Source organism: Equus quagga, chromosome 12 (genome assembly GCF_021613505.1).
Source record: "Equus quagga isolate Etosha38 chromosome 12, UCLA_HA_Equagga_1.0, whole genome shotgun sequence".
NCBI lineage: Eukaryota > Metazoa > Chordata > Mammalia > Perissodactyla > Equidae > Equus > Equus quagga.
This window is the reverse complement of record NC_060278.1, coordinates 50,331,777-50,403,865: the sequence shown is the minus strand read 5'-3', so window position 1 is coordinate 50,403,865 and position 72,089 is coordinate 50,331,777.

Sequence of the window (72,089 nt, the reverse complement as noted above, 5' to 3'; positions counted from 1 at the left end):
AAACAAATTTATTTGAAACATAATAATCATATAAATATAAAGATGCATTAAGTTGGTTGATTTAATCATGGGACTATAAATATGCTGTTGGTTAGATGAATTTCTTGAAAATATTACAGTTGTAAATATTAAAGCACATCTTAAATGTGCACATTTTGACAATTATAAAAAAGATATGTTATGTTTTATTTGCTTTCAGTAAGTGAAAAATATGTAGTTTTTTTAACAGCTTCCCTGATACCACATGGCAAATAATAAACTGTACTTACTTGACATGTAGAATTTGATAAGTTTTACATATGTATAAACCCATGAAATCATCACCCAAATCGAAACAGTGCATATACAGGTGTAGATATTTTGACATTTATTTTTAACATATTGTTTTACGAAATTTTTGCTATTGCATCTTTTATTTCTCTTGGAGGAAGGTGTAACAGCCCCCAATATATAAGGATCAGATGAGGAATCATGATAAAGTAATGTATTGTAACAGCAAACCACTATCGCCTGTCCCTAGTAGAAACAATATCAACATAAAGGCTGTCAGTGCATTTTTGCGCAAATGTATTTTATAAAATGCATATAGAATATTAATTTTAAAACCAATGCTTAATAATATCCATGGAATGAAGCAAATGGATGTAGCCTTCATGGTTGGTCTTCTTTAACTAATAGTTGGTATCACCAAGAATGTCCCTTGTATTTTCCTTTCCATAGAAAGAGAAGGGAGTGAAAGCAAGTTATTACATGAGAATGACCTTTAACATCTTTGGAACATAAAATTATAAAATTATATCTGCATAATATATACAGCCTTGTATCTGACTTAAGAACACTCATTCAATCATATAAGTGTAATTTCAAAGGCATTAGGGAAAACTCTATTTCCCAGATACTCCCACTTCGTTGCGTTTGCTGATGCCATTTGTTTCACTTCGAACGTCTTCCAGACTTATCTCTCTTTTTTAAAAATTTTAACTATCCTTCAAAATATAACAAATACATTCTCTTTCACAAATCCTTTTTTATTTACTAAAACACATAGTGTTTCCTCCTAATACTTTCTTAATATTTTGATGGGAACAGCAAAGCAATTTTGATGTTAATCCTTAGTCTACTCTCTTGATGTCTTTCTGTGAGGACTCCTCTAAGTTCAGAACGCATAGATTCAGCTCCTCCTCCCATTGTGATTACACTCAGTGAGGATTAGTGCAGATAACTTTACCTGTAATCTCTCTATTGTGTAATTAGTAATATCATCATAAAATGCTGGATGATACAGGAACACAATATATGGGCACTTAACCTGGATATCAAGATTAGCTTTCTGGAGGAAGATACAATTGAACTAAAAAATGAATGAAGAAATGTTAGGCAGATCAAACACAGGGAAAAGGAGGTTTTTATAAGTGGAACACATAGAGGTTTATGTAAGCAGAGCAGAATCTTTACATATTCAGGACAGATAAATGAGGATGGCATGTTGGTGAAGTGAAAGTTCCATGTGACTTAAGCATCATATTTGGTAGTTGTATCAAGATATGTGACAAGAGAGATATTTTGAGGTCTCATGTAGGGCCTTACAAATAAGCTTAGAATTTAAATATACTACATATATCTACTAGTGATTATATGTTTCATAAGTTTCTTACAGAATTCTTGTATGAGGAAGAACATTTCTCCTATACTTTTATTGGTATGGAAATTGAAATGGACAAATCAGTAGCAGTTTGAAAAAGCTACTATTTATTGAACTACGTTTATAGGCCAGGCCCATTACACACATTATCTAATTTAATCCCCAACCTGCATTATAGAATTTATTATCATTTTTCAGAAGAGAAAAGGTAGGTTTGAAGATGTTGAATAACGTGTCTTCTGTTTCACAATAAATAGCAGAACTAGGATTCCAACAAGGCTCTCTGACTCAAAAGCTTATGATCTCTCCATGTGTGTGTTGCGTCTTCCATAAGTGATTTTTTGAAATATTAAATAAACTATTTATTCATGTCTCAATTGCCTATCCATTTTTCCATTACACTTTTCTTTTTCACTGCTTTTGGTACCATGTATTGATGCACAATTGTATTTTCCTAACTTGTGATTATATATTAAGAAAATTCTTTATTGAACCATTTCCTGACAAAGATTTCAGTCACTCAAATTGCATAACATAGTCAATTCTTTAAGTAAGTCATGTCTGCATTTCATAATACTGTGTCATAGATTTAAATTTTCTAAGAGAATAGAACTTTTGTTCTCACAAAAAAATAAAGTGTAAATAGGTGAGTGGATCGTGTGTTAATTAACTCAATGGTGGGAATCCTTTCACAATGTATACATATATCAAATCATCATTTTGTAAGCTTTAAATACATTGTAGTTTTATGTTATTTGTCAATTATACCTGAATAAATCTGAAAACATTGAAGCCCTCTGAATCCATTGTTCTATGAGTAGTTTACACATTAATATAAGATATATAACAATGTCAACAAATATCTCTATCTATCATCTATCTCAGTGTGTATGTCTTTAAGCATACTTCATGTCTTGAAATTTATATAAATTGTATCATACCTTTAAATATATGATGCATATTGGGTTACAAATATTCCCTTCAACTTATTTTCTCAAAAAATGCTATATTGATACAAGTGGCACTGCTTCATTACTTTTATCTGCTATATAGTATCCCATAATGTGCATATATTACAGATTATTATTGTTGTTTACTATTAAGTAATCCGGATTGCACTGGTTTTCTCTAATGATCTTTCTCTATTCCAGGATCCCTTACCCACAGTGCATTTAATTCATTTATTGACTTAGTACATTTATTCATATGCTGTTCAGTCTTACATCTGATTAACCTTCTCTAATCTGTGGTAGTATTTTAGTGTGCTTTCGCTTTCTTTTGATGACCTTGATGCTTTTAAGAAATACTTGTCAGATGTTTTACAGAATGTCTCTCAGCTTGGATTCGTCTGATTTTTTTTTCTCATGATTAGATATGGATTATAATTTGTGGGGAAAAACCATCACAAAGGTCAAGTCATTCTCATTACATCACATCAAAAGCACATGCTATCAATATGACATCTCTGTTGATGTGAAACTTGATCAGCTGGCTAAGGTAGTGTTTATCCTGTTTACTCACTGTTAAATTAGTTGTATTTTTTACTTTTCTCCTCATTTCCATACTCTGGAATTTGGACACAAGACACTAACCTCAGCCCAAATTTAAGAGATGGAAAATTAGCAACCTTGGGTCCACAAAAGCCACAGTTCAGAGCTTGAAAAGACTAGACACAGATTCGCGAAAGACATTCCTTTATTCTTCATTATTTGACAAATGTATAATGACACATATCCATCAATATGGTATCACCCAGAGTGCTGTCACTGCCCTAAAACTCAGCTGTGCTCCACTTATTTATCTGTCCCCCCACATCCACTCATCTTTTCACTATCTCCGTAGCTTTACCTTTTCCAACATGTCATGTAGTTGGAATAATATAGTATGTAGTGTTGCGAGATTGACTTATTTCACTTGTAATATAAAACTTAAGATTCTTCCATGTCTTTTCATGGCTTGATAGGTCATTTCTTTTTAGCATGGAATAAGAAGTCTCCTGTATTTCTTATCTTTTTCCTCAGTAGATAAGGTGTGTTCCTCTCTCCCCCAGTATTTCTGATTTCTCTAGCTTTGCCTTTCTATAATGTCAGTATGGTATGCCTAGGGGTGTGTAAGCCCTGACACCTGGCTTTTCTTTTTGTAATGCAAATGTATGACTTAAGCTTTGATTGTGGAGGTATCCACTTCAAAGGCATCCACTTTGATGATGGCTATCTCAAATAAACACAGAGCCAGCTACAACATTAGATAAAGAGCCAGTCCCTCACCTTCCCAGGATCCTTTGTTTTACAGATCATGGTTGATTTCAAGAACTGACCATTTAGACTACTTGTTTGCTTTCTTCCTCTTCCTGACTTTAAATTTCCATTCTTACATTTTAAATTCACCAATAAAGTCTGAGCTCACAAAACCCTTGATCCCCTCCCTTGACCCCACCAAAACAGAACCTCAGGCCCACCCTCTGTCTCTCTTTCTCTCTACGTGCCACCTCACCCTGTGGCCCCAGGTGTGCTATGTGCTTTCCAGGACTTGTGAGTAATAAATCTTTTTTTTTCTTTTTTTTTTCAGTTTCCTGATGGCTATTGCTGAAGGAAGCTTGCAATCACAATAAGAACAAAAAGGGCTGGTCCAGCCACAACATCCCTTATTGATAAGCTAAGGCAAGCACAAAACAAAACAGTGTGTCTTTCTTTCTTCCTTTCCTTCCTTCCTTCCTCCCTTTCTCCTTCCTTCTTTCTTTCCTTTCTTCCTTCTTTTTCCTTTCCTTCCTCTCTCTCTCTGTGTCTCTGTCCCCCAACTTTCTCCTTTTCCATTTTTATTTTATATTTATTTTACTTGGTGTTCTCTGACTTTCTGGGATCTGTGGTTTGTTATCACTATTTTCGCCACCTTTTCAGCCATTATTACTTCAAATTGCTTTGAGTTATTTTTCTCTTTCCTCTCCTTTGGTATGTCACTAAAAAGTAACATTTTTGTATCATTCTACATTTCTTGGATGTTCTGTTCTGTTTTGATTTTTCGTTGTTTTTTCTATTGCCCTATCTTCAAGTCACTGATTCTTTACTTGGCTGAATTGAGTCTTCTAATGAGCCTTTTGAAGACATTCTTCCCGTCTCTGCTGCATATCCAGTAAAACAAAAGATGATCAGGAACTAAGACCAGATGTCTGCCCCCAACTGCTCTCTGCCCCCGGAGACCAGCCCCTATATAACTGGCCTGTAGTCTTTCTTCTGTAAGATGGGATTTGAGAACACTAGTCCACAATCTTCTGTCTTTGCTGGCAAAAACAAATAAACCCTTTCTAATTCCACTGACTCGCCTCCCGACTTTTTGGCTAGTCTGGAGGCAAGCCCATTGTTCGGTAACAATTTCACTTACTTTTCCATTTCTAACGTTCTGATTTTGCGTATTTGATTTCTAACTTTTCTTTGGATTGTTCCTTATATAGTTTCTATATCTTCTGTCATTATACCTTTGGTCTTGTGTCTTGTATACCTTTTCCATTAGAAATTATAATATATTAATCACACTTTTAATTTCCTTGTCTCATAATTCTAACATCTGTGTCTTATCTGAGTCTGCTTCTGATAATTGCTTTGTCTCTAAACATCATTTTTTCTTACCTTTTGGTATATCTTGTAATATTTTTGGTTGAAAGCCAGACATAATGCATAAAGCCATTGATACTGAAATAAATAGCCCTTTAACTTGAAGATTTATATCAGTCTTGCCAGGATCTGGATTGTTCTAGGTGACTATTGTGTCTTCGGGCACCAGCAGCCTCAAATTCCTGTTGGTGACATTTTTTCTTGGCTTCAGCCCTTCCTTTCGTGGTGCTCTTCAGGGAAAGTTTGCTCTTGTGCACTTCCAGCTGTAATCCAGTTATCTAACTAAAGGCTATTAGAACTTAAATAGAGTATGGGGGAAGAGGAACATTTTCTACTCTTCCTATTGAGTCTCAGTCTTTGGAGTACATAGTGAGCCCCAAATGTTTTTGTCCAACATCCAGGAGTGGAGCTTTTTGCCTCCTTGTTTAGTAATCCTTTCCCTGTTTGCAGAATTCCCTGTATATGTCTCTGTAGTCTTCTCATCTATAGATTATGGATTTTCTTACTATATTCCTTTATCCTTTTTTCTTCCTGAGGTAAAATAGACAGCCTGTACTGGGTCCATGGAGGGTGGAATTCCATTTCCTCCCTGAGATAAGATTTCATTGTTGTTCTGTGATGATATCTTTCCCAAGATTAATGACTTTGTGATTTAGGGAGAAAGGACTGAAGGAAATACATAATGAGTATTTTCCCTTTTCCTGTCTTAGTCATGAGATAACTTTCTCTAGATACACCCAGATCCTCTCTGTGAAAGGCTGGTGGATGTTTCTGAGGAAAAGTTTGTGAAAGCATGTGTGTGATGGGAGGAGAGTTTCCTACCACCATGGCAGGCCCTCTATCTTGGATTTACCCCATCTAGTGATTTGAGAGCCTAGTGTATTTACATGCAAACTTCAGTCAGTCACTGTTCAGTGCTTTTCACTAAAGCTTCCCTGAAACTTCCAGTCTGCACCATAAGCAGATTCTAGAGGTCAGGTAATGGCCCCAGATGAATAAATAGATATATTTTTAATTATGAGTCAAGCCAGAATGTTCTGAAGTGGCAAGAGTTAGTAGTCAGGATGCGAAAAATGTCTGGTACTCTCCATTATTTTTCTTTATTGAGATTTACTTATGTCCCGATAAAGTTAAATCAGTCTGATTGTTGATTTGTGAAGGTGGAGGCCAGTAACAATTTCTAAAATAAGTAATAAGATAAAATAAGACAACGTAAATTTAAACACAAGATATTTATTGAAAGAGGACGGATGCACATCTTGTTTCTCACTGGAGCAATTGGTCCTGAGGCAACACTTGTTATCCAGCATCTTTATCAGTTTTCTAGCTTCTACTTCTTCATGACCAGCATCTCTGCTATTCTAGGTTGTTTGTTCTATGGAGTAACTCAGAGCTTTGAGCCACCCAGTTGCATACTCTTGCTATTCCATGGCTTTTGTGATAGAACATTTATGATGAGATACCAAGACTAAGGTCATGAATTCCAAACTGATTCCTCTTTATGCCAATACGTTTCAGAAACAATTCCTACTTCTCATAATTAGAGTCAATGAGCTTCTTCCCATAAAGAATCTCCTTTTTCCCCATTGGTACACTGTCATGGTGAGCTCCAAATTATTAAGAATATGCAGGAATAATTTTAGATTTACTGAAACCCTTACTGTGCTTCTGGCATAAGTACCACCCATCACCTCAAATTAGGACTTCAATTCCAACAGAGTTTACATATAAGAGAAAAGAAAGTATATATTTCTGGAATTGGTGACTGGGGGTGATAATGAGTGAAGCTCTCTACTTCTTTCCCCTGGTTCCCCTGCTCTTGTATTCTACTTTTTTGGAATTGTGGTAGATTGTTCCCAACTGTGACAGCAACAGTTCTCATCACACACGCCATTCTACAAATATACTTTGACACTCTTCCCTTCAAGAAGTGGAGTCTATTTCCCCTTGCCTGGAATCTGACCTGTCACTGTGACTTGTTTTGACAAAGAAAGTGCAGAGAAAACTCTTTCCAACTTATAGTCTCAGTCCTTAAAAGCTACTGGAATGTGTGTCTTCTTTTTCTTGGAAGCAACCTCCCTTGCAAAGAACCTACTGGAGAAGCCATGTGAAGACAGACCCTGGAGGATCTCATGGATGTTTTGTGCTACTTAGATGAGAAAAAAGAGCCCCATCTATGAGCCAGTATCCAGACATGTGAGTGAGGCCATTGTGACTTTTATAACCCCAGTCAGGCTCCCAAATAAAAGCAGCTATGTAATGACACCATCTGATGACAGATAGAATCACTCAGCTGAAGATTGCTTATCCACAGAATCATGACGAAAGATAAAATATTGTTATTTTAAAGCATTAAGTTTTTAGGTAGCTGTTACGCAGCATTAGATGACTGACACAGGAGACATTTATAAAGATAAAAGAAAACTACAAAGTCACATTAACTTGTATTTATTAATCTTAATATTAGTTGTGTTATGTGTTTAGCTATTTTGAAAATATTCTAGATATGCTGTAAAATGTCACAAATAAATTATTATGATAAGATCATTAGCAACCAATATGCTTAGCATAATAGAAAAGAAATAAAAGTATAAAATCAAATATATGAAATAAAACATCTTTAATCTTAAACTTAAATTGATAACATTAATCTAACATCATTATTTTACTGATAAATGTATCCTGGGTTCTCTCTAATAAAAAGCCAAGAAACAGTTACAACCATGTAGCAGTAAGCCTATCTAGAACACATTATTTGTGTTCTAAAAACCATTTCTCAGTCAAAGGAATTAGGCCCACTTGCAGAAATGTCCACAAGCAAAGACGCTCTCAAAAATAAATTAGGTCTTCTTAAAATAACATAGAAACTAAATTGTAAGCACTCCAAATACCCCAAAAAAAGGAAAATGAGGATGAAAAATGTAGTGACTACATTGGATTAAACAATACCAACATGAACATATATTTTTTTAAACAAATTCACATGTTAAAAGAATACCTATGTTTATAAAATTACAAAGGCCTCTCACAGTAGGCAACATGGATGTTGTAAGGAAATCAATTTACTCCTCTAAAACAAATCAAGAAAAATAATTAAGCACTTATTCTAACTTCTCTGTCTAAAATATAGCTTGGAGTAACTAAATAAATGAAAGAAAATATTTGATAGAATATTTCAGTGAATAATTGCAGAAGATTGATAGGCTTAGAAAATCCCTATTTCGTAACATCTAACGAAATTCTGAATCCTAGCTACTTGCTATCAATAGAAGTTAGAATCATTAAGTGAAATACTAATGATGAATTTTAAATTGGGAAATTGCTGTAATACCAATGTACTGACTGATTAGTTAATAAAAGTGGGCAACTACTTTATGAGCCTCATCATGTGGTGCCATAGAAAATTCACTGTACTAGGTATGAAGAATTTTTGCATATAAAATTCGACCTGAATGCAATCATGCCTCTATGTTTAATCACTAGTTTTTGAGAAAGATGTAGAGAAGATGGAAGAACAACAAATGGATAATCTAGAATGTGCAGCATTCTGTAGGAAATTGCTCTGGCATAGGAAAAAAATGGTTAATCACAGATGACTATTACAGAATAAAAATAAGTTAAGAAAAATGACAGCTACAAAGTAGAATACAGCACCTGTTTTGATCCTGATTAATGCAATCCAATTGTAAAAGACCTCCTTGATACAGTCATATATATTTTAATAAATTGTGAGTAGTATACGGCAATAAGTTAATTTTGTTAGTTTCAGTAATGGAATTGTTGTTATTTTAAAAAACAACTATCATTTGGAGATATATAATGCAGGTATATACTGACAAGTTGGCATAATATTTCGGATTTTCTTTAGGTTACTTCAAATGAAACCAAAAGGAAATGAACCAAAATAGTAGAGGGAACAGAAAAACACAATTGGCTGAGTAGCGATAATCTTTAAATTATTTGTGTAGATAATTTACAAATTCATCATTTCTCTAAATCTTCCCCTCAATATCCCTGCTCTGCCACCTTTCAAGCAGAATTTCACCCACGTCCATTGTATTGCCCTATGTCTTACTCTGTGACTACGTATAATCCACCTCTCTCTGCCATTGAAAGATAGTTCTCCGGCATATTTTCTCTCTTCCTCTGCATCATTAAATTTTACTTCTTTCGTGAATCATTCTTATCAGCATAAAATCATGCTGTAAGCTTTTCCCACCTTAAAAAGTCCCTCTTTTGACCTGAATCTTTCCATTTCTTTTCTCTTTGTAGCAAAACTTGCTGAAATAATTGTCATTGTTGACATATCTGTTCTTATTTTACCCTGAAACCACTACAATCAGATTTTTGAACTATCTGTTCACAGACATTACCCCTCCAAAGATCACCACCAACAATATCCATGCTCATCAATCTGTTGGTAGTTCAATGTTTGAACCGTTTTTCAGTCTTTTATTTTTAAAACATTCTCTTCAGTTGGTTTTCTCAAATTTACACCTTACTACCATGCTCCTCCCCTAGATATTTGCAATGCCGATTGCTTCAATTTCATCAGATCTTTTCACAAATTCACAACCATCCACAACTGACGTTCACTTCTTTCCTGAATTTACTTTTTATTTTTAGAGTAAATCATTATACATGTTGTTATATGTAGTATTTATTATATTATTTGTTTTATCCATCCTTTAGTAGATGTAAGCTCCACAATTAGACATTGTTTTTATTTAATCTGATTTACATTTCAATATAACACCACCTAAAATATCAGATTGATTGGTTATCAGTATCAATAAGTGAATGACCAATTGAATAAGTAGTATTTTTAAGATACTTTCATATGACACATCGTGTTATCATTTATTGGGTATCTTTTAAGGGATAGCCCATAGTTACCAGTTAGTCTCTTCATATCAGGAAACAGGTCTTTCTTTCCAAGTGTCTAAAGGGGAGGTAATTCGGGAATGTATGAATGTAGGGGTGATTATCTATTTTTATTGCTGCATTGAAGGAGGTACAACCTCTATATAAACACATGAAATCTGAAGAATTAAATGATATTTTGAGTACTAATCATTCAATTAATATTAAAAAGGTATGCATAGGGGACTTTTCTCTGCATGCCTCAAAATTTTATGTTGAACATGGGTCATTTTATACATTATAATGTGGCAACTCTAGTAATTAGATTTTAACCCCCTCTAGAATTTTTGGATGGTATTTGTTGTTATTTTTGTTTGTTTGCTTTTCTTTTTAGTCACTTTTCTGAACTCAGTATGTCATCAGTATTATTTGTTGTGTGTGACCACTGAAGTGTCTGTTTCATTAGCTTACTGATTAGACAGCGATTGGACAGAGATTTCCTTACATGTCTAACCAAAAACACAAATAAACACACAAGTGTCTTTGCATATTGACGCTGTGTGTTTGTTTTGACACACTTTCTACATCCAGCTGGCAGTTTATGGTTCTGCCTTATCTTTTACTTCCTGCTTATGCAGAAGCTGAAGAACAGCTAAAGGTGAGAACTTGGAACCTTCTCCAGTCTTTCTTGAGCATTCTCCAGCCCTGCACAATTCATTTGATCTTGTAGAGTCTCATGATTATGTCAGAGCTTCTCAAGGTCATTATTTCGCAAAGCTTCTCATTCTCCAGACTTTCTTCACAGTTTTTTTGGTTCATCTATTCTTTGCCCTGACTTTTACCAATTGCCCTAGGCAGTGGAGAATAATATATTTTCTTCTAAATAATTTTTTGGGAAACAATCCCACATGGTAGTGGCCGCAGTACTGGGAAAATTCCAAGCTATGTGAGATGAACTAAATCCTTTGAGCCCATCCTCTGAGATGCCACCAGCCAGTTCAAGTCAAAGAACTGAAAGTTTTTGAGGATAAAGTCCATTCTGCTCCTCCAGTATCATTACCCGTGCCACGAATGTGGGCTGTTTTTCAAAGACACTGCGGAGCTACAATATGGGATGAGGTCACGGCAAGTTAAAAGGCCATAAAGCTCTTTTACCAAGATTCAGTTGCTTTCTCCTGCTTCAAGGGTTCACCTGGTTGTTGCAGGCTTTTGGTTAGTTTCCAGAACTCTGGAGAAGTTGAATCTGACAGGTCTCCCACCCCTCAACTTTATTCATTGCTTTTGCAGAAAGATGAACTTTTCGAAGTTCCCTTATCTGCCATTTTCATGGACGTCCCTCCTAAACCTATTTTATTTTCATAAGAAATTTAAGTGCATGCAATTATGGAATATTATATGTGGAAGCGTTGTTGGCACCAGGAGAATATGTTTAAAGACTTTTCACGCATTTAAATATTAATTTATCTTAGAAATTGACACAATTTATTAAGTTCATAAACAATGGACACTGTCTCAGTGTAAATAAGACACTGAGTGTTATTTTATTGTTATAATATTATGAAGGAATGATATGAAGGAATTGAGATATATAGCTGCAAAATTCACATACAAGAAACTATTATAATGTTTTGGCATTCTATATTTATTAGTTTGATTTTCTTATCATCATCTGATAAACATCGACTTTTGTTCTTTCCATTAACTTACAAGTTTTATTTTCATGTTCAGAAAGACTTCCATAAACCAGAATTCAGAATGGGACTGATGCCTCAGGAATATCACATTCAAAAAGAAAGCAAAATATTTCAAATACACAATGTATTTTAACATTTTTGTAATAATGATTTTCAAATAATTCAGTTACACATCTATTTGTTACAAACACTAGAAAATATATAGACATCGTGTGCTATTATCCCAGGCAATCAATTAATTACAATGAAATGATGTGATGTAAGAAAGGAGGAAATTGCTATATTCATTTTTTTATATTGAATAACTTGGCAGGAAAATGACTAAGTGTTTTTCCCAGAGGCAGTCAGATATTGAATGGGAGATTTGTTGGAGAGTTCTACATTTGACCTCATGTTTAGAAATCGTTCTACTCAAGAAAACCTCTGACCAGTAATTTTGATTAAAAACAAAATCTAAAAACTATTAAAAAAACAAAAAGAAAATACTTGTAAGTTTGCCTGACTTCTAAGTCTCCAATGGCTTTTATGAAAATTTAAAGAAATATTCTTAGAAAAAATTTTAACTCACATTACCCTTACGTTTAAAGAAGATTGAAGACACATATAGCAATAGCACAGCTTCCATTTTTAAATTATTTACTTAAATTATAAGGCAATTGGAAGGAAATGCTATCATTAAATAAATTAATGACAATTACAAGCTAGTATTTTCTTTTAACTACCTTTCCTTTGTCTTTATTGGTGGATTTTCTTATTGGAAACTGTGTATCATCTGAAGAGACTGAAATAAGCGATCTTTAAAATCACTTAAAGCACCCTATTATCTAACTGCCCTGGCCTAGGGGTCAGGAGATACGTAGTCCCGTTCTCCCTACTTGCACTCTGACTTTGAGATTTTCTCGGACTTTATGTGTGCCTTAGTGTTTTTAACTCAGAAATTAGGGAGGTACCTTTAGCTATAAAATTATGTGAAGGTGTAGTGCTATAAGCTATTAGCAAATATGTTGAAACTTATTATAGATTTTTTTTCACGTCGAAGGAAATTTTCCAGTGCTATAGATCACTTAATGTCAAGTATTAATCTAGCAATATTATCCTCCTCCTGTTTGAGTGGCACTGAGACTTGATGAATTAATAGCCTCACGTTCTATTCAAGAATTATCAATATAATACACTTTTTTTCTAGCTGAAATGGTTGCCATATTTTTAACAGGCAAACACGTCACCTTCTATCTTGAGTATACGGAACTGCAGAATAAGAAGCGACACCTATGTCAATGTGTTTCATTTCTAAACATTCACGCCCTCGCTCGGTCTCTGTTATTTCAGCTTGTTTTCATTTCTCTTACTGGAAATAATAAAATTTATACCATTTCCAATCAAGTTTACCAAGTTTATTTTAATTCTAAATGTTTTGGCCATAAAATGTCATTGGATGAAAACAACGGAGAAAATATTCAAAATTAGATAAAGAATGACAAATTGAAACAATTTCATGAACGATTCAATATTCTAGGAAGTAACTAGTTAGAGATAAATCCCTTTTTCTCAATTGTTCCATTTCAGATAATCTTGCACAACTTGAATTTTATATAGGCAAAAACAAATAAAAAGATCTTTAAACATTTGTTTTTTGTGCGTAATAAACAAGCTGTGCTTCCGACTTCCAATCTCCCATTTACCCCAAGTAAAAGCCATAGCCTAATTTACATAGACTTCAATCCTAGTTAGGCTATTTTCTTTTTAAGAATGATGTTCTAACAGGCACTTTTCTCAAACAATCTGGTTTCATCCATATGCAAACTTTTATCGCATACAATTCAGTTAACTATGTATTTTTTCAAACCCACTTCAGTTTACTTTGCTGCTGTTTTACACAAACAATTGCAATGAATATTGCCATCAGCCTTCAGTCCTACCAGCCACAAAGTTTGCGTTAAGATGACTGTGTCTGGCTTTGCTTGCATCATCAGACATGTTTATTCTTATGCTTAGTTGATATTGTTTGTGCATGGCTCTCATTGAAACATCTAGGCTGTCCATATATACAAAAACACTAGGCATCTTAAGGCAAAATTTCATTACTTATGGTTGCTGCTGATGTCAAACTTTTATTTTTACACAATGTGTTACCCACCCACACCAGACAACTTTTTGCCTGTATACAAAAAAAAAGTCTGTGTACACAAAAACTCTCTCTTTCTCCACACACGTATATACGTGTGTGTGTGTAGACGAAAGTTGTCTAATGGGTGAGTAAGTCTTATTGGGTAAAAATAAGTATATACATATAAGAGTTATAATTATAAATATACTTTATTTTAAAGAGAAGCTTTAGTTTCAGAGCAAAATTGAGGGATGGTACAGAGATTTCCGATAAACTCCCTGCTCCCACACATGCATAGTCTTCCTCATTATCAACATTCCCCACCAGAGTTGTGCATTTGCTATAACTGATGAACCTACATTGACACATCATAGCCTCCCAAAGTCTGTTATTTACATTATGGTTGATTCTTGGTGTTGCGCATTCTGTGGGTTTGGACAAATGTATAATGACGTGTATCCATTACTATGTTGTCATGTGCTTTAATAAATACACTTGTAAATTTTCCAGATACCTAAAATTTTATTGTATTCTTAACAAAATATTTTGTATGATGGCAAATTTTTAAATCATAGAATATCACGTTTCTGGGTTTTTATTGAACTTCCTCTAATTTACCTCTCAGACCTGGAAGACTAGTTTGTTAGGACAATCAGCGTCAGCATCATCTGTTTTCCTTTAGCCTTTGTAAGTCCTCTTAAAAATCTAGGAGAATTCTGAGGTTCCTAAAAAATATAAGAGAACTTCAGTTATTTTTCCATCATAGTGGCCTTTAATAACATCATTGTTGAAGACTGTTCAATTCCTGTTATATGGGACACTCAGTTCTTTGCCATATATAGCATGTGAGAAGCTTTATAAAACCTGAGAGCCCTATGCCTAGAATTGAACCTCCCCAAATTCACCCAGGAGTCCCAACTTTAGAGGTCTTGCCCATTCTTCTCTGTTTTCCTCAAAGGAATTTTCCCACCTGCCTTTTCCTTTTCTTCCTAGACACTCAATACGATCTGTTCTAGAGAACCACCCTTGGGCTTTTAGTAGTTTGTACTGTGCCACAGTTTGCCTGAGATAAGTGAAAACAAAGTCCGTCTATCCATTTAAAACAGAAGGGAGGAAGTTTATTTTAAAAAATTAAATGGGGGCCTGGGGTTTGATGGTTCAGAACCTGGGTGCAGACCTACACATCACTTACCCAGCCATGCTATGGCAGCATCCCATATGTAAAACAGAAGAAGATGGGCACAGATGTTAGCTCAGGGCCAATCTTCCTCAACAAAATGAGGAGGATTGGCAGAGGATGTTAGCTCAAGGCCAATCTTCCTCACCAAAAAGCATGAAAAACAAAAGAAAAAGGAAGCTTTTCAGAAAAGAAAAATTAATAAATCAGTTGGTTTATATTTCCTTAGATTGTAACACCACTAATATTAAATTTTCTGTTTTACTAAGTAGGAAGTGACCGTATCATCCTGTATAATGCTGATTCTCTCTAGGAAATGTTAGGAAGGTCAACTTCTAAAGGTATGGCAAAAGATACTTCATTATTCCTTTTTATATTGTTGTTTCAAATGTATTCACTTTAAATCATTCACTTAAAATTAATAGTACACAAGTAGGAAAAACAAAATAAGCTGCCTGTTTGCGGTGGGCATGATGGTTTTGATTCTCTTAGGCAGATTAGCATTGGTTTTTCCTTCAGAGATATATTAAAATAATATTTTGTGTCTTTTTCATAATTGGAATGAAGTGACTTTTTTATTCCTTCAGTCATTTATCTCAGTGTCTATAGATAGATCAATAGATATGCAGATAGATATAGACAGATATAATAAAAATAAAAACAGACATACCATCTATATCAGGAATCCTACTAAGCACTGGGGTAAAAAGGCCGCTGTTAGAGATTATATTTTAGTGAAGACTAAATTAAAAGTATCTGTATGCTTTTGTTTACATCAATGCGTTTTGAGGGACATTGCAAAGAAAATTACATATGTGGGGTAAAATATTAACCACTGTTATATAGAATGTAAATATATACATTTCATGGTCAAGTGTGATGAAGGAAACGGTACATTAAACACAGTCATAGTTCTTTTCCTGCACAACTACTTTATTATGTTAATTTGAATGTTGAATCTCTTGTAAAGAATAGTCTATGTAGGGTTTCCAACTGTACTTGACTATGGCATATTTTCACCACAGAACATTTCAAAGGATTTTTATTTTGTGGAACACTGTAAAATGCTTCAATATTGTTCTCTCTTGGAAAGTTCAGGAACCGTCATCAGAACCCCTATTCCTTTCTCTAATAGACTTACTGGGCTATACATGGTGTGATCCTCAAATTCTTCCATACACCTTTAGAAGCTGGAAGACTGTCAAGACAGCTATTCTGTAACATTGGGCCAAAATACAATGTTAATGCTAAATACAAATGTCTTTTTACCAAGTTTAATATTTTTACAATATGAAATGTCTGAACATTAAAATTTCATAACTTCTTAAAAATTATCTCCTTTCTTATAGCTGACCTTTTTAGTATACTATTATTTGATTGACTTTTATTTTTTTATAAATTCTCTATTAAACTAGATTTTATAGGCAAGCCTTCATAAAAGATGTTATTCCCTTAAATGTATCCTTCAAAATTGAGAAAATTGAATAGATTTAACATATTGATGAATATAGAATATAGTTATACAAGGATAAACCTTAGCTTGCATGTTTGAATCTAAAAATGTTTCTATTTTTTACTCAATATAATTGAATCTTGCTCTTTAATCCAAACTTACAATCTCTTCCTTTTTCTTGGAGTGATTAGTTCATTTATATTTACTATAATTATTAATATGATTGACTTTACAACTGCCATTTTACTATTTATTTTTCATGTATTTATCTTTGTTGTCCCTTTATTCTTTCTTTACTACATTCTTTTCTATAAAACAAATGTCTTTAGTATGTCATTTTAATTCTTCTGTTGATTTTCTATTTGCTCTAGAATTTATGATATGCATATTAATATAGTTAACCTACTTCACATTAATACTGACTTCATTCAAATAACATATAGCAATTTTACTTTATTATTTATCCATATTCATCTCTTGTTTGATTCTATTTTGCCATGTAAATTATATCTACATATGTTATAAACCAACAAAGTCTATTATAATTATTGGTTTACGTTATCTTATGTCTTTGAATAAAATTAAGAGAAGAAATATTATATATAAATATATTCTATATTTACTGATATATTTATCTTTCTGTTGCTTTTAATTTCTTTTTGTGGATTTAAGTTAGTTGATCATTCTACCTAGAGATTTATCAATTTTATTGATCTTTTTTAAAAACCAGTTCTTGTTTTTATTGACTTGTTTTTCTGTTTTATATTTCCTCTTTTCTGCTTTTATAGTTATTATTTACTCTCTTTTTGCTCACTTTGGGTTTAATTTTCTCCCTTTTTACTGTTGCTTAACATGGAAGATTAGATAATTGATATGATGCCATTACTTTTTCTAATATAAGCATATAAAAATCCCTTTAAGCACTGATCTTCCTATGTCTCACAAATTGTAATATGTTGTGTTTACCTATTCATTCAATTCAAAACATTTTCTAATTTGCTTTATGAATTCCAATCTATTTATTTATTTATTTATTTTTTGAGGAAGATTAGCCCTTGAGCTAACATCCACTGGCAATTCTCCTCTTTTTGCTGAGGAGGACCAGCCCTGAGCTAGCATCCATGCCCATCTTCCTCTACTTTTATGTGGGACACCTACCACAGCATGGCTTGCCAAGCAGTACCATGGCTGCACCCCGGATCCGAACTGGTGAGCCCTGGGCTGCCAAAGCAAAACATGCGCTCTTAACTGCTGTGCCACTGGGCCTGCCCCATGAATCCCAATTTAACTCATGAGTCATTTAGAAGTATTTGTTTAATTTCCAAATATTCACATTTTCCAGATATCTTTCTATTGTTGATACTAGTATAATTCAATTGAGGTCAGAAAATATACTTTGAGTATCTTGATTGTTTCATATTTACTGATGTTCGTTTGGTAGCCAAGACAATGTTCAATTCTGGCAAATATTCTCAAAGCTTTTTAAAAAACGTACATTTGCTTTTGTTAGTCGGAGGGATTTATAAATGTTAGTTAGGTCACCTTATATTTATCAGGTCTTCTCTATGTTTACTGAATGTCTACCAGTTCTGTAGATTTCAGAGAAAGAATTATTAATATGTCCAACTCTGTGGATTTTTCTATTTCTTTTTCAGTTTTATCACGTTTTACTTTGCTCATTTTGAACCTTTCTTGGAGTTATATCTTTTCTCTGAACTGATGGATTATTTCTGATAATATTCTTTTCTCTGAATTCTATTTTTTTGTGGTTCTTTTTTATTAATTTTTATTTTTTTCAGATGTACATCGTATTTCGAATTCTGTATACATTATATCATGTTCACCACCCGAACACTAATTATAGTGCATCCCCTCACACGTGACCCTAATCACCCGTTTTGCCCTCCCCCATCTTCCCTTCCCCAATGGTAACCACCAGTCCAATCTCCAATGTTATGTGTTATTCTTTTGTTGTCGTTTTTATCTTCTACTTATGAGTGAGATCATATGGTATTTGACTTTCTCCCTCTGACTTATTTCACTCAGCATAATACCCTCAAGGTCCAGCCATGTTGTCACAAATGGACGGATTTCGTCATTTCTTTTGGCTGAGTAGTAGTCCATCTGTATAAATACCACATCTTTATCCATTCGTCCCTTGATAGGCACCTAGGTTGCTTCCAAGTATGGCTATTGTGTATAAAGCTGCAATGAACATAGGGGTGCAAGTATCTTTATGACTTTGTGTTTTCAAGTTCTTTGGATAAATACCCAGCAGTGGGATAGCTGGATCTTATGGTAGATCTATTCTTAATTTTCTGAGGAAACTCCATACTGCTTTCCATAGTGTCTGCACCAGTTTGCACTGCCACCAGCAGTGAACAAGGGTTCCCTTCTCTCCACACCCTCTCCAACATTTGTTGTTTCCTGTCTTGTTAATTACAGCCATTCTGACCAGAGTGAGGTGATACCTCATTGTAGTTTTGATTTGCATTTCCCTGATAACTAAAGATGTTGAGCATCTTTTCATAGGCCTGTTGGCATCTGTATATCTTCTTTGGAGAAATCTCTGTTCAGATCTTTTGCCCATTTTCTAATTGGATTGTTGGTTTTTTTGTTGTTGAGCTGTATGAGTTCTTTGTATATTTTGGATATTAACCCCTTATCTGATAACGTGGTTTGCAATAGCCACTCCAGCTTTCTTTGCTTAATACTTGCATATTTTCCATTTTATTACTTTTATTGTCTCAATATCTTTATATTTGAATTAGGTTTGGTTTTTTTTGGAAGATTTGCCATGAGCTAACATCTGTGCCCACCTTCCTCTATTTTATTTGTGGGACATGTGTCACAGCATGCCTTGATAAGCTGTGTGTAGGTCTGTGCCCAGGATTGAAGCAAGTGAACTCTGGGCCACTGAAGCAGAGCACGAAAACTTAATCACTATGCTACTAGGTCGGCCCCTGAATCGGGTTTTAATAGACAATATATAGATGTGTCTTTTTAAAATCCAATTTGACTATGTCTGCCATTAATTATATCTTTAGATTGTTTATATGCAATGCTATTATTGACATGTTTGATTACATCATCTTATTTTTCTTTTATTTCTTCTATCTATTCTCTGTTCTCTTTCTCTTCTTTGCATACCAGGTTTTAGGTTTAATGATTCTTTTTTTATTCCATTGATATTTCACTCTTGGCCTATTATTTACAGCTTTAAAAAATAGAGGTAAACGTACAACAAGACAAACCAAATACCTCCTTCTGTTCCTCTATACTGTTTTAACAATACACTTTAATGTGTTTATGTTATTGGCCATTAGATTAATTTTTACTATTTTTCCATTGGAAAGTCAAATTTCTATGAAAGCAAGTCTAAATAAGAAAAAAAACACAATGTTTATCGTCATCCTTATTATTCATAAATCCATACTTTTTGGGTAAATCTAGATTTCTGTCTGATGTCATATTGATTTTACGTAAAAGAATCCTTTAATGTTTCTTAAATCATATTTTCTGGGGCCAGCCTAGTGGCCCCGTGTGTAAGTACACATGTTATGCTTTGGCAGCCTGGGGTTTGCCAGTTCAGACCCTGGGTGCGACATTGCACCACTCGGCACGCCATGCTTTGGTAGGTGTCCCACATATAAAGTAGAGGAAGATGGGCACAGATGTTAGCTCAGGGACAGTCTTCCTCAGCAAAAAGAGGAGGATTGGCAGCAGATGTTAGCTCAGGGCTAATCTTCCTCAAAAAAAAACCCCAGATCTTCTGGCAGTGAATTCTTTTAGATTGTATTTGTCTGATAAGTGATCACCACCACCCTTTCTTCTCTGTCTGTAATAGTCTGCTGTCTTCAAGATTTTCTTTTTATCATTGGTTTTCAGCAGTTTGAATATGCTGTATCTTGGTTGTGTTATTCTTGTTATTATATGTTTTTGTGTTTATCTATCTTCCTTGGGATCCTCTGAGTCTCTTGGGTCTTTATTTTAAAGTCCTTTATTATTTTGGAAAACTTTCAGCCATCATCTCTTTATATATTTGTTCTTCACCTTTGTCTTTCTCTTTCCTTTCCCAGGACTCCACTTACACTTATCTTAGACTGTTTGATATTTTTCCATAGCTCCAGAATGCTGTAATTTTTTTAAAAACACGTTTCCTTTGTTTTTACTCCTTTTCTTCTTTTCCACTTTTAGTTAATTATTTGCACCAACCTATCCTCAAATTCACTGATTCTTTCTTCAGCTGTGTGCAGTCTACTGATGAGCTGTTGAATGAATCATCTTTGTTATAGCATTTTTTAAAAATTTATAGCAATTCTATTTCCTTCTCTCTCATAGTTTCTTTGTTGCCACTGAATTTCTCCAACTTCTCATGTGCATTGTTTACCTTTTTTTTCACTATTGCCCTTAGCTTCTTAATTATACTTATTTTAGAGCTCCTGTCTGATAATTCTAACATCTTAGCCATATTGGCGCTTTTTCTTGAAGATCGGCATATGATCTGTTCATCACACCGGCAACACTGAGGGAGCTCTCTCCAGGCTCTTCCTCTGACCCTGATCTTTTTTTTAGAAAACCAGTTGGAGTTTCATAAAAAAGAGTCTGTATTTAACGCAAATTCACTTTCTGTCTGAGATTCCTGAGGATTCTGTATTGTCCCAGTAACTCTAAATCAGCCTTTAGCAACTTGCTAAAATTGTAGTTGATTGTTCCTACTCACTTATGTGCATGTATTGCATTAGAATCTTACCGATGTGCCCTGCCATAGGTGCACAAGTCCTGGCATCCAATTTCCCTTGGAAAAGGAGGGTCTCTCCATCCTTGTATTTCAATACTTGGATGTCTAGTGACCTCCGATTTTGATGAGTTAAGAAACATTTTTATCTTGCAGTTTATACAGTTTTTCTTAATTGTTGGGGGAGTGGAGGTGACATTTAATAGATTTCTACATCTTAGGCAAAAGCAAAACCTGGGTTTTTCATTTTATATTTTTATTTGTTTTTTATTCTAAGAATGACTAAATAAGACATCAAAAAACTATTAGGGATTGATCAAAATAATGGTGGAAATCAGTTCAAGACCAAGAAAAATGGCTATCTTTATGAAGTGGAAGGATGAGTGAAAACGATATGTAAGAGAAAGTAATTGAAGAAGAAACAGAAATTGAAATGATATCTAAATGGAAGTTGCTGACATTCCCATAATCTCAGATACATTCTGCTTTATCACATGCTATTTCTAGTTTTCTTCTTTACTAGATATACAGAAAGACAACACGACATTGAATGTTTTTGAACATGAGAAGGTGCTTGTCAATTGGTATCTGTCACTCACTTTCCTAAATTTCCTATTTATCAGAGTAATCATCACTGTTTTTGTATCAAATTATTGTTGACAGTTGGTCATTGCTAGGAAAGATAATCTGAACTAATGTCAACCCCAAGAAATATTTTTCCTCCGTTTTTTATTTAATGTTCAAGTCATATAAATAATACACTAGACAACTGAGCAATTTTTTTATGAAATCCAGTAAAGCGGCAATGCTTTTGGTCTCCATACTAATGAAGAAGATTGTGATATTTGGGTCCTAAAATTAAGGAATCTCACATATTATTTGATTCAACAGCCTCCCCAAGTAAAACTAATTTTTTAATGTTATATTCTTTATATTAAACCAGCACCCAATACCCAAACTTTATGTTACCATGGTTTTATATATACTATGTCCTATAATTTGGGTGTAATATAATATTTAAACAAGAGCTAAGATGAGATCTGTCTAACGCAGTTGAGCTGGATTTTGCAGTCTAATTGTATCCTTATAAAAACACTTCTTAATATTTCAGGGACAATAATATAACCAATTAGCTGCTTGGTATGGTTGAAAGTGTGATTTCTCTCTAGAACCCAACCCACACTTCCTCTTTTTGCATAAAGTTCTACAAATTTGAAATTTAATTTCGTTAGTGCGGAAATAATTGAAGTAATAATAATATAATCTGGCTGGGTAGACAGCCATTAATTTTTTTATTCAATATTTTTTAACATATCTATTGAGGTAGTATTCATTTTTAAATTAGATATTAAAAATTCTTGTAATGTTTCAGGTATCTTTCACTCCAATGCTTAAAGCAGCTTTACAAAGCATCAACTTGTCTGATTGGGATAGTAAATAGCTTGCCTTTTGCTTCCTTTATCTTGTGCGAAAACTCATTAACATGATCCTCAAACTGTTCGTGTAATCCCAAGATACATAATTAAAATAAAAGACAACGTAAATGGATTCTTAGTTCAAGGATGACACAGAGATATTTTTTTAGACCCAGCATGTCAGAGGGTTAATGTTTCATTTTTTAAAATAGATATTGACTTTGAAGCAGAAACAGAAAACTTAACAATATTGAGTGCCAAAGGATTTTACCTATGCTACAGCTCTGAAGAGTTATGCTGTTGTTTTCTTTCTTTAGTCAAGGAAACTGCATCTCAAAGAGGTTAATTAAATCACCTCAGGTCACACAAATACTAAGTGTCAGATTTTACATTCCAATTTGGATATGACTCTTAAATATAAATTTTTTCACTAGTCCATACGAATTTTTAAAGAGTTTGAAAAAGTTTATTAAGCAGGTATGTTTAAATTCTATGAAAATTTAAAGTACCCCACAATATCTAGTAAAGCAAGTTTTTAATTATGTGTTAATTAAATTAAAAATTAAGTTTTTAATTATAAGTTCCTATGTTTACTGCTTGGCCCAAGGTCAGTCATAGACAGTAACTAGTTGAGAAGCAAGAGATGTATCTTAGGGCTTGATACAGTGTATCTAGGAAAATGATCCTCAAGGGGCCATTAGAAATTTGAGAGGCACCTCAGCACATGAGAATTAGGCATAGTGATCAATGAGCCCATAAGAAAAGAAAAAAAAGGAAAAGAAAAGAAACACACACCCTTGCTGGCAGTTGTGGTCAACACAACAATTATAGCTAGATAAAAGCAACTTGCAATGCAGCTCTGACATTCTGCTACAAGGAACATTGAGTGCATATGCTTTAAAAGCTGAGAATCTTAGGCTAGTAAAAATGTGCCTGTGACAAAGTATTTGAGTAAAAACAGAGAGAAAATTAATGACTTCATTATTCTTCATTATAGTAATACACTGGGAGACCCCAGATTGAGTCAGAGTAGTTTTATACACTTTTCTTCAATATTTAGTTTGAAATAGGATGCAAATTTTTTAATGCCTTGTAGAGAATGGAATTAAAGTATCATAGTGCCCCCAAAACATTCATTCTGGGACCATGTGGAAATTTGGGTAATTTAAGCCCATTATTGTTCTTGCCAAACTAGTCACTTTTCTAGGATACTCTTTCTCAGATAAGCACATGAGCCAAGGAGTGCTCATTACTCACATTTTATCCCTAATTTACACTCCTAAATATATGAGGAATCTATTAAATACCGTCAATTGTTGAAACTGCTGAGTTAAATATGAAATATTTCTGCGGAGGGTGTTGAAAATGTATTCTGGGTTTCTGGTGCTTTTCAAAACATGTTTAGTGTCCAGTGAGAACATGCCTCATAAAGAAATAGCAAGCAAGCAAGAAAAAGAGGGGGAAAATGGCATTCAAATGCAGGAAAGAATGATTAGAGTTACTGTGTTTGCCGTGTATACATGACATAACTCAAGAAGGCAAATAAAAACTATGCCTTACATCTTGTTAAAATGCATAAATGTTCCATACAAGTTTGGGCTTATTGAAAATAATAGCTAAACATGCACTTCCTATTTTAAACTTTTAAATTATATAAATGTAAATCTACAAAAATGGAGAGGTATTTTCATATGTAATTATCATCAGCAACAGAGAAAGGATATGATTTTGCTTGATGCCATTTAAATGTGGATATTGTTATGCTTTGAATCCATCATTTTTTATGATAATGGCGAAAAGAGTAAAATTATTCAAATTTGAGCCTTTTTTTCCCATAATTTGGGGACTACAAATTCATATTCCTCTTATAACTGTTAATGATGTTGTAGGCAGGGAAAGTGCTCCACATGATCTAACAAAGGCAGATAAGAACTGGGTTTAGAAAAATTATAATGCATAAAATTTCAGAGAGCTTAAATAATTTTTTTGGGAAGATTGAAGAAATTTTTGCCAATCATTTGAAAATCAGAGGACTATAGCCAATTCCATCCATTTCTATGCTCAATTTGGTTAATCTCTATAAATAAATCTTATCTAATCCTATTTTCCTGTCAAGTCCATAGCCAATGGTTTTTAAGATTCATTGTCTACCATATGTTAATGTAAAAAGTTTTCCAGAAGGAGATTTGAATTTCTAGTTCAGAGTACTCATCTGGACATATGTCAAAACATCTGCTCGTCCTTGAGGGTAACCAACTCCTATTTTTAAGTGTCTATATAAGCTCTCAAAATCTCACACAGCATTAATAAAGGCAATATTTCAAAATGTGTTTCACGATGTTCTAGAATAGGTCCTGAGCCATGCAGCATATTTTGAGCAAGTGTAAAGTGCACTCTGGAGAATGCGTTAAATGCATCAGCCTCTATAAATGCATCACGTTTTCATATTAAAAAAACCTTTAGGTATAATAAAGCCATAACCATCTATTATCATTTAAATATGAGATTTATTTGAAAACAAACGAATAAATTTATTTGAAAAAAGTATATTCTTAATTACATTACTTAAATATCTGTTTCAATCTCCTCATTTATGAAACCAACTAAACATAAATTACACATTTCCTTTATTGTCTATGATTAATTGATACGTGTAGATATCATATTATCAATAATAAGCAACTCATTAGGAATAACTTTTCAGTAAGATTGAAAGGTGTTCTTTCCTGAGTAAGAGGACCATGGATAGAGTCCTTTACTGGCACATCCAGTAGACTCAGTAAATGTGCTCATGGATAAAGCAAAATACTTTTTGTAGACAAACATGTTACAGTGTAGCTGTTTTTATGACAATAAGGCATGAATAAGACTTGGAAATATTATCTTCAAAGATTTACATGATATAAATCTCCTCTGTGAAAACATCTGTCCACACAAATAATGTTACCTATTATTACTAAGCCCCAGGAATATTGATGATGTTTTTTACTTCATTCTTCTAGTTAGGGATGTGTGTGTCTTCTTTCTCCTGTCTTGTAGCATGTATTATTTCCCCAGGGCAGAGGTCATTTTGCTCCTCTTTGTGCTTGACATAGGGGCTAGCAAAATGCTTTGTACATTTAAGCATTGACTGAACTTTTTTTTTTAATTAGAAATAATTCAGTTTTAAGTATGTTAATGAAATTCAAGTACTTTAAAAGATTTTATTGTTTTCTCTCAGAAATCATCTATGCAAGGCCTACTGAGCAATTAGATTCATGGCTTAGAGAGACAGGAAATGCATTTTCAAGAGTAAAACAGGAAAGTTATTTAATATTCTGCTATAATTAATTAAATACATCAATCTTAAACTCTCTACTAAACATCCTGAAGAGAAAATGTAGAATTTGTTCACATGGAAACATCTAGTAACAAGGGGAGTCTAATAATCTAGTAGGTTTTGTTTAGTTCATGGTAGAAGGGGCAGAGGGATACCAGCAAATAGCTTGCCACACGTTGTAACTTATATTAATAGATTTTCTTACTTTAATCCTTCTTTGCATTTTGAGAAAAAATAAACTTGTTTATTATTCGTTGTGCTGATATCTTATTTACTGTTACTAAATTTATGTTTTTAAAATTAAACAAATCTTAATTTTTTCCTTCCTCACGCTGTCCCTGACTGATTTTCCTATTAACACATAACTTGTCTTAAAATAAGTTGTGGGCATTCTCTTCCCCTCCTCCCTTCCCTCCCCTTCCCCTTTCTTTCTCTTCGTTCTCCAGATTTCTTATTCTTTGAAGGAATGGTAAAGGGTACAAATAAAATCAAGTTTTTGGAGTGTGGATAGATTTTTTAACTGTTAGATCATTCTCTATATTCATATACAAATGCAAGGCTTTTATAAAGTTATTTGCAGGCTGTTCTATAAAATTTAAATCGTTATCACCACGACATATAGCCATGTCTCCCTAACACCTCTTTTTCTTTCATTATTCTCCGTCATCCCATCATCTTTCTCTCTCTTTCAGTGTTTTCCATACTTCTTACATTTTTCCATTGCTTTTCAATTACTAATTATAATGTCTATTATTTTCCTTTTCAAATCTCATTTTTTCCACAGTAACTTATAACTGTCTCATGGTTTCAAATATGTTTTGTCTTTAAATCATTTAAATATATTTATTAAAGACCTAAATCAGGTTCTAATCTTGTCACATGTACTAATTTAGTGCATATCTACTCTATTCCTTTTGCTAGATGACTTGAGAGAGTCAGGGATTGTAATTGTAACACATTTCTTATAACCTTATATGATTGGCTCATTGCAAAAACACAGGCATGTGGCATGCAGCTATTGAATTCACAAGTGTCCACTTCCCATCTCTTCTATCCCAATAGTAGAGAAGTAGAATTACTTTGCTTCTCCCTTTCAGGGATCACAGTTAATCTCACGAGTCTTGCCACAAGCTTATATTCGTTCTTTTATCCTGTGACGCAACTTAAAATAAAGTAAAATCTAGTGTTTCCACCATACCAAGGAACATTCTGAAGCCCTGAGTTGATTAAATCATCCTAAGGCCTAAATTATGATAGGATTTAGACAACAGGAAGTAGTGAATAATATAAGTTTATTTTAAGGCATACATATAGTAAGGTATGAGAGAGAAATTCAACAAGGCAGAACTTGTGATCTCAGGGAGGATTCTAGAAAGGCACGTTCTTTACTTTGCAACTCCTACCACAAGATGGAGTAATCTAATGCCACAGATAATGTGGTAGATTTTCATGTTCACATAGACTCCTAGTACTAAAAAGGTATAGATAAGCACAGCAAGCATCCACTTATTCAATAGAGACTCTTAATCACCTATTATGTTCCTGGTTATGGCAGATTTACTGTGAAACTAGTGGAACTTAAGCTTCAGGTTCTATCATTTTGTGTAGTAAATAATTTAACCTTGCCCAAAGAGAGGTCTGGAGTTTACTACTGTGAGTCAATCTCTAAATTCTCGGAATTTTCTACCTGATAAAATTGTCTTCGTTACCTGAGGGCCTTGGACCAACACGGATAGTCTAACAATGTGATTTAGTGTGGATGCTTTGGGTCACATGTTATTTAGCTCAACCTCTGGATGGGCAAATGGTTTAGGTCAGCCACTGGGCAGTCAACCACATCAGTGTGAAAGAGCCCAAATAAAGACTCTGAACACCAAGGCTCAGGTGAGCCAATACTCCTTGAATATTGTCACATATTGTCGCCATGAGAGTTAGCACAGTCTGTGACTGCATAGGGAGAGAACAACTGGAACCTCCAAATGAAGAACTTTCCTGACTCTGCCCCATGTGTCCCTTCCCTTCATTGATTTTTAATCTCTATCCTTTCATCTTAATAAACCATAACTGTGAGTATAACAACTTTCAGTGAGTTCTCTGAGTCCTTCAGCAAATTATTGAAACTAAGGGTGCTCTTGGGGACCCCCAAGCTTGCTATTGGTGTCAGAAGTAAGAGTGATCTTGGAGACTGTTTCCCACCTTTGCACACTTGCATGGAGTCCTTTCTCTTTGAGAGAACTTTGCAAGGTGTTTATTTGTTTTTGTAAAATATACGGAGTAAAATATTTTTAACCTAATTGGTTAAGATTGCTATATTTTTCTAATCCATCTTCCCCTCCATAATATCGTATATAGGATTGTCTGCAGGAAAGTCTGGAGTTAGTTCAAGTGAAGTAGAGTTTGAGGATATATTTACTCGGATTTAATATATTTTATGGTCTTTTGTATGAAAAGGTAAATTATTGCTAACCACCTAGGGTCTAAATGACTCCCAGGACACTTGCAACTACCCACTGTCCTGTGTCGCCTGGTGTCATTTCATTTATGTGGAGAGTCAGAGGTTTTAGCAAAGTGTGTATATATGTGTGGTACCTGCTACTAGAAATAAGTGGGTAATAGTTGTGAAATTTGATTTGAAATATTTACTTGTGAGAAAACAGTGTACGAAAAATTCTCCTAATCTTAATACTTGTAAAATTTTAAGTGGAATATTCTCTTCTTATCAATGTTTAGCAAAAACAAGAATCAAAAGAGCCTAATTTCCATTTTGCAGATGAGAATTATAAATGTATGATGTAGTGTTTTTTTTCTTCTTTTTTTAAGAAGAATTCACAAGTAAAATTTATCAGAATTCCCAAGCGTGTAAGGCACAGAACTTTAACAGCACAAACACTATCTGTGACAGCTGAAATTTGAAAAACAAAAAATCTTGACAGAAATTTCCCAAAGTTTAATAAAAATAATTAAAAATTTACATGACATCAACAAAAACTAGTTGTGAAGTTTAAGGAATTGCTTTTCATATAAATCATGATAAAATATTTGATCAAAGATATTAGAGGAAAGACTAAGTTACTATTCTTACTACAGAAATCATCTTACAAAATCCTTTTTTTAGGAAGAGGCAATCAAAGGGTATAGAGCAAAAACTGAAGGATATATTTTGCAGAAATATTTCAGTACGTTGAGAGATTAAATTTATTTTTTGATTGCTGTAGTGATTTTTATTTCTGTCAAATTTATACTTGCTGTGATTATATTTCTACTTGGAAATAAATACACACTTTGTAACTTAACTTTGTATGTGCAATAGTGTATTCTAGTTAAATAAGCACCCCCACTTATTGAAGATTCAGGCCTGACAAAATGTGGATGCATTCTAGACATCCATTCTAGAATGATACCAGGAATCTTTTACATGAACTATATTGACTGTGACATGAAACTCTTAACGTATTGATAATCTAGCATTAGGTGTAAATCTTAATATGTATTGACAGAATACAGTAATTTCAATGACAGCAATTACCTATTGCCTTGACCAGAAAGATTGACTTATCATACAGGGAGAAGAATTTGTCCTGCTGGCATATAACATATGCCTAACAAATACTGTTGAATTAGCCAATTTGACCAATTGCTTTTCTGTCACCCTTCACCCAGTTCTTCTCTAAGAATGGAATTATAACAATTATAATTATAATTATATATATACTTAAAATTATAAGCAATATCTTCCAGTTGAAAATTTTGAATAGAATTGTGGTAATCAAATCTTCAAATCCAACTATCTATCCAGCAACAGGTATGAAAGGAGGTTCTCTGGATTTAAGTAAGGGATTCCATATTTCTGTGTAATTCTCGGTAATTATTTAACACTTTTACTTACATATAAATGTGGGATAATAAAGAAGAACATCTAGTCTATAAGGTGATTTTAAGGTTTAAATAAAGCAATGAATGCAGCTCTTTACGTATCATATGGGTAAATAACTTCCAGACATTATATGTTTCCCCTATATATTTCACCCGATGCTATCTTTTCCTTATTCTGTAGTATTTCTCATAGTTCTGCATTCTTTGTTTTTATCAATCTTCAAAGCATGGAGATTTATTTAAACCTAAAGTTTTCTAAAAAGATATCTTCTTTGTAGCAAACTTGATTGTTCTTTCTGAATATTGAAATTGTACCCACCTAGGGCATATCAATGGCGGTGAATTCTTGTGTGATTTTTAGTGGAATTCCTGTGTGAGGCAATTTCTAGTATAATCCTTCTGATGGACTGAGGACTTATGCTTTCTTAACCTGCCCCATTCTCTGATTCTTTTTTTGAGCTGATAGAATCAACTTTTGACATTTATTGTATAAAGGCTTTTCTTAACAACAAACTTTCCTAAAATCCTGAAACTTAAGAATACATTCTATTCTGTCCTTTGTCACTTCGTTTCTAGTGGATTTCTGCAAGCTACAGTCTCCTGCTAGAAAAAGAAACAAAATATATGAATGTCGCAGATATGGTAGAGAGTTTGTAGATGAGAGGTAAAAAAAGTGAATAAACATCCCAAGAAGGTGTATCTATGCAAAGAGTTTCAAATTCCCAGGTTTCTAGTTTGCAAACTCTTGCGTTTCCAAACCAGGATGCAAATAATGAAGGAGAGACCTCTGCCTGGCTTCTTATTTTAACAATCCTGCTCTGTTGCTATGAGTATAGTACGTAAGTTTTGTTTTTATTGGTGGTAAAAACTCCCACCTAATCCTAAGAAGGAACTTCTGATAATGTTTATATCAATCCCAAGGTATTGTTTTCTAAGCCTAAAATTTTTACGTGAAAACCAATGTTTTGAGCCTGTATCTTAACATCAAACTGGATGGAATTTTGCGATAGAATTATGACCTCTAAGGACCAATCTATGAAGAAGTTTGCCCATGAAAAATGAAGAAAAGAGTAGTCAAGTTATGGTAAAAGAAGGTAGAAGAACTCAGGCTCACAGAACACCAATTATGTTTTAGCCACAATATATATAAATTCCTTATGCAAAATTTTCATTAAATCCTCATTATCCTCTAAGGAAAATACTATTATTTCAAATTTACATACAAGGAAGCTAAATAGATTGACCTAAATGGCATAGTTAAATTCTGGAGTTAGTGTCTGACACTGAGGAGCTATTGTACTAAAGATAAAAATTTGAGTGTTAAATTCAATCTACAATGTCAGAGGAAAGCAAGTAAATGGATATTGACGGCTTAAAATGATGGACTGTAAGTTGCCACTCTGCCAGGAAGAAATATTTAGACAGCTCAGAGCGGTGTAAACATTTAAACATTCAACATAAATGCTGTCTGGAAAAAGGCATTTCTTCAACCTTAAACGCTATTGCCCCTACTTTCAAAGATGATCTAATATTTTCAAAGAATTTCATATTAAATTGCTGTGCTTTTAATCAGAGTGAAAATGCCTTGGAGATTACAATAATTTCAACAAATTTTCTCTACTTCATGAAACTGTTTTCATGTTTCCTCATTTTAAAAGAAATTTGAATGCTATGCGATGAAACATACTTCCTAATGCAGAGCATTTTCAAAGAACGTATCTCCTAGGGAGGAACAGCTCCAGGGAGCGATCAACCTTTCTATTTCAGGCAACCTCCATTCAGGCTTTGCTATAGAGATGGGAGGATGTCTCACCCCTGGGAAGCACCTGAAGAGGCCGAAGAAAATATTTAGATCCTGAGACACTCATATAAAGTCACAATATAAAATTGGTATGATTTCTCCTTGCTATTTTCCTTCTAAATTTTTAGGCGTTATATTGGAACTGCAGAAAGATCACTGAAACTAGTGCGAAAATAGCAACGTCTTGAAAGACTAACTGAACTCCTTTGTTCCTAACTGGCAACCTCATCAGTCTGAGATTGCCGATGTACAGAAACTAGGATATATGATTTTATTTCCCGTTTCATGATCATTTCAAAACAATGTAAACATGTACATAAATAAGTCTAATTTAAGATTAAAAGCTTTGTTTTCACTATGAAAATGCTTTAATGGCAGTATCTGTACAGCACGTGATGTTAAGGCAAGAAGGAGAGCCAGCACACACACAGTGAGACATGGCCATCAGAGAAGATGTGAGCGAATAGAGCTCACGTGGCTTCCATACTTTATGAGGTACCAGGAAGGTCGACGCTATCTCCTTCTCCGCCTCCTCCTCAAACTCACCCTCCTCCTTGGCTACTGCTGGTACTCAGACAACAGGTGATGCATGTTGCTCCTGGCTTCGATGAACTTCATCTGGTCCATGACCTCATCCGTATACAGTGTAGGAAGAAGGCCTTGCTTGGGAGCCTGGCGGTGAATTGCTCTGAGATGTGCTTGAACTGCTCCTGGATGGCTGTGGTGCCGTTGCCTATTAAGGCGGCGAACGTTGTTGGTCCCTGAGACCAGATGTCACAGACAGCTGTTTTCACATTGTTGGAGTTCTATTTGACGAAACAGATGTAGTTCTTGTTTTGGAGGTTAAGCATCTACTCATCCACCTCCTTCATGGGCATGTGTGCCCTGAACCCGGCTCTTTTTGTACTCATGCCTTCAAACAGGATTTCACAGTTGTCTTCGAGTGGTTTCTATTCACTTTATTGGAAATGGGTTGTGATGTATTTAATTTTAATTTTGTTACTATATTACTTTTTGTTAAACTCTAAAATTATCATTTCCAGAGGCTTATTTCCAAGGTGGGTTAGAAATATTGACTTTTAAAAATATTTATACAAAGGCAATGGTGAAAATTATCATATGGTTTCTATTTTTTACTAAATGTGAATTGTGTAGACATACAAAAAGGTTTATATATAAATAAAATTTATTTTGCTTTTTCATGTTTTTGTTCTAGCTTATAAGGTAGTACCTGAAAAATAATATTCAAAAATCATGATTTCATTATCTTTAATAGATAATTACATTAATATTATAATAATTCTATTATTGACTTAAACTCAGAAATGTATTAAGATGTTTTTGAATACTCGTCTGAAACTCATCATTCTTTTGCATATCATTCTCTCTTGGCATCACTTGATTACTATCTCCTTTGAATAATTTAATATTAAAGTAGTTCCTTTTAATATTTTCTTTAGTAGAGTCCTCTGGTGATCTGTTCTCTCAGTTTCATTTTTCTAAAAATGCTTTAGTTTGCCCTACTTTTTGTAGAACCAATAAAAATAGCTTACCAAAAGATTAAGTCTTGGTCATGTATTAAATCATATCCTGTATAGAGATCTTAATTAAAAGGAACAAAAGAATTGAAAACCAATGATTTTTTTTTAAAGGACACTCACCCTGTAATACCTCCATACCCACAGGAAAGAAGGAAGATAAGCTTAATAAAGATAGTTGATCAGTATATAATTCATAGAAGATCTTAGAGAAATAAATAAATTTGTTGTTCAATTACCCCTGTATCTCTTAATCCGGCAAATATTTTAAATTCTGACTTCAGTATTATTGTCTGCAAAATTTTTCTCTGTAGTTGATCTATGTTTTTTTCTTTCCTTCTTCCTTCCGTTTTCTTCATTCCTTTTTTCCTCCTTTCCTCCTTCCTTCTCTTTTTTATGTTCTCCAGCAGGTGAATCTTTTTCTCCCCCACTAATTATGAAAGAGCCTGGTATTTATGGCAAAAGTTTTCTCAAGGAATTCAAGACGACCCAACAATTTTCTCTATTTATTTACGGGAGAATGTAAAGAAATTAGTTCTACCAAAGGGATCTATAATTATTCCATATGTAGATGGCTAACTGGTAGCCTCAGAAACAGAAGTTTACTTTGGCTTTATTTCAGTTCCTTGCTTCACAGGGTCATAAGCCCTCACTAGATACATTGCAACGTTGCCAAACTGAGGTAAAATATTTAGTCATCTGTTGTCTGTTTCAGTCAGCGAAGACTGAAAGTGTTACAATTTAGGAGTGAGCCAATTTTGCAATTGAAATGGCCTACTACAAAGCAAAAAACAAACAAAAAAGCAATTTGGGGGATGGACCAGCAGAGTATTGTAGACAGTGGAATCCACCGCCTCCAGAGCAGGCAAAAATCTCTGATGAAACAATTTTATGATAATTCTTCACACCCTCTAATTTGATGCCTAGAATATGAAAAATCTTTTGAACAACTGAAATTGTCCATAGTTCTGTCCCCCAGCTTTCAGGATTCCACATTTTAAAAGACCTTTCCACTCCTACTATCATGAAAATAAAGGTGCTGCTAGTAGAATATTAACTCAAAATTTGGGATTAGGGCTGGCCCAGTAATGCAGTGGTTAAGTGCACACGCTACGCTTTGGTGGCACAGGGTTCATTGGTTTGGATCCCAGGTGCGGACATGGCACTGCTTGGTAAGCCACGCTGTGGTAGGTGTCCCACATATAAAATAGAGGAAGGTGGGCACAGATGTTAGCTCAGGGACAGTCTTCCTCAGCAAAAAGAGGAGGATTGGCAGCAGATGTTAGCTCAGGGCTAATCTTCCTCAAAAAAAAAAAAGTTTGGATTAGACTGTAGACCAAAGTATATTTCTCAGTTATTCTAGCTTCTGTGGCATAATGAATGCCTTGAGGTCTCCGAGCTGTGGCAGCAGCCAGCACACTTACTGAAAGGCTCAAGCCGTTACATTGGGTCACTTGCCTTTGCATGTGACCTTTGCATGACCTTTGCACTTACCATGTCCCTCATGCTGGGACAGCTATTTTACAAGAGATCCAGCATTTCTCAGAGCTTTCAGACTAGCTATGGAAACCACTATTATCCAATCCTAACATTGTGCTTGAGAGAGATGCAGTCTCCTAGAGCCCGCTACTGTCCTGTCAGCTCCTAACCAGATGGATGGTCATGGTTGTACAATGGTAATAGAAGACACTAGTCCTTGGCTTATTTGACATTCCAGTTCAAAATGCAGGTTTGATAATGGTTACTGATTGATCCTCTATCTAGGATAAAAATTGTCAAGTTAGGGCTTCTTAGTGACTTCCCATGAAATTTTCGAAGTTTATGCTTTGTCTGTAATTAAATAGCATAAGCCAGTTGAGTCAATAGCAATTACTAGAGCTACAACTTTTGGTTATGGACTTAAAGTAAAAAGAAAAAAAAAATAGGTAGCTAGATAGATGGACAGACAGACAGAGACAAATAGATAGATTAGATAGGTATAAATCTTATGTATGTCTTTGGTGTTTGTCGTGTAACACAGCGAATTTGGAAAAACAAAAGAGTTTTTACTTCAATGGGAACTAAAATATCTCACTGAAAACTGATGGCTGATTTATTTGAAGCTTTACAACTGCCTACTCAAATATCAGCAATTCATTGTAGAGCTTGGATAGGATAGAATGACAAAATTACTAATGACAAGGATTTTGGTGACAGAGCTATGAAAGCTGCTGTTAAAATATGGAAGACTCCAAACTTAGATGCCTATTTTTAATACAAAAAGAAACTTTGTTTATAGTTTTAAAAATCTGCTTCATAAAAAGAAGTGGACAGGGCTGGCCCGGTTGCATTGTGGTTACATTCGCACACTCCTCTTTGATGGCCCGGGGTTCATGGGTTCAGATCCCGGGTGCACTTTCACACCGCTCATCAGCCATGCTGTGGTGGCATCCCACATACAAAATAGAGGGAGATTAGCACAGATGTTAGCTCAGGGCCAATCATCCTCAACCTCCTCCCCCCAAAAAAGAAGAAATGGGCAAATGGATTAGAAAAAGGGCTAAAATTAATTTAACTGGACTATGGGGATACCTAAGAAATAATTTCTGTATCATAGTCCCTGTTGGCTTTGTTAGTATTGTTTTGTCATCAACAAAATTATCTGAGTAAAAGAGAGACCTTAAAAGCACTAGGTTCCCACTATCTTTACTAAAAAGATAAAATTATTCAAAACATATTTAAAAGATGTGCTATTTGTCAGTCAACTTCTTAACAGGCCACGTCCAAGGTAATCACGGGAAGTCCTCACCAAGCAATTTACCTGAAATCTGGCAGCAGTTGGGTTTCATGGAGTTAAGACCTGTGAAATGTAAGAGGTTTTATCTAGTTATGATCTACATGATGTCTGGATGGTCTGAAGTTTTTCCTTCTTTTTCTTCTTCAAAAGAAACCAATGGTGAGAGCCAACCCTGACGGCTTAGTGGTTAAAGTTTGTGCACTCTGCTTTGATGGCCGGGGTTCAGTTCCTGGGCATGGAACCCCACCACTCGTCTGTCAGTAGCCATGACTCACATAGAAGAACTTACAACTAGAGTATACAACTACGTACTCAGGCTTTGTGGAGGAAAAACAAAAGAGACAGGAAGATTGGCAACAGGTTAACTCAAGGTGAATCTTTCTCAAAAAAAAAAAAGAAAAAGAAACTGATGGAGAGACAATGGTAAAATCTCTCTTAATACACTTAATTCCCACTTTTGGGATACCAGGGCATATGGAACTAGACAGCAGACATTATTGTATTTCTACTGTCATTCAGAAATTATGCAAACGTTTTCAGATTCCTGTCATTCAATTCCTCTGGATAAGTAGAGTAGATGAATCAAAGACTAAAAAATTCATTGGCTAAGATTTGGCGATCTACTGGGTTAAAATGGACTAGAGTTTTATTACTCATCTTATTAAAATTAAAGTGACTTCTGCAAGCAAGCATTGTGACTCTCCATTGGAACTTAAATTTGGCAGGTCTATGAGTTTGGGTCTATGATCATTTTCTGTGCCTAATTTACCTGATTCAACTCATTATCTTGTTCAATATTTCAAAGGGCTTGTCTGTGCCCTATAAACACTGAGATGTAAGGTCATAAGGATCTGGAAGGACCTGTCAGAAGTTTGTGACGTCTATCCAGTAGGCTATTTGGTTTATGTAAAAGTGCTCTGGAAGAGAGGCAGGATGTCCCCACATTGGGAAAAACCCTTTCAAGGGCTGCCTTTCACTCATACGGCTATAAGAGTGAAATAAAAGCCCAACTGGATTTGTGCTTCCCAGGTGCAGCCAGCACCTCTGGAGGACATTTCTGTGTTTCCCACAAAGGACTTGAAACAAAGTTTTTTAGAGCAAATGATACTGGTCCTGAACTAAACTGAAAACAGGCACTCTATCAAACTTATTATGGTTCTCAGAGACCGCCTTGCTGTCCTGTCCACAGTAAGGGTTACTTAAATGACTTTCATAGTGAAATTTTACTAGAAAGCAAATGTGCTATTTGGTAAAACTTGCTTTTGGGCTGGTTGCAATAGTTTAATGCTGGGGGCAAACATCTCACAAAGCTCTCAGAGACACTCACTCTTATAGTTCAGCATCAATTAGAATATAAATAAGCTTCAGATACCATCGTTAGTTCAAAATTATAGGTTGTTCATATTTAGGGAAACGATTAGATATTGGGACTATGACTATACCAACAGTGATAGAAGAATGATGTAGAAAAGAGAAGCATTTAATTAATAGACAAATAGAAATCTGGCACTCACAAGCAGAGACTGCAGAAAATGGGTCTAATCTCATTCAGTTAACTTTCTGATTCAAGTTCTCTCCAGGCTCAGTATAGACAAGCAAGATGGATGAGTGTGTTTGTAGAGATTTCATCATCTATTATAACAACGTAACTATTGATTTAGACCAATGGAAAAAGTGACCTATCAGATGGGTTTTTCATCAAGACGTAAAGCAATTACACTAGGTGTTCAGTCTACAGCCTTCTATGGGTGTCTCATAACAAGACTTAGATCACATCCATGGATGTAATATGAGCAATTAGTGAAGACTCTAAATTATCATGTATATATGATATTAACCATATGATTGGCTGAAACTCAGAAGGAATTTCTTAAGCCTTGTAGGAAAACCTCTTAGCTAAAAATTTAAGTGATCAGGCTCCAGAGTTGAGCTACTACTTTGTATTGAATTGGGTAAGACTTCATAGGGAAATACAAAATAATACTTAATCATTTGAAAGTGAAAGCAATAAAAACATCACAACCGTTTGTAAAATTATTGTATGGCGAAGGAAAATATTTATGTATTGTTAATCAAGAATCTGATTTAACTACTAACCATAGGTATGACATGTTTAAAAGTTATTTCCCCAAGGTGAATACTGTGCTGCATTTTAAAATTCTTCCTATTGTAATTCTGATAATTGCTTTTATTTATATTTTAATGGGGGCTTGCTGAATATTTTGGGGTCTGCAGTTTGCCCAGAGAAATGTGGATATGACAGTAGAGTTAATTTTAATAGTTACTGTTACTATTTTATCATCACAAAGGGAAGATATTGCACATAAATACAAATAAATACAAATCTAAAAAAGAAAAAAAGTTGAACTTTTCCCTGGTACAAGAAAAGGAAAGACATGTCACCTCCTTTTTCTTAGAACACTTACTTTAGATAATTTGTAACCAAATTCTTTCTCTGCCTTTTTGAGATTTACTTTAATCTATTTAAAAGCTAAATAGGGGCCAGCCCGGTGGCGCAGCAGTTAGGTGCAACTGTTCCGCTTCGGTGGCCCAGGTTTGCCAGTTCGAATCCCAGGTGTGGACATGGCACTGATTGGCACACCATGCTGTGGTAGGTGTCCCACATATAAAGTAAAGGAAGATGGGCACGGATATTAGCTTAGGGCCAGTCTTCCTCAGCAAAAAGAGAATTGGCAGATGTTAGCTCAGAGCTGAGCTTCCTCAAAAAAACAAAAGCTAAATAGACCTCTTGCCGATTTTGTCACCTAAGAGTCTTTCTCAAGGACCTGGGGCCATCTCTCCTCATTTCCATTGCAGGGTTGATGCCTAACTTCAGCTAGTGCCTGGCTCCAAGTTGGAGACCTACCTCCAGTCATAAGGATGTAAGAACTTTAGTTTTCCTTTGGATAAAGGCAATTAGTAAACACAAGTGGCCATCCCAATTACTAGGTGAATTGAGGATGAATTACATTTGACAAATGGTGCTGTCAAATTCTCTTACTTTATGACCAGTTTTAGTTTATTTTGAGAACATGGAAGAAACGAGTTGCACATGTTTGACCATATGAAATGGTGAGACTTTCTTTCTCCACAATCTCTGAGAGGATTCCATATGCTTCTCATGACATAAAACTGTTCTCTTTATCTTCTACTTTAATGCAGAGTTTTTCTCTGTTGGAAGGAGATTTTGTTTTTAATTATATTCCCCAACTGCAATTATGTATTTGTTTACCTATTACTATTCTAAGGAATAAGGGTATAATTATGTTTACTGACCAGTGGTTTGTATCTTTTTCATATTTAGAAACTGTCTTCTCATACAAATATTATTTTTTAATTTACATAAGGCCTTAGATTTACTTAAGGATCTCTAAATTATAATTTAGCTTGCTCAAGAACATTAAACCTCATAATTTTTAGCATTGTAATAAATCATAAAATTAAACTCTTTAAAAAAGATATCCATTAGTGTAATTCTATTTATTTGAAAATGACTTTAGACACGTAATTTTTAATTTTACAAAAGTTAAGGAAACAACGCTAACCGGCTTCACTCAGAAAACCGTTTTCCTCTGCCTTTCATTATTTTTGTTTATGTCAGTCTTGGTTCTATTATTCTTTGAAATCAATGTGTTTTTTTCTCTGTGACCGTTCATATTTTCCCTTTATCATTCTTTTTTTCTATTAGCTTTACTATACTGTCCCTAGGGGTGATTTTCTTTGTTTGACTGTTCTATTTGGTGTTCACAGTGGACTTCAAATCTACGACTTGATGCCTTTCTTCAGTTCTGGGAAAGTCTCAAGAATTTGCTCTTAGAATATTTCCCCTGCCCCGTTCTCTCTGTATTTCCTTTCCTTTCAGCACTTCAGTCCCACGCTATATTAGATATATTGTCTGTAAATTTCTAAAATCATCTTAAATCATCTCTTTCTGTTTCTTTAAGTTTTAATAGGATATTTTCTTTTCATCTATCTTTTAGTTCACTAATTCTCTTTAAAGCTGTATCTAATATTCTTCTAAGCATATTAGTTATTAAGTTCAATTCTTGGAAGTTTTGCTGTAGTATTTTTATTTATTTCTCTAAACTTCCAGTTTTCTGCCAAATATTCCAATTGTTCTTTTACTACCCAGTCTATATTTATCACAACTATTTTGAACTGTCTGACTGTTACATTATCTGCCTCTCCTTTGGATCTGTTTATATCTTCTGTATCTTCTTTTGGTTTACAGTCAGTACCAGCTATACATTTTTTCTTTATTTTTGATTAAATGGCAAACATTTTTATGGGGACAAAAGGTAGAGATTACTTGAGGCTTCAAATTATATTGTCTTCCTCCATAGATGATTTATTTTTATTTCCAGTTTGCATCTAAGCTAGGAGCATTTGCGATACCCATCATCATAAAACAGGGATCAGCAAATTTTTTGTGTTAAGAGCCAGGCAATAAATATTTCAGTCTTTGTGGGCAATAGGACAACTTCTTTAACTATCTGAGCAGTTGTTTTTGCAAAATGGCTAATATTCTTTTGTACATTTTACATTTAAAAATGTAAAAATTATTCTTAGCTTGTGAACTGTACACAAATAAGCATTGGGCCCAGTTTGGCCTGCACCTATAATTTCTGATTTTTCCCTTATAGCAAAAACCAAGATGTTTCTAAACTGGGCTTTAGACCTTCTAAGCTTTGGCCTTTTTTGACTTCATCCTTATGTGTGGATTAAAGCTTTTGATATTCTAACCTAAATAATGGATTTTCTAACAGGGAATGCCCTCTTTCCCAACTTTTTTTTTGGCCACCATTTCTCTTGAGTCTGCTGCCAACTACATGGCCTCTTATAAACTACATTAAAAATCAGCAATTGCTTTCAGGGAAAACATCAAACCATTGGCTTAGCTACCCTCTCTGGTCTTCCTTTCTATCTCGGCCAGGCAAGCCCTCACTGCATTGTTAGCTCTCTGATGAAATCTAACAAATTTGTTTGTAGGTTTCAACATACTGTCTGATTTTTCTAATTGTTCTTAGAAGGACAATAACCAAAGAAACATTTTCCCCCACAGACTGAAATGAAAACATCAACCTGTACCTATTCTTCAAGGAAAAAAAATTTCTCAACAAATCAGTTTATGCTAATAGACTTCTATTGACTCACTTCATGTTGAGATTTCACCAAATATCTGAAAAGAAATTTGACTATTACTATACTTACAATTAGTGAAACATTAAATAGATAACTCACACTTATCTGAACTCCCCAAACCCTTTACAATTGAGATAACCTTCTCCTTTCCTGAACATTAGGCATAAACATCTTCCCCTGCTCCTTATTCACAGAAATACCCATGCATTTTGCGCATACAAAGTCATCCAAATGCATAGATTATTATATACTTTCTTAAGATATGTGTCTATGAACATTTACTAATCGCCATAAGCAAGACTATTTGGCATGCCCTCAAAAGAATATGATAAACAAGATCTGTGTGCTCACAGTGTGGTTATATTCCTAAAAATCATCTCATTTAGAACTCACGTAGTTGAGAGCACCTTCTCCCTATTATTCTTCAAATATCTGGTCTTCAAATTTTCTTAGCTATATTTTGTATTTTAATAAAAATTTGTATTGTAATAAAATTTCTGTCTAAATATTTTCCATTGTATCATTGTAGATTATGAGATTCTAATTTAAAATTTTTCTCATTCTCTCTGGGACAGAGATATATGTATATTGTTGTGTTTTAATATATATCTCTCCTAAACTGGCTCAATCTAGTGACTCATCATGCTTTATAATTTGGCAGACTGTTGCAAAAAAGCATTGGCTGGAATAGATATATCAGCTAAATAATCTGAATTATTTTACTTCAGTCATAATTATAGAGCATTATATTCTTTAATTCTCCCAGTTGGTACCTATATTAGTTAGGATAGAGTGCACTTAGATTGTAGCATCTATCATCTAAAATAAGGGAGAGGCATTATAGTATTTACATCTGCACAAAATCTGAACTCTAGAAAGAAATTTCTTTTCAGTTCTTTGATCTTTGAACACAGTTGATATAGCGGAAATGGCAGAGATTGATTGAACACTTTAATATTATTTGATAAGATGCTCTGGCTTGTATATAACGACATACTTTACTCAGACTTCTTGGCTGTACTCTAAAATAAGATATGGATTATTCTCTTAAATATTACTAGCTCTCCTTTCAAGATCAATGTTAACATTTTCATGTCTTCCTTTAACTTGAAAAGTTCTGGAATTTATGCTTATGAGAGCCCTAAGAGCTGAGATAATTGTTTTCCAAGGTTTGAATCCAGGATTGCTAACTGTTCAGCAGGGTGTGAGCAAGAGGGAACATGACATAAGAGGGTTATTTCCACATCAGCCAATTTTCACAGGATAACTGTGTGAATAAAGGCCAGGTAAGAAAGGAAAGGGGGAGATTCATTTCCAATATTGTTTATAATTTTATTTTTATAGTACTGAAGAGAAAATGATAGATTTGCTTCTCAAATGGAAGGGAGGCAGTGAGGAAGTAGATCAGGAAGATTGTTGGTCACCTTTAATATTTTTTAATGAACATAGCTGTTACTGGAGAGTTATCAACATCCAGATGGGGAAAGAGGTGAGGGCATCGTATTCAGTTGCGTTACGAAAAAAATATTCTTGGTGGATTCTTATATGCCTCAACTTGGTTAAGACTCTTGTTCTACTATGAGAGTCAAGGGCAATATACAATTTTATTTCTTCTTTAATAGGCTAGATATGATATTAATATTTATGAATGGTATTATGCAAAATAAATGTATTTACAAGTAAACAGATCTTGATATAAATCCTTGTTAAAGAAATGCAAGTAGAATGATATTGAGCAAAGTAATCTTTCTGAACCTCATATAAAATTTTTTGTACTGCTTACCACATGAAATTATATTATTTAGCATATGTAATATATATTGGAAATTACGTTTTATATATATGGTATTCATCACAGAGTAGGAGCATAATATTGTACCATAGAGAATTTAATCAAAATAGTTTGTTAGTTATTAGATTACTTCTAATAATCTATATATATGTGTGTGTGTGTTTGATATCTACAGATTACTTGCAGTATTAATTATGCTTCTCAAACTATTTCTGGAATTTTAAAATTGTTGGTGTCAAAGGCATGGTCACTATCTTCTACGTTGAGAGAGAATAAGGAGTTGTTCATTATTACTTAGCTATAAAACACATATAATTTTTTTGTAGCCAAGCGCGTGCTTGGCTACAGCCTAAAGAGAAAGCAGCATTGGGGGAAAAACTTACTCTTACCGTTCTTGTGGGTTACTCATTCAGCATGAAAGCAAAGCAGTGGGTATCTAATGCTTTTAAAAATTGCGCACAATCTTAGTTAGAAATTAGACCACTGTAGTGGGTTTGGTCATCAATTTCTGTACTCTCCCTGCTAACTATAACCTCGTAAGTCCTGAAAGTTGCTGTGTATTAGCAATTTCAAAAATCCCCTTACATGATATAATATAGTGTAATGCTTCATCTGAGTTTTGTAATGACATACCTTACAATGTCTACAGCGAAATAGACTTTGGTAATATGGAAACATGAGCATATTCATCAAATCTAGATACTAAAGAGGAGATGGTTCCTTTTGTTCACATTAACATCCCTTGTCAGAAAATCTACTATACATAAGTGCAAGGATTTTTTTCTTTTAGCAATTGCAAAATCTGAAAAACAAATTGGCACATGCACACACACTAGAAATACACAATGATTTATTGAATTATTTTTAAAAAGATAGAGTATTTTAAGTATTTAATGATTTTAATATATTTAAGCCAAATTCTATCTAATGCAATTAATAATATTACTGGATGTTGAAAAATATAACTTACTTGATTTTCCTAGTAGAACTTTGGTTGGGCCCTAAGCAAAATCCAGAAATAAGCATACCATTTCCTGTTCTAAAGAATGTTACATCCTATAAGTGGAGAGGTGACATAAATAACTCAAATTCAAGAAAGGGAGTAAAAAAATGTTATGAGAGAACCCAAGCTCTCCTAAAACAGAGTGAAAACCAGTTCCATTTTCAAGTGGTTGTGTCTCCACAGAAGAGATGTATTTGATTTGGTCCGTGTAAAATGATAGTCACAATCCTGATCCCCACACTCTTTTCCTGGGAAACAGCTATTTGGGAAAGTGTCCCTCTATTAAGAGATTTTGATTTGTCCTTCAACGTGATCACTAAGTGTACAGCAGGTTTACTTATGACTCTCTTACTCTGTAAGGAATCTATTTAAATAATTCTCCTCATTTTAATAGAAGGCAGTTTAACAAATATATATATATATACACATATATTTATTTATTTAAAAAAACCAGCTAGACATAGAGTATTGCCTTGGAAAATAGTGTAAAAATAAGAAAAATGTTCGTACCATGAAAAACATCACCACCATTTGGTTGAATCTGAGAGATTATTTCACTTAACACGTTAATGTCAACCAAAAGCCTTCTTACTAGGTAGGCAAAAGCATGTCTGCAATCTCTGTTTACTAACATGGAATCTGATCATGGTAAGAAGACATTTTTATGCAAATTACCACTTTCTGTTATTATCAAATTCATGGATTTGCCGTTTATATCTTTTCCACCTGATTCAAGGAAATGCATGATAATGCATGACAATTACATGATAAATAACCATTTCTTACAGACAACCCACGTTGTTTACCCTATTTGTTGATTAATAGATATTTTGGGTGTCTTGGTATCAGTTACTTGCTTCAGAACTTTCGCATTGCATGCTCTTACCAGATGGAGTGCCCTCCTGCCCCCATATAGCCGCATCACTTGCTTCTTCACCTTCTTCCAGTCTTTGCTTCAAGGTCACCTTCTTCAAGTGGCTTAGCCTGACCACTCTTTTTAAAAGCATTTCTCTTTTACTGAAATAGATCTTATTTTTCCCCTGTATTTCTCTCCATAACACGTACTGCCTTCTAACTTATTAGATGAACCGTTAAAAATTTTGTTGTCACCACTGGAACAAAAGGTCCAGTAAAAAGAAGTTCTATTTGCTCACAGAAACACCCACAGATGAAGAGGCATTTAATAAGTATGTTTTAACCGGCTGAATGAAATGCATAACTTTTACGCATAATGAGATGTGCAAATTGTAACTTTGTGCAGCAAATTGTTTCACTAAAGCCTTATATTCCAATACTCACATAGCAATCAGAGTATGTATCAGAGTTTTTTTATCCATTAGTAACGTTTTCTGGCTTTATTAACAAATTTGATCTGAGTAACCCATCTCTGTTTCCTGATAGCCAAGTAGGGACACTGACCAGGGCTCCAATGACGAAGGCCCAGAAAGGCCTACCACCCACAGAGTTTGGGGGTCTACACAAAAATCTATAGGGTGGAAAGACAGGTTAACGTATGCTGAAACCAAGTGATTCTATGTCCCGATAGACTGACAGTCTCTAGCTATCGGAAAACAAGCTGGTCGATTTCTTTTGCGGTTCACATTGGTTACATTAGTAAGGGGTAAGAAGCAGAAGTATACTGTGATGGCAGACTCTCACGACTCGTGTTCTGCTCATACTGTGAATACATTAACTCTTTCAAGTCAATCAAACAACATGTCCAATAGTCAAGCAAGTATTGCCCTTATATCCTAAAAGGATAATGCATAATCCAAAGCGTTTATTTTTTGCAGAAAGTATACAGATAAAAGAATAAGTAGAAGTTAGATAAAGCCTCTCAGATACAACTGAAATGAACTAAAGAAGAAGTTAAGTGGGAACCTTTTCATGGCTGTTATTTCAAAAATTGGCAGAGAATACACAACTTTTTAGAAAAGTGAACAAGTCAAATGACAGTAGATTTCATCATTGTGATGGCTTTTTGGCTGTATCTCTTCCCTCTTGTTTCCCCTGTATCTATCGTATTTTCTTTTTGTTTTATCCATTCCTTCAATCACTTTATTCAGTAACTTCCGCTCAGAGGAAATTGCCTTTTTACAACGTTTTGATGGTGCTTCATTCTGCAAATGGCGTCAACAAAACTGATAAATAGCTCTTAAGAAACATATTTAGCAGTTCAGCATATCTCTACTTCATTTACGGATGCTTCCATTTCAATTCTACCGTTTCTTACAAAAGTATATTTGAGAATACAATAATTACTGAAAGCAAGTATCAGAATTACAGCGTCGATGGCTCCCATCTCAAAAGCTCACAAGTCTAGTGAACGATGCTGTTTACCCGAATAACTAGATTCAATGTACCTTGTGCTCCAGAGAGTTATGTACGCAAAACTCACTTTGGAAAACTTGGCACTTCATAAATATACAACACTAGGTATTCTTCCAATATTTTAGAAAAAATTCATATCCCCTGTATTTACCATTAGCAAACAATAAAAGCAAAAATTTCCAGTAGAAAAGGATAAACTGTATTATATAGTGTACATATACTATATATGTATACTATATACTATACACTAAATATACAGTCTTATAACTGCCTCAAGCCCCTCAATTTCTCCCTCTGATCAGAATCAGACATGAATAATTGAAACTTACTTTCCTGGGTTATTATCCCTCTCTGGATTTCACCTTTTCCCCTTAATTAATCAAACCATTCAATTGTTCCTAACTTCTGGTCTCTTTTGCACATCCGTGCCTGTTGTCACTTACCCAGCCAATTCCTTCTCTGAATCAATCCTATCTTAGGCTTTTTGTGTTCCTAGAACTAATCTTGTGTATGTTTACAGACAAATACAAAAAATGATAACAATTAGCAATGCCATTTTAGGTAACAGATTTTAATTTGTAAAAATTTTACTTAGAGTTTAAGTATTTTATTCTATACTGGTAATCTTCCTTTTGTCCCCAACCAAAGCACCCTAACTAATAAGAGAATTCTAAAATCTCTTCCTAGATGACACTCTTCCTCATTTCTAGCAAATATATTTGCTTTCTAGTTTCCAGAATAAGTGGAAGACATCAAAATTAAACCTTGAATGATTGTGAGAGACATACTCTTCTGCATATTTCACTCTGTGAAAGGGACTAAAAATGAGTCCTTGTTCTTGGATTACGATTTTGTGCTATTTTTGTCTTCTTTGAGTCTTGCTTTGTGATATCCATCATGACATTAGAACAAATAGGAAGGGCTCATAAATCCACAATAAATGGTTATATTCTTTCTAGTCTTCTTTTTACCCTCCAAAAAGAATCTTCTTATAGGTGAGATAGAAAAGGAAAAGAAAGATGTGATAACTTATATTTCTGACTTCTATTATACCATTGTGTCACTACCAAAAGATCTGCTTACTAATATACAGAAAGTTATTTAATTTAATTTTTGTTTAAAATATCAACATATACCCATAAAATCATTTCTCATGTAAGGCTCAACATATACACAATGATCACTTAACAGAGTACTTTGAAAAAATCTATGTCGAAATCTGAAGGCTAATATTGAAAGTTTATGCAGACATAAGTCACTCTTGGTATATAGATACCTAAAGCCTTTTCTCTAATATTTAATAAAATGAACCTAAGCATTCATGTTCCTAATGTTTTCTGCTCTGTCAAGCAATTAAAATTTGCCAAAAAGATGTTATTATCTATATCTGAATAGAAGTCTAGACTGCTGATATTGTATGCTGTTCAAGGCTAGACGTTTACATTTAAGATTATTGATCTTGCATTTATTTCTACTAAAATTAGGACTTGCTATCAAACAGTTTTATTACTATCATAAATTAAATGATCATAAAACTGTACAGGATCTGTGGTTACGGGAATACTTGAATGACCAAATCATGTTGGAGTGTTCTGGTTTTCTTAAGCTTTTACAAAAGAGGACTGCATACTAATTTCAGTTAGTAAAATTGTGTTGCAAACATGAAGAACTAATATCTACCCCATCTATCACAAAATGTTCACCTTTGAACATCATTTAATTTAAAAATGTCCATGGGTATAAGTTGTACAACATGTTACAGTATGTTATATAGGAATTAAAATGACCTTTACTCAGAGTTGGCAACACTTTAATTGATGCCAGGAATGGGAAAAGGAACACTATAAAAAGTCATAGTCATTAATGAATTAAAAACTTAAACGTAAGATCTGAAATCATAAAACTCCTAGAAGATAACCCCGGGAAAAACTTCTGGAAATTGGCTAGCAATGATTTCTTAGACATAATACCAAAAATACAAGCAAAAAAAAGCAAAAATAGATAAGCAGGATTTCATTGAATTAAAATCTTGTTCACAGCAAAGGAAAAAATCAACAAAATGAAAAGGCAGCCTACGAAATGGGAGAAAATGTTTGCGAACCCTATATCCAATAAAAGGTTAATACACACAATATATAAAGAACTCTTACAACTCAATAGCAAAAAAAAAATGGCCCAATTAAAAAATAGGCAAAGGAAATGAATAAACATTTCTCCCAAGAAGGCATGCAAATAACCAACACCTGCGAAAAGATGCTCAACATCACTAATCATCAGGGAAATGCAAGTCACAACTACAATGAGGTATCATCTCATACCTGTGAGAATGACTTTTATCAAAAATTGAAAGATAGCAAATGTTGAGGATGTGGGGAAAAGGGAACACTTGTACACTGTCGGAAGGAATGTAAATTGGTACAGTCATTATGGAAACAGTATAGAAATTACTAAAAGAAATTAAAAATAGAACAACCATATGATCCAGCAATCCCACTTCTGGGATTGAAAGGAATTAAAGTCAGGATCTCAAAGAGATATCTACACCTTCACGTCACTGAAAAGTCTTTTACGATAGCCAAGTCATGGATGCAACCTAAGTGTTTATGAATGGATAAAGAAAATGTCATGTGTACATAAAACAGAATATTATTCAGCTTTAAAAAAGAAGGAAATCCTGCCATTTCTGACAATATGGATGAACCTGGAGAAGACTGTGCTAAGTGAAGTAAGTCAGACACAGAAGGATAGATACTGCATGATACCACTCACATAAGGAATTTAAAATGGTCAAATCTTGGAAGCAGAGAACAGAATGGTGTTTACGAGGGCCTGGGGAGGGGGAGAGGGCAAGGTATTGGTCAAAGGGTACAAAGTTTTGGTTACACAAGATGAGTAAATCCTAGGTTTACTCTACAGCATAGTGACAATAGTTAACAATAATGTACTATATTCTTAAAATGTTTCTGAAAGGATAGATCTTATGTTAAGAGTTCCTGTCATAAATAATAACAATAATAATAAAATAGGACGGGAGGAAACTTTCTGGAAGTGGTAGGCTTGTGGCATAGATTGTGGTGATGATTTCATGGGTGTATACTAATCTTCAAATTACATCAACTTATATAAATTAATTATGCATAGTTTTTTGTATTCAAAAAATAAATAAATAAAAATTATAGTCATTATAAATTAAACCTGTCTTGTTGTATTAATAGAAAACTTTATTAATGACAAAATACTAGAGGATTGTCATTGCACAGCAAAATAAACATTCAATAAATTGAAAACACAACCTACAAAATAGGAGAAAACGTGGCAAACTATATATCTGATAAAAGGTTAATATCCAAAATATATAAAAAATTCATACAACTAAATAGCAAAGAGTAAATAATTCAAGTAAAAATGGGCAAATGATCTGAATAGACATTTTTCCAGTGAAGACATACAAATGGCCAATAAGTACATGAAAATGTGCATAACTAACAATAAACTATCTGACAGGGAAATTAAGAAAACAATCTCATAGGGCTGGCCCAGTGACTTAGTGATTAAGTTCACATGCTCCAATTCAGTGGCCCAGGGTTCGTGGGTTTGGATCCCAGGTGTGGACCTACACACTGCTCATCAAATGATGCTGTGGAAGCATCCCACATACAAAATAGAGGAAGATTGGCACAGATTTTATCTCAGGGCCAATCTTCCTCACCAAAAAAAAAAAAGAAAAAGAAAAAAGAAAAAAAGAAAATCTCATTCATATTAGCAGTAAAGTGAAGAAAGTACTTAGGAATACTTAGGAATTAACCTAGCCAGACAGGTGAAAGACTCGGGCACTAAAACTATAAAATACTGGTGAAGGAAACTTCAAAAAGACAAAACAAAAATGAGAAGACATCATATGATCATGCTTTGGAAGAATTAAATTATCAAAATAGCAATACTACTAAAAGTATGTTACAGATTCAGTGGAATCCCTATCGAAATCCAAATGATATTTCTTCCAGAAATAGAAGAAAATCCTAAAATTAATTTAGAACCCCAAAAACCCTGAATAACCAAAGTACTCCTATGAAGAAGAATGAAGCTGGAGGTATCACACTTCCTCATTTCAAATTATATTACAAAACTAGAGTAATCAAAACAGTATAGTACTGACATAAAAAAGAGGTATAGACCAATGTAACAGAATAAAGAACCCGGAAATAAACCCACACATTTCTGGTCAGCTGATTGTCGACAAGAGTGCCAAAAACACACAATGGGGAAAGGATAGTCTCTTTAACAAATGATGCTGGAAAAGCTGGATATCTACCTGCAAAAGAAGGAAACTGAACCACTATCTCACACCACACACTGAAATCAACTCGAAATGTGTTAAAGACTTAGAGACCTGAAACTGTAAAATCTCCCAGAAGGAAACATAGGGAAAATCTTCTTGACATTGATCTTGGCAATAAGTTTGGAGATGATACCCAAAACGCAGGCAACAAAAGCAAAAATACACAAATGAGTTTGCTTCAAACTAAAGAGCCACTGCCCAGCAAAGGAAACAATCAACAAAATTAAAAGGCAAACTACGAAATGGGAAAAAATATTTGCAAACCACATATCTGATAGGGATTAACATCCAAAATATATACGAGATTCATACAATTCAATTCCAAAATACGAATAACATAGTTAAAAAATGGGAAAAGGATACTAAATACAAACTTCTCAGAGAGAGAAATCCAATTGACAAATGTATGAAAATGTGCTCCAATCTCTAATCATCAGAGAAATACAAATCAAAACCACAATGAGATGTCATGTCATACTTGTTAGAATGGCTGCTACCAAAAAGACAATAGATAACAAGTGTTGGTGAGAATGTAGAGAAAAGGAATCCTTCTAGACTTCTGGTGGGAAGGTAAATCAGCACCGCCATTAGAGAAAACTATACGGCGGTTCCTCAAATAATTAAAAATTGAACTAACATATGATCCAGCAATCCCATTTCTGGGTGTATATCCGAAGGATCTGAAATCAGGATTTTGAAGATATATATGCTTTTCCATATTCACTGTAGTATTATTCATCCAATAGCTAAGATATGGAAACAAACTAGTTGTCTATTGGCAGTTGAAGGGATAAAGAAAATGTAATATATATAGTACACACAATGGATTATTATTCATACATAGAAAAGGAAATCCTGCCGTTTTGAGAAAACATGGATGGAACTGAAGGACATTATGTTAAGCAAAATAAGCAAGTCACAGAAGAGACGTACTGCCTGATCTCACTTACGCCTGGAATCTAAAATAGTCAGGAGTGTAGAGTAGAGCAAAGCCGGGTGAAGGGGAAATGGGGTGATGTTGGTTAAAGGGTACAAAGTTTCAGTTACACAAGATGAATAAGATCTAGAGATGTAAAGACAGCATGGTGAAGATAATTAACAATGCCATAGTGTATACTTGAAATTTAAGAAGAGGGTAGATCTTAAATCTTCTCAACACACACACACACACACGCACACAAATTGGGAACTATGTAGAAGTGATGGCTATGTTAATTAGCTTGATTGTGGTGATCTTTCCCAATGCATACATAGGTCAAATCATCAAGTTATACCCTTTAAATTTATACAATTTTACATGACAAAGATATTTTAGTGAAGCTGTTAAAAAATGCCCCAGGGCTCATTCCTTGAACAATTTCTTCATCTACCCTGACACTGTAGGTGATTTCATTCAATCTCATGACTGAAAACACCACCTTATTTTGATGATTCTTAAAGTATGTATCCAGCCTGGAATGCTCCCCTGAATCTAGGCTCATTTTCCCAACTGTGTACTCAACCAGTCTGCCTTAATGATTAAAGGGCAGCTCCCAACTGATACGTTCAAATATAAAGTCCTAACATCCTCCTCTTACCTTTGTCAGAAAGGAAACATACAAACAAGTAAAACGAAAACAATCATATAATTTCTCCCGCAGGCTTCCTGATTGAGGTCAATGAGAACTCGATTCTGGCACATGCTCACGCTTTAACCCTTAATATGAGCCTTAAACTTATGTAATACTATAATCTACGGCCATTTTCCTTGACCATGTCATTATGTCCTTAAATTTTATCAACTGCCTCCTAAATTGTCTCTCTTGCTTCTTCTCTGCTCCTTTGCTATAATACAAATCTTACCTTGTCACTCACATGGTTATAACTTTCCAGTGCACGCAATCAAAGCCTTTAGTATGACATAAAGACTCTCTGAGATCCGCCGCTCCTCTTATCTTTCTGACATCATTTCTCACTTCTTGTCATGTTGCTTTTTCATTCTGAAAAGAATATCTAGGAAATGACATTTCTCCTTTCTATATTATTTTAATGGGAAAAAGGTGACATCTTTTGATTGCATATTATTTTTATTAGATGAATGGGCTTCCTGTTAGGACAAGCATGAGCAATAATAACAAGCGTATATTCAGGTGATCTCACCCATGGAAGATCATGAATCAGGAAAGAGCATGAATCAAGAAGATCTATTAAGGCTTGCATGTGAACAGTGTAAGAAATATGAAATCGATCTAGAAAATTGGAAAAATAAAAATCATCATTCATGGCGAAGTACTTTGCTCATTCAATTCACTGTTCATGTTGGTTGATTTTTTTCTATAAATGATGTTGATTTAAGTGCTCAAGTGACATCTTTCATTCAGGGTGGCAGACGTAAAATAAACTTTACTGCATAGTCATAAACTATAGCATGTGACCACCAGGAATGTGTTTATTTTATTGCACATAGAATTTACTATGGTGGAGAGTAAAATTATCATATAAATTTTCTTCCGACCACAATGCATAGACAGAATATAGTTTTTGTCAGAGATTCTAACTCAAAATTTGTCAATAATACAGAGATAGAAGAAGTTATAAAGCATGCAAAGTCTGTTTCAGAACTTTCTATCTCTCCAAGTGACATCCAATATGATGGATTTCTTTTTAACATCATTGACCTGATCCACTAAAATAGCTGTAATAATTTATGGTTTGGCCATAAAATATGCAATATTTACATGCTTTGATAAAACCTAATTGCTGCATTCAATCAAATAGAATATTAATATATAATCACGTCCAGCACTATACTAGCGATTTTGTGAGAATTTTACACGTGTACAGTTTTTCTGCTTCGGAGCTTCTAGTTACAGCAATAGTAACTAACACAAATGAACAAGAATAAATTAAGTAAAGGAAATAATAATAAAAAACCCGGAAGTTTTAAACTATTAATGGAAAGTAAGACATTGATTTTTATTTATAAGTGATTTGTAAAGACAAGTCAAAACAAATTTGGAGGCTTGATGATCTTTTGCTAGAAGAAATCTGTTTCTAAATTGAATGGTTAGGGGTAAATGATAAATATTTATATTAGATTAACCTAGGAAAATTTTCTTAAAGAATTAGACTTCCAGAACTCTCAATTATAGTGGGAGAAAAGTGTAATGTATTAAGTCTTAAACATCAGTACTAAATACACACAACCAACAGCTGATTCCGAGATTTGTAAAGGTGATAAGAAGCTTGTGGGATGTAATGGCACCTGTTGAAGGTCTTGGAAGATAATGGGAGCATTAGGAGTAAGCTGGTTCTACTTGCTTTGAACTCTTACTAGATCACATTTGTTTTATTTTGAGATAAGCATTAAGGTAGCAAACACTTTGCCCTTGGTCCACAGATATTCGTGCACAACCTTATCTTCTAAACTAACCGTTCCCAAAACAACTTGAAAAGTTTACAAAAATACTAATCTATTGTAGGAACATAAAATAGCTTTTAACAATTTAAGAAAATATGTTGCCGAGTCAAACTTATTTCACATAGACCAAAATTATAGATATTAATTGAGGCCAGTGATTTAATTAAATTCTGATTGTTAGTTGCAGCCAAATAAGAAGGACAGATATACTAAGATGCAAAGTTATAAAAATAAAGGCATAAGCATTTTTGTATTTTATGTGATGTTCAAGCAAAAGCTTAAAAACAATTTATGTAGGCAATTTTAACAATCTTATCTGGTGGATGTTACCTTTAATATTTTCCCTTTAATGTTACCTTTTAATATTTTCCACAGCTAAATTAATAAATATATTCACCCAAGTTTTGTCTAGTAGTTTTGTCACTGAGAGTCTGAACTTCTGACCACCATTACTATCTTAGTCTGAGGTTGCCAGACTTCTCCATCTGCCATCAAAACTGGACAAGGGAGTACCAAGAAGCACACAGTCTGGAAGCTAAATATAATCTTCCATTCCCTCATTTCATTGCAAGTCCTGATGATCAGAGTCAATGTCCCCCCTCATGATACTGACTCCTCTACTAAGCTGCTGGCTTCTGAGTTCAAGGATCTTTAAGTGCCCCGGTGATGCTCATAGCTTGGGACTCTGTCTTTTCCCCTGGTGGAAATGGTCCTGCTTTAACGGAACAAATCTTAAGAAAGCCTGTCCTGCATATCCACATATGTAAATGCAAAGCTTCTGAGTGTGGCAAATTTTGGAGAGTGATTCAGTGTATTCTGGATTGTAAACATGTTGACTCAAAAAAAATCCTTGCAATTATTTGTAGTATTCATACTTATTGAAAAAATACTTAATAACTGTTATAAAACCATTTTATGTTTCACTTAAATGCACAAAATATTTTCAAAACATTAAATATAGTCATATGTAGATTATCTCCATTCAGATTTTGATTTTTCCACTTTTATTGAGATATTATTGGCATAAGCACTGTATAAGTATAAGTTTAAGGTGTATAGCAAAATAATTTGACTTACGTATATTGTGAAGTTCACTCCATTAGAGCATACTGGTGGTCTTCTATAGGGTTGAAAAAACCCAACAGAATCATAATAACTCCATATATAACTACATCACCATATGTTTTTTCTATGAGCCACCCTCAACTTTTTATAGAACTACAATGAGAAGCCCTTTGAATCAAGCAGAAAGAAGTGATATCACATTCCATAATGCATTTAGGGTGATAATTGATAGCAGTACATATCTACTATGCACATCTGATTTCCTGGAAATAGGTGGAAGGCAGCCAAAATTACCAGTTTGAGAATAAATTATATCTCATTTCTTAATACCAAATGGAGCCGATATGCTGCAGCCCTGCAGATAATGTTTGCCTCAGCAATTGTGCAATAACGTTTTACCTGAAATATAGAAACTGTCACTGAGTGCCATTAAAAAAAATCAGAGATGAGTCACAAATACTATCCTTCTTGATAGACATCAGATCTTCTACTACATGAATATTACCATTCTTCTCAGCAGCGTTCAGGTTACCATTCACTTCTCTTCCACTACCCACAATTTTATATCTCCGTAATAATCCTATGGAATTATATACTATGCAGTTATATGAGTCTGGATTTTCACTTATCATGAGGCTTCTGTTAAGTGTATCAGCACTCATTCCTTTTTATTTTTGTACAGTGTTCCATTGTGTGGACATCCCACATTTTGTTTATCGATTCACCAGTGGATGGATAATTTCGGTTGCTACTATTTCTCAGATATCTATCTAGACATCTTAACAGACTTCTTTAGCAGATAGTCTGGTAATTCTTGCTGATGCATTCTTCTCCTTAGTGCGTATCCACATTTTTACTTAAAAACTTCAGCAATGATGGAAACCTGGACTGCTTATGTCTCCCTGATATCACTAATAACAAGGGGATGAATATCCATGTACAGAGGACCAAGAGAACACGAAGATAACTTTTCTGAGATGTGTATACCTACTCAGGAATAGAAATACTGGGTCACAGATTAAGTGAATGCTTGATTTTCCTGGGTGCTAACATAGTCACTGATATACATATATAGAATAATTCTAATGTAGGACTTTCCTAACAGTTTTTTAAAATGAGCTTCTATTCACCCACTAAAACAGCTAAATTTAAAAAAAAAATCAACAATACTAAAATTGTCAGGTTTTCCAACAATCCAATCAACATTTGACTTATTCAGCTTTATATGTTTTGTCAGATTAGATTGAAATATAAAATTTTATTCTCCTTAATCTTCCCGCATTATTCGCTTGATGAGTTTCGATATTTTGATGTCATTCCCTGATAGGCCTCTGTCTGGAAACTTGGTCTATTGCGTCCTTCGTTTAACTAAATTCTGACTTTGATGCAATCATGTTAATTAATATTTCTTGCAATGGTTTTGGCTTCAACTTGCATTTGAATTGTTTCAATTATATCATCCCATGCCTAGGTTACAAGGATATTTTTCCATATTTCCTTCTACTAGCTTAGGGTTTAATTAAATGTATAATGAAGAGATACATCTCTACTACACATAAGTTTTCTAAATACCTTTCTCACTTGATCATGGGGCCATCTTTACCACATTATCACTTTATCACACATCGCACACATCTTTTTCACACACACATATACATATATGTACTGTATTCATAAACATATATACCATATACATGCATACACATATACATATGTGGTTGTTTATGTATTATGCTTTTATAACTAATAAGGCAAATCATCTCTAATTCTTCATTATTAGTATACAACTTATACATAGTATACATTGTATAATTAGTATACATCAATATACATTGATGACTTTAACAGACATTAATACATTTGTTGTAAAAATCACTGTATAATATAGTAGACAAATGACAAATAAGTACAAAGTTGAAAATAAAAAAAATTAAATTAATGAAAATAATGTCAATCAGTGATAGAGAGAAATGCTTGGTTACCCTATGTAAACAGAGGGATTTGGGGAACAACATTTTACAATGTTTACAATGAAGATATGATCTAATGGATGTTAAGCCAGATAGATAAAAACAAAACAAACTGCTTGCATGCAAAGTAGGACTAAATGTTTAAATGCTATAGAAAAAAAAAAGAAAAGGGAAAAGGAAAAGAGATCAGATCCTGAGGCTAGCAGACAAGGGGGAGGTTTTTCTGTTAAGTAAGTGGGAAGTGATTGAAATAGTTTAAGCATGGAAATAACATGAAATAACTTGTCTGTGTGTGTATATATATTTTCAAAACTGCTTTGCTTTGAGAAACATAAATTGGAAAAGAGAGAGGTGGGGAGAGGGATGTGGAGAAGACTCTCCTATAATAGCCCAATATGTTGACCATCTTGGTTTAGACTAGAATTTTGACAGTGAAGATAAAATAATTAGGGATGAGTGAGAAAGGTATATTTTCATATAAAAACTTAAGGAACCAATAAACTATTAGGTGAATGATAATATTGAAGAAGTAATTAAATAAGATTCTGAGACTTCTAGCTTGATCAGCTGGGCAGATAATAGGACCCTTACTATTTTAGAGAAAGACAAGGGAAGGTGTAGATGACACGTGGTTGGGGACAGCAGCTCCTTTTGGACATGTTGAGATGAAGTTGTCACATAGGATGGTTTGAGGAATTAATGGACAGAAAAGATATGGAATTGATGTGAGTAGCTGATACTTTTGAGAAGAATCTGTGTTAATGGGATCATAAAAAGAATGAGCAGTATTGCGGCATAACCCGTGCTGCAGGCTGCTGTCATTTAACCACTGAAGAGCAGGATGTGAAGAAGAGGGTAGTGAAAGAACGAACGCTGGATCCTCCCAGTTCAAAGGTCTTGAACCATTTAAAGAAAATAATGAGACTTTGAACTGAGTTTGAGATTGAATTCGTACCCAGTTGCATTTTTTTTAATGGAAGGTGACTATATAATGATGGATTCTCCTTGAAATGTCATTGAGGATAGGAAAGAATGATTATATAGCATAACTTTGAAAGCAGTGATTAAAAAAAAAAGAGAACACCTTAGATCGATATTCCAATTATTCAAGATACCTCAACTAACCAGTTAGATGCTTTGCCTTTAAGATGCTGTGTAAGTTTTTTTTTTTTTTTTTTCACTAATGACTCTCTGGTGTCACTTCCTTGTTGATATGGTCTCAGCTCTACTGCCAATAATACTTGTGCACAAAATACTCTCATTTCTTTCATTCTAAACTGAAATTCTTTTAACAGGATCAAAGTTAGCTATTTCTTAAGGAAGTATTAGCCTTATCAAATATTTCTGAGAGAATAACACCCTTGGCTTACATCTAGTTTGTTATATAAATGACCAATAGAAAAACCTTTTTGGTTTAGGGCATACGCCATGAGAAAAAACACCGATTTACCAAATTTGTTGAAATGGAAAGGCAAAATTATAATAGGAGTGAAAATGGGCAAAACAAAAGAAATTGTGAGCATCGGAAACATTTTTTTATTAACAATATTAGTTTTAGCCTAGGTCTGTTGCTGTGACTGCTGCAGTAACATAAATTTTTCAGATTAATCCAGGTACATGGATGAAAAACATTGTCAACAGTGTCTGCCTTAAATAAAAACAGCTACAATATTATAAAAACTACTAGAATAAATCATAATCTATTGATAGCCTTCCTCAAATTCACCTACCCTCCTTTGAAACACGTAGGTCATAGAATTGGGTTGTTATTCTGTACAGGTTTTCTGAAACACTAAACCTTCAGCTATTATTAATTGCATCCCTAAGGTATCAGAAATTTGTTTTCAGTGGCAACATGCAATCTTGTTAGAAAGACTGTTTTATAAAGTTTATTTTTCTATTTTAAGAGTGCTAGTTATTGATCCCATTGCCATAAACATCATGAGTTTAGACTTATTTCTCATTTATCTTCTATAATTTCTCTTTACTATAGAGTGGGGGGGAGTAATGGAGAACATCTGGAATGCTGGCTTGCAGCAAGAACTGTTAATATTAAGATCAGAGGCACAAATAACTGTACAGCTAAAAATGGTTGATATCTTGCTTAGTCACAATCTTTAAATGTCCTGCTACTTTTTTTTTTTTAAGATTTTATTTTTTTCCTTTTTCTCCCCAAAGACCCCAGGTATATAGTTGTATATTCTTCGTTGTGGGTCCTTCTAGTTGTGGCATGTGGTACGCTGCCTCAGCGTGGTTTGGTGAGCAGTGCCACATCCCTGCCCAGGATTCGAACCAACAAAACACTGGGCCGCCTGCAGTGGAATGCGCGAACTTAGCCACTCGGCCATGGGGCCAGCCCCTGCTACTTCTTTTTAAATCTGTTAAATGTAATTATTTATTTTCACCTATCCGTTTTTAGCAGTAATAATACCACATGTGAATTTCCATAACACAAATATTTAGAAGAAATGCACATGATAAGTAGCAACATCTTGCTTCTAAAAAAATCAATGGTGTGTTATTTTACAGAACAAATAAAAAGTCATGTTTCCAGTATTATAAAAAGCCAGAAAACTACCACCATTTCAGTTCATTGTTGAATCTATATTAGGTTAGCAAGGCTCAAATATTTCCCTTATTGTAAATTTTTGTCATTTTTTATTTCCCAAAGGATTTGTAGCTATATTAGCAATGCATTTACTTAACGGATTTTTTCTATAATTGACGGCAATAGCTAAAATCGAGAAATGCACTTTTCTTTTCTGTAGTTTCTAAACATATTCTCTTGAGTTTAAAGACATATAAACCATTATAAAATTGATACACCTTGATTTGCAATTGCAAATTATAGGACATAATTGCATACTGTTAATGCTAGCTGTATCTTTGATGACTATGAAAAATCATGTATGTATTTGTTTTGCTTTTTGAAATACTGTTGGAAAACTGTTTGACAGTGGAATTTCAAAACAAAAAAATAATTACAAGGTAAAACAGAAAGGAGACTAATTGATCGAATATATTATATGAGGTCAAAATGATTTAAAGTAAGATCTGCATTTTCAACTCCAGGCTTTCAAAGGTTTGTAGATTTTTCTAATCAACTTTTTAACTTTCTCTTTTTATCTACACATGATAAAAATTTAAGACTAGTGTGCTCTCTTTGAAGGAAACAAATTCCTTTCCTTGATTCAGTCTTGTCTTTGGTGAAGAAAGTAAAAAAATAAACATTGTTTTCATACGTATTATTTTATTTAATTTAACATCCTTGGCATACTGTAATGGTTATTTATTTCCATTTTAACTACAGAATAATAAGTTAAATTCTCTACAAATATTTTGGAAAATTATTCTCTTCTTTAATGCAATGTATTGTAGTGAAATGAATATTAGAATGTTGTCTTTGGAATCAGACAAAATATGAATTGAATTCCAGCACTCCTACTTTATAAATGTATGATACTAGGAAATACTAATAATGCCTCAAAACAGATTTTTAACTTAAATGGATATGTTTTCACCAATATAGGAACACAGCAAATCTACATATATTAATAATATAAAATACAATTCATGACTGACTGATCAACTTATAAATTAAAACATTTATTAGGATGGAGGAAGGAGACTAACAAGCTGATGTTGACTATACTATGATCTACACCAGGGGTTAACAAACTATTTTCCATTAAGATGCTAGTTTTTGCATAGTAAATATGTTGCACTTTATGGGCTACATGGTTTCTGCTGCGAATACTCAACTCTGTTGTTGTCCTGGGACAGCAGCCACAGACAATGCATAAATCACTGCATATGACTGTGCTCCAATAAAACTTTATTTACAAAACAGATGGCAGGCTGGATTTGGTCCATGGGCTACAGTTTTCTCAACACTGATGTCCACATTAAACTGATTATTTCATTTTTATATTTTTGCAAGAATACTTATTTTCCTATCACACATAATTTTAACAAGCCTGAAGCTTAGAGACGATGATTAATAAAACTCAATTAAGTAATGGCATAATAGTAACTTATTTATCAATAACTTACCAAGTACCAGCCATTTTGATCCAAACGCCATAAAGACTGTGGGTATACTTACCACATACGCATGCAATAGATACTATTATCATCTCTGCTTTACAGATGAGAAAATCGAGATAGAAAGTGCCAATACTGCCTTAGGGTCACATATAACATGCAAAAATACATTTACTAAGGGATATATGGACTTCTTTGTCACTTATAGATGTGTTCAGTGCTGACACAGCATACGTTATAATCTTAAGCATTTGCTTCAAGACTAACACTGTTGAGGTTTTAATGTAAAGCTTCTCCACATTTTTTACTCTATGTCATTAAAACAAACAAATAAACAAAAGGCAACTGTGTCTGAAGGCCGTGAAGATTTGTGATTTGAGCTGATACTCTCATCTGGGATGGTTATCACTGTGAAATACAGTGGAAAATTTTTTTCGAATATCCTCCAAAGCAATCTTATATAGAAAAAAACTGGTCGTTTTCATTATTATTTTTCAAGTTGGCTTTTCTTTCACTGCAAATTCAGAGCATGTTTCAATTCAAATTAATTGAAATCAGTTCAATTCCAGTTTCTTTCATAGCCATGAGTTTGGATGTTCTATGGACCCATTAAAAAAAGATAAAATCTCTACATTTAAATAAATCAAAATCTTGTGAAATATGAAGGATACGTACATATGAAACATCAAAATGTATACATAAATTTAAATGGTGAAAATTATGTGATTATATCTGGGTTTTACATCATGACCTCTATGGTAATGTGAAGAACATATTAGAAGATAGAGATGCTGGTGGTACAAGCAACAGGTAGAAAGCTATTGCAAGACAAAGGAAAATTGATGTGTGCGTGTGTGTGTGTGTGTGTGTGTGTGAAATAGAATAGTAATATTTAAAATGACAAAGAAATAGTGTAACAAAATAGCTATCTTAGATAGCATTGACTATTGTTAGGGTCTGTTCTTAATGTTCAAATCAATTAATCCCTACAATAATTCTAGAAGTAGATACTTGTGCATTTTATAGGTAAGGGCACTGAAGAAGGGAGCTTAAATAATTTCCCAAGTATATGGTACTAGAAATAAGCTGAGTCAAAAACCCAACCATTGACGTTATCATTCTAGAATCCATGCTTTTTAGGAAATTGAAACTTGAATGATTAATGGTTCCATTAAGCAAACATTTACTCAGTGTCAAATGTAGTCAAAACATTGAAGTAGATGCTGAGACATGAAGTCAAACATGATGTTGTTCTTAACATCAGTGGCCTATATAATGGAAGACAATGATATGTACTATAAATCTATAATTATAGTGAGATGTGATGCCTACATAGACATGTACTAGGTGCTAGAGGAACCTAGAAAGACTCAAAGCGTATGAAGTAAATGATGGAAAAAAATGGATGCTCAAGTCTAATCATTTAGGACCCCTACACATAGATGATACATAGCCAATTCTTTACAAATAGATTCTACGAATATTATCTTCATCCACACCTATGACCATATTCTTTTATTGACTTTTGCCTTGCATTCTCTATTCTATACATTGCATTCTGTCTTATATTCCTATTACCCACCACTCTTGGCTGGGACTTTATTACTGAACTTGCCATGATGCTTTTTAAATACTGGCCTCCAGATCTTCTATACTAGACTATTAAATCTTTTAGGACAGGGAATATGCCTTCTTCATCTTTCTGTCATACCATCAAGAGTAGTGCCTGGCCTTATAGGTGTTTACGAAATATTGAATACAGGAATATCGGCAAAAATGAAGGACTAAATGGACAAATCAATGGATTATTCTGTCTAAACATTATATAGAAAAAAATATATTGGCATGTGTAGCAAGAATTAGTTAGAAGAGTTTAAATGTTTATTTTAAATTTGAGGATATAAGAATCAACTGGTATATTGCGCATACGTAGCCATACATATTGTGCGTTTATATATGTGTGTTGTGTATCCATATATGTGTGTGTATAATATATCATAGACTATAATAATATACCATAATTATGCATTAATATATAATATATTGATAATATTAATATATGATACACTAATAATATTATTATATTGATAATATATAATGTATTATACAATATAACAGCGAACAATACTAGAGTGTTTATAGTTATAAATGATCAATGCAAAAATAGCAGGGAAATTTTGGTGGGTTAGAGGATTGAAAGAGGAAGTCTATTATGAAATTTCTAACTTTGTTATCTTGATTGAGTTGGAGATTATACAATCACAGAAACTAGTGTGAAGGACAGAAACAGCAGGAATTTGAGAAGAGAAAAAGGGAGCTGTTATAAGAGAGCCTAAAAGACAGAAGTTCATAAATAACTCGGGGATTTGAGAGATGCAGAAGTTTGGAGTAATGGCAAGATCCAAGGCACGATGCCTGAAGGGTGCCGTCAAGTTATTGCGGAGTTTAAGGATTTTGTGGCACCATAGATTAAAGCAAATAGATAATCAACAGGGAGATATTTATGTCAACATTACGAAACATACTAGAATTGAAAACTGAACAAGAAAACATAAGCAGCATGCCTTTCGGCATCAGTACCATGTCTGACCAGGCAAGGGAAACAATAGGAAAAACAAACAAATGGGACTACATCAAACTAAAAAGCTTCTGCACACCAAAGGAAAGCATTAACAAAATGAAAAGACCACCTAATAATTGGGAGAAGATATTTGAAAACCATATATCTGATAAGGGCTTAATATCCAAAATATATAAAGAACTCATACATCTCAATAACAAAAAAACTAACGACCCAATTGAAAAATGGGCAAAACATCTGAACAGACATTTCTCCAAAGCACATATACAGACGGCCAATAGGCACGTGAAAAGATGTTCAAGATCATCACTTATTAGGGAAACGCAAAACAAAACTACGATGAGCTATCACCTCATGCCTGTCAGAATGGCTATAATAAACAAGACAAGAAATAGCAAGTGTTGGAGAGGATGTGGAGAAAAGGGAACTGTCATACACTGCTGGTGGGAATGCAAACTGGTGCAGCCACTATGGAAAATATTATGGAGACTCCTCAAAAAATTTAGAATAGAACACACGATCCAGCTATTCCACTGTGGAGTATTTTTCCAAAGAACATGAATGCATAAAGATATATGCACCCCTATGTGTATTGCAGCATTATTCACAATAACCAAGACTTGGAAGCAACCTAGGTGCCCATCAAGGGACGGATGGATAAAGAAGAGGTGGCATATATACACAATGGATTACTACTCAGCCATAAGAAAGGTTGAAATCTTTCCATTTGTGACAACAATGAATGGACCTTGAGGGTATTATGCTCAGAAAAATAAGTCAGAGGGAGAAAGTCAAATACCGTATTTACTCATAAATAGAAGATAAAAAGAACAACAACCAAATACATAGAGACAGAGATTGGATTGGTGCTTCAGAGGGGAAGTGAGGCAGGGGGGAGGGCAAAAGGGGTCATTAAGCACGTGTGTGGTGATGGACTGTAATTAGTCTTTGGGTGGTAAACATGATGTAATGGACACAGAAATCAAAATATAATGGTACACACCTGAAATTTATATAATGCTATAAACCAATGTTACCACAGTAAAACAAAAAACCCAACAAACTACTGTTTAAAAAAAAATGAACAAGAAGCTTTTGAAGAATTTGAAAAAAATGGAACACTATCATGGAGTTTTTTAGATGACTTACAAGCCAGGAAAGTTGAACAAAATCAGATGTCATGACAAACTCTCCAACAAGTTCTCTTTGGTTTACTATAATCCTCAGGTAGGAAATGAAATTAAACTTTCTCTATAATGGTAATATTTTATTCCCCTTACACTGAAATGAATCTCCTTCCTCTGACAGAGACCTGCCTCTCAAGGGCTCTTAATGTCACTTGTCACTTAACAGAGTCTGTGTTACTGTGTTGGCAGAAAGTCATGTTCAATTTCCACAACCTCTTTATTAATAATCAGTGCTCGTCTCCAGAGACAAATCTTCATACCTCATACCTGCTTAAAAAAAAGCTAATGGCTTTTACACCCATTGCAAAAGCAAGCCATTTATGAGAGAAAAAGCTATCTGATTGTTTCAGCCAATTTAAATTAAATTGAAATGCCTTTATATGAAACTCTGGCTGAATGTGCTATGAAGGATTAAGATGCTTCAGCATTACGGATGGGGTTAGTTTGAAGAAATGCCAACTTACCCTCTGATTTTCATTCATCGGTTAAATCTCAAATTTCTTTTTTTGCCTTTTAAACCTGTGATCCATGATTCGTAATTCTACATGGTTTCCCTTATTTTCTTCCTTTTGTTAACATAATTTTACACAAGGTAATATCAACAATAGAACATATAACTGCGATACAATCAGGTCATTAGATGAGAAACTTAGATATGTTTTGCAATGTAAAAAATTCAGAAGATTTGTTGACATAAAAATATGTTTCCTTGTGAGGTACCTATTTAAATAAGAGTATAAAACCACCTCAGTTTCCCTTCAAATATTTTTACTGTATTTTGTTCAATCTGAGGATAATGAAATGCATTTTTTAACATTCTGAAAAGCAGAAGTCATATAAATTTAACCTGAAGAGGGGAGTGAAGACTAATTGTTTCTGTGTGTTTGTTTGTTTTAAAATACTGAAATAATGGGTCATTTATTTGATCATATTAGTTGTCTTTTGGAATAACTCAGAGTCAAGAAAGCATAAATTTGGTGAAGATTACAATAATAATATTAACATCTACAACAATAGCAATATGACACAACACTGACTTATAGAACTAAGTTTCAGGAATTATGCCAAGTACTTTATATGCTCTAAGTCTAACAATATTCTCAGCAATCCATCCTCTAGATATTACCCTATCTTCCTTCTGAGAAAACTGAGCCTACTGGAGGAGAAGGGACATATCCAAGATTTCACAGGAGAATTAGGAGACCCAGAATCCAAACTCATTTGTCATGCTTACAGTCTTTGGTCTTCAGAATTATGTGAGACTACTGTGGAGTAGAAAGAATAGCAGTGCCGTCTTGTGTTGGAATAGTCACCCATTTAAACTCTGGCTTTTAACTCCTAGTGAATTTGATTATTGTGCAATTTAATCATCAGTTTGGTTTTACAGAGATATTATTTTCTCCTGTAATTCATGCTTCTTGCCATGTCTGTTATCCATATAATATTTGGGAAATATCTTATATTTTTCAAAGAATGAATTTACTAATTTGCTTGAAACTGTCTTTAAAAAGATAACTTCAATATGGATTCAATAAATGAAATCAAGCGGATGCCTGAGTATAGGTCTTCATTAAAAATAAACATCATGTATTCAGTCATAAAAGACATCTTGAGATTATTTATAACATGTGACTAAAAGTTTATGCAAAAAATACTGATTTTTAACCACAAGGAATTGCTTCTTAAAAGGTATGCTGAAAGTGTCATAACGAGCATTGTTTTTATGCAAGCCTGGTGTTATTTATTGTTTCTTTATTTCAAACTTTTAAGACATATTCAGGTTTCTATTTCTTTGTCTTCTTTTTTAGTTTTGTTTTTGGAAGGGAAAAAAGACAATTGAGTCTGTGTAGGAATGTGTTTTTAAATCTTTCTCAACATTATTAAGAGCTTTAAAAAATTGTCAGTGATTTCTCTTTTCATTAAGTAGTTATAATGATTAAAAAACGGAGAAAATTTCAAACTAAACAACTCCTTGTCACACCATTTTTATTATAGTTTAGTTTAGTTTTAGTTTTCAGGAAGGCTGACAACTAAATCTTTGGAAATAACTTTTTCAATTTCATTCAAGCTTACATATGTTTACTTACTTTTAAAAATGCATTGGTTTTCCATCGTTAACAAATTACTGCAAATTTAGCAGCTTAACATAGCACCTCTTTATTGTCTTACATTTTCTGTGGTCAGAAGTCTAACCGCTTTACACGGTCCTCTGCTTAGCTTCTCATAAGGTTGCGATGGATGCATCCATGAGGCTGTGCTCCCATCTGAAGCCCTCCTAGAAAAGAATCCGCTTTGAAGCTCCCTCAGGTTGTCGGCAGAATTCATTTTCTTGCAGCTGAGTGGCTGAGAGGCCCAGCCTTTTGCAGGCTGGAATCTAAAAGGCCTCTCTCCGAAATTAGAGGCTGCCTACTGTTCCTCTCCTGATGGGCTTTCCCAACACAGAAACCTACTTTATCCCGTCGGTAAGGAGAGCCGCTAGAGCAAGTCTGCCAGTAAGATGGAGTCTGAACTAATATAACATAATACCCAAAGTGACAGCCCATCATCTTTGCCATATTGTATTGGTTAGAAGCAAGTCACAGGTCCTGCCCATCCAAAGGTGTGAACACTGGGAAGCAGGGATCATGGGCGGCTGCCTTAGAGGCTCTGTCCATTAGACTAAACATAAACAGAACTTCTGAAGGTGCCTTTGAATAAATGCTCTTAGAAAGTTAATAAACAATGATAATTTGTTTAATTCCCAGCATGCAGAAATGGTCCTAACTGATATCAAATTAGATGGGATGTGCTTTATTTTAACATACTAGCCTTGACCATTTCAACATTTAACCACATTCTATGTAAGCTTATCTATTATACACACAACACTAAAGTAGCACACTTTGGTTGCTTGACGTGTAAAATTGTAGAATTTTAAAACTTTATACTTACTTGTGGTTTGAGAACACGTGTCAAATAAAATCCCCAGGAGTGACAATTTGTAAGTGAATATATCAAAGACTCAGTGACTGACTGACTGAATGAAAACATTGATTAAAAACAATGATCTTAGGGCACACATGCACACACACACTCCTCCCTACTATACACACGACTTAACACAGACAACTTGTGGGTTTTATAATTATTAACACAGGTACTACAAAAAGCTCTGGGTTGGATTTCTTAATACTTCAAGATCTGTTCAATTTTGATTACTCGTTACCCTTGCAGGCTAAGGGGGAAACAGCCAAAGATTTTTATCTAAAATATTACATTAGAATGTGATTAGGAGGCGGAAAAAAACTTAAAAGAAAAAAATACCTGACAAAATATAAGGACACGCAACACTTCCTGAAGATTTGTCATGATGGAAAGATAAAAGAGCCAGAGCCCATCTTATTTTGGTATATTGCTACCCCTGAGGGAAGGATTAGGGGATTATGGTGATTCTGGGGAAAAAAATAAAAAATAATAAACAGCACCAGTGAAATGTGCTTAGGAAAAAAAAGATAATATGAAAAAATATTCCTGTTATTTCTTATGGAAGACCTCTTACTTCTTACCAAAATTCTTAAAGCTTTACAATCTTGAAATGCAATTGTTTACTAAAACTATATCATATTAAATGACTTTTAAATGACTACTTTCATCTTCTGTCGCTTATTTGTTGTTAACACTGTGGAATGGATTCTGACTCCTAGAAACTCTGTGTCCAGCAGAGCAGAACCCTGCCCAGTCTTCTTGCACCATCCTCTCCCCTCCCGGCACCGTATCAGACAATGCTCCGCTGCTATTCATAGGGTTTTCATGGCCAGTTTTTTCAGAAGTGGGTGGTCAGATCCTTCTTCTTAGTCTGTCTTAGTCTGGAAGCTCTGCTGAAACCTGTCCATGGTGGGTGACCCTGTTGGTATTTGAAATCTCAGTGGCAAAGCTTTCAGCATCACAGTCATATGCAGCCACCATGGTATGACAACTGATAGACACGTGGTGTGGTTCCCTGATGGGGACATGAACCCAGACTGTGGCGGTGAGAGCACCATATCTTAACCACTGGACAACCAGAATGTCACTTATACAAAATTTCAGCTATCTAAATTTCAAATTCTACTTTTTTTGTGGTTTATTCTAAAAAGCAGTACTTCTTTGGATGCTTGGTAGTTCTTTGAATAGTTCATGTTTAAAACATGCTTAATTGATAACGAAGTAAAAGTTTGTATGTAAACACACTCCCATAAACAGTAAAAACCAAATTTTATCTAATTAGAAATACGTAGCTCATATTTATATCAAGGGAATAGTTTTAAGAGTAATCTCTTCATCTAGATTCTTACTGTAAACAAGGCTTAAAATCATTTTAATTAAAATGAATTTGTTATACCCTAAGTTTAACAAAAATATTATATCTAGGTAAAGGATATTTCAAAACTTTTTCAACCTTAGTTAAGAATTATGAAACATGAATACTCTTGGTTTTCCTAGATGTAGTAAATCTCAAGCAGTAGTTTTCATTTTTTCTCTTCAAATATCATAATGCATATTATATGGAAGCAAAAGGCAACGGTTTTTGCCAGACTATTGTGTGGAAACCTTAGGCTTTGTCTACATGTGCTATTACACTAAATCAAAAGTAATACAGTCAATTCTCGTTATTTACATTGGTTATAATACATTATAGTATAATACATATATATACATATATATGTATTAATCTATAATGTAATAATTATAATTATAATACATTATTGCATGAAATTGCCACAAATGCTGATTTAGCGTACACTGAACCATTAGTCTTTGGGGAAATACAGAGCAACATTTTCATCAACTGATTAACACAGAACCTTGCTTTGTGTGTGTTTCTGTTTAAGGATACCTGCATTTAAAGACATATGTATTTTCTCTGTAAGGCATATGCGTCTTCTTGTTCTTAGGAACATTGGACAGTCCTTCAGCTCTACTATCTGGAACCACTCTAATCAGAAAAATAGCTAACACATGGGACACAATTTGAAAAAATGTGGCACTAAATAGACCACAAAAAAGACAATTTTAGAGAATGTGAGAACTGAAACAAGAGGATAGAATGTCCCCTTGTTTAACCTCAGCTGGTAATTTGAGCATAGGGAGACTAAAATTTTTCGCCACTCTAAACACATCCTCAAATGACCACAAAAATACCACAAGTATCGATTTTCAGGTTAAAATTAAATTTTGTCAAGTAAGCAAAGTCTCAATTATGGAACAAATGAAAAATACAGATCAACTGGATTTATGATTTAATTTTTCCATCTGTCCCTCCCAGGTCTATGGAGAGTATTAGCAAAATCATCTGACAAGTTGTATTATTCCACTGATAAATTAAATGTTTCATCTAAAATATAAATATGGGCAAAATAACTATAATAGTTATTCATCTGTAAAAAGCTAAAAATAAAATCTATGTAAATGATTCTTGATTTCAATTATACGCAATACTGGAAAGGTTTTATTTTCAACTTTCGCCTGTTATATTACTGTTTAGATATATAACATAGTATATTAATCATCTATTGTTGTGTAACAAATTACCAAAACTTAGTGTCTTAAAAAATTTATCGTCTATGTAGTTTATAAGTGGAGTGGCTTAGTTGGATGGTTCTGGGGCAAGATTTTTTTTTTTGAGGAAGATCAGCCCTGAGCTAATATCTATCTGCTGCCAATCCTCCTCTTTTTGCTGAGGAAGACTGGCTCTGAGCTAACATCCGTGCCCATCTTCCTCTACTTTATACATGGGACGCCTACCACAGCATGGCTTTACCAAGCGGTGCCATGTCACCACCCAGCATCCGAACCAGTGAGCCCTGGCCCGCTGAAGCAGAATGTGTGAAATTAACCACTGTGCCACCCGCTGGCCCCTCAGGCAAGATTTTTAATAAGTCATCTGAAGGCTTGACTGGGACTGGTAGATCACCTCCCACTCACTCACCTGGCTGTTAGCTGAAGGCCTGATTCTTCATCCCCCTTGGACTTTCGGTAGGAGATCTTAGAGAACCCCAAGAAGTCCTCTCCATAGAGTGCCTGAGAACACAGTGATTGACTTCAGTAAGTGATGACGGAGAAAGAGAAAGAGAAAGAAAGACTTCACATGCCTTACATAACCTAATCTCAGGGGCCTCATAGCATCATTATTGGTTACACAGACCAGACACGTTACAATGTGGGAGGGGACTACACAAAGACTTGAATATACCAAGGACACGGGGATCAATGAGGCCATCTTGGGAGACAGATAACAGAGAGAGAAAGAGAATTTTGTCTATTGGTCACAAAATTCAAGACAATATTAATGTGGAAAAATTGGCTAATGTTGTAAGTTTAGTATATAATTATGTGTTTAATATATGCTATTTAAAATATTATTACCTCTTGATGAACATATAATTTTTGATAATTCAAATTCATCAATATTTTCTATATTACAGATAAATTAATCAATAGTGAAATGTAATTAATTATTTTTAAAGCATTTTAATGGTAATTATTCAAAAGTACTTTTATACATCCTCTTATGCAAAGCAAATTATATTAAATTCTATTTTATTCAAAGCATTTCTCTAGAACATTAAATATTAGGTAATTTCTTTTTTTTTGTCCTATAATATGCATTCATTCATACATTTTTTCACTCATTCATTCATGTGCACATTCATTTAACAGCCATTTATAGAGTGCTCACTTGGTATCAGATACAGTTATAAGTGCTGGAAATCCTGCAGTGAATAAAAGAGGCAAAAAACCCTTACCTTCATTTACCTTTCCTGCTCATGAAGGGAGATAGATAATAAGCATATTAATAAGTAAAATATATGTTATATTAGATATCGACAAGGTACACAGAGGAAATTAAAACTGAGTAGTGTAAAGGATACTGTTAGGGATGGGCGAAATTTTAAATGGTATTGTTGGGCAAGACTTCAGTGTCACTATGTAAGGAAATACAAGCAGAAAAATCATACTGAGATGTAAACACTCCCAAAAGGTGACATGTTTATGTAAAATCAGAGGAGATTATCTGGCTGGAACAGAGAGAGTAAGAGAGAAAGGGAGAGAATAATAGGAAATGATGTCAGAAGTGGATGCTCATTTTATATTCTAGAGCATCATAAGGATTTCTTTTGTTTGTCTGAATCAGAAGAGAAGCCACTGGAGAAAAAACACAGAAAACAAAGTATTAGTTACAGGTCTCTTAAAATAATTATATTAACAAATG